We start from the raw sequence: 64,473 nt of genomic DNA, 5'->3' as shown, positions 1-64,473 counted from the left end.
GTGTGGCAACCGCAGGACCAGACGAAGGCACGGAGGCTGGACCAGGCGTGGACGAAGGCACGGAGGCTGGACCAGGCGTGGACGAAGGCACGGAGGCTGGACCAGGCGTGGACGAAGGCACGGAGGCTGGACCAGGCGTGGACGAAGGCACGGAGGCTGGACCAGGCGTGGACGAAGGCACGGAGGCTGGACCAGGCGTGGACGAAGGCACGGAGGCTGGACCAGGCGTGGACGAAGGCACGGAGGCTGGACCAGGCGTGGACGAAGGCACGGAGGCTGGACCAGACGAGGACGAAGGCACGGAGGCTGGACCAGACGAGGACGAAGGCGGAGCTGAAGCTGGACCAGACGAAGGCGGAGCTGAAGCTGAACCTGACGGCAGCGGGACGGCTGCGGAACCTGACGGCAGCGGGACGGCTGCGGAACCTGACAGTGGTGATGCTGCAGGCGGTGATGATGCAGGAGGTGGTGTGGATGCAGGCAACGGTGTAGAAGTCACAGGGGATGATTCAGCAGGTGATGGCTGAACAAACTTCCCCAGACTGTCAACAGACGTGAGGATGTGCTTGCTGGGTCCTCCAGGACCCCCAGCACATGAGGCGTGGTGCTGGGTGGGCTCCTTGGACCCACCAGCTGACTTAGCTTGAAGCTGGGCGGGCGACTCGGGCCCTCCAGCAGACGACACTTGAGGCTGGACGGGCGACTCGGGCCCTCCAGCAGACGACACTTGAGGCTGGACGGGCGACTCGGGCCCTCCAGCAGACGACACTTGAGGCTGGACGGGCGACTCGGGCCCTCCAGCAGACGACACTTGAGGCTGGACGGGTGACTCGGGCCCTCCAGCAGACGACACTTGAGGCTGGCTGGGTTCTCCCGAACCCCCAGCTGACGACACTTGAGGCTGGCTGGGTTCCTCAGGCCCTCCAGCTGACGATGCAGGACGCTGGCTGGGTTCACCTGAACCCCCAGCTAACATGACTTGAGACTGGACGGGCTCCTCTGGCCCTCCAGTGGAAACAGACACTGAAGCAGCAGGTACGGAGACCTCTGCCAGTGTGGACACTGGCTGGGACTGAGCAGCACAGTGGCTAGACTCAGGCAGCAACAGTAGGATGCAGTCCTCAGAGGGCTGAAAGTGTTCCCCAATACACCCAGCAGAGGACGGAGGCGGACGGGTGAACTCACTTGAACTCTCAGGGGGTGCTGAGAGCTGAGACTGTTCTGGTGAGTTCTCCGGTGAGGCTTCTGGCGCTGGCGTCTTGACCTCTAGGGGTCCAGAGTTGGCTGGTGACTGACACCCAGCCTCTGGGGAGGCGCTAGAGGGAGCAACTGTCTCTGATATGGCCAGCTTAAGAGAACCAGCAGATATTGTGGTGAAGTGTGTTCCCTGCTTTGAATGAGACAGTGAGGATGGTGGCTGAGTAAATGAGCGGGCAGACAGCTGAACTGGTGGCGACAGAGCAATAGGCAGCGAAGCGGCTACAGACTGACCTACAGGTAGCGGAGACGATTGCAGTGGAGTCGTAATGAGAGGTGGAATGGCTGACTGAACTGAGGGCAGCGCGGCTGCTGACTGAACTGAGGGCAGCGCGGCTGCTGACTGAACTGAGGGCAGCGCGGCTGCTGACTGAACTGAGGGCAGCGCGGCTGCTGACTGAACTGAGGGCAGCGCGGCTGCTGACTGAACTGAGGGCAGCGCGGCTGCTGACAGAACTGAGGGCAGCGCGGCTGCTGACAGAACTGAGGGCAGCGCGGCTGCTGACAGAACTGAGGGCAGCGCGGCTGCTGACAGAACTGAGGGCAGCGCGGCTGCTGACAGAACTGAGGGCAGCGTTACAGGCCTGGCATTTGACTGGGATGGAAGTGAGGATGGGACAATGGAGCGGACACGGTCATAAACATGGAACGAGGGTTCAGAACAGGCAGTCTTAGAAGCTATGGCCATGGGTGAGAAATCATTGTTATCCTCAGTAGAAACACAAAAAAATTGCCCCAGAAACTACAGTCACAGAAGCAACAGAGTCAACAACAGTGTCCCTTTCACTCACCACAGCCGGCTGCTCTGACGTTCTGAACTCCGGCTGTGGGGTGCCGCGCCGGCGGCGCGAACGTCGCTTCCTCCGTGGAGACGGCTCCGACGGGCCGGGTAACTCCTCATCCGGTGGTACAGGCGGCACGTCCTCCGTTGAAGCGAGTGGGCGAGGAGTAGCGGCGGGGGGGTGGAGGTGTAGTTCGTGGAGAATGAAGTTTTGTACGAGCGGGTGCAGTGAGTCCAACAGCCAGGGATAATCGGAAATAAGCTGTTGTAGCCTGGCTTCCAGAACGTAGAGAAACGCTTCTCCCTCATGCTCGAGCCACAGGTTGATTAGTTTTGACACTGAGTCCGTTATGAGCTTTCGAAGCTCCGTGGGTGGGGTGAATGCCGCTGGATCCATATCTGGCTGGTCCGTACTGTCACGGCGAGTGAAAAGAACCGTGTGGAAAAGGAAAAGGAGGATCCAAACGCAGGCAGTCGTGAAGGTGTACGGGTGATTTATTGAACACAAAATAAATATGGACAAACAGCAAATGGAGCACGAACTAAACTAGACTGGAAACAACTAAACTACAGAGCACAAACCTGGACAAGAATGAGAACGAGCAGAGGAGATTGACGATGGACAGCAGGGAGAACACACGGGTGACACATGATGGATACACAGACGGACCAGCAACTACAATGACAGAGGACACGACTTAAATACACAGAGAAACACAGGGGAATTACACACAGGTGGTGGACACAGCTGGGAATAATCAACAAGACGAGACAGAGGTAAAACTGAACACACCCACATGAGACGCAGACCTTCACAATAAAACAGGAAACGAGAACACTACACCAAGACACAGACCTGACACTGAGACAGACAGAATGACACATGGAACCTGAACTAAACCTGCAAAAACATGACAACTCAAAATACTGGGTCAACCTGACCCAGAACGTGACAAAAGTGATGATCGGCCTGCATTTCAAGGCAAGCTTAAAGTGCTTTTTACACATTATAGATTAGCACAGGGGTGCCAAACTCAAATACACAGTGGGCCAAATTTCAAAACTGGAACAAAGTCGTGGGCTAACATTAATATTTATTGAAAAAAAAAAAAATCTTCCTCCAGGTATAAGAATGAATCTTTTCTTATGGACTCAAACACATTTTGCTGAAAAACTGAATATGGAACAAGCAAAGCTTAATACTAAACAATATATATATATATATATATATATATATTAGCTGTATAATACCAGTAGGCCAGCTCTAATAGTAATTTAGTATGGCTGCAGTCCAAATTTGGCCCGCGGGCCAGAGTTTGACACCTATGGATTAGCACATTTGTAAGTCTGCTTTCTGTGTATCAGAATTACCTTAGTACATTGCAACTGATTGTCTCACTTTTCAATACATTTTAAATCATTCTAGGTGAGTAAAACGTCCAAGGTACATAAAAATAGACCCAATGCATGCCAGTGAAACCAAAAAACTGGATCCCCTTTGTGCATGAATGTATGAATTCAGGCGTCATGTGTCAACCACAGTAGTATATGCAATGAGATTTGCATTCACTCACATCTTTTACACATAGTCATGTTTATAGAAAGGGGAGTTGGACCCCCTTTTTGCTTTGTTGGTCCATATTGCCATTATAACATCACAAAGTTGCAGCAAATGTGTTGTCCCATTACACCATTTCCCAAAGGTCCTCTATTGGACTGGGATCTTGTGACTGTGTATGCCATTTGAGTACAGTGAAATCACTGATATGTATGAGAAATATTTTTGACACAAATCATCATTGTGCTGGAAGCAGCCATCATAAAATGGGTGCACTGGGGTCATAAAGAGATGGACAGGGTCAGCAACATTACTCAAGTAGATATGTCTGTGTAGGTTCTCAGTCATTCAGGTCATGGTACTCCGAGGAGCTTGGAATAGAAAGCAACTGGATTTCTTTGAGTTTCATGAAAAACGTCATAAAACTCAAAGTCCAGCTTTCTTTGCAAGCTGGTCAGAATGTTTTGCTCAGTTGATAAGAGATTCAAAGTCTGCCAAGAAAATATCCCCCACACCATTACAACATCACCTCTATCAGCCTTTACTGTTGATACAAGGCAGGATCGATGATGCGTTCGTGTCGCTCTACCTAAATTATGACTCTACCATCTAAATGTTGTAGCAGAAACTGATACTCATGGGACCAGGCAATGTTTTTTGCAATTTTCTATTGTCAGAGGTGCAAACTGTATCCTTACTTTAACTGTATCATTGGTGTAGTCTCCAGCTGTTGCTTCAAGGTTTGATGTGTTTAGAGATACTCTTCTGCATACCTTGGTTGCAAGAAGTGGTTACTCAAGAAACTGTTGCTTTCCTTTCAGCTCAAAGCAATATGGCCATTCCTTCTGACCTCAACAACAAACCATTTTCACCCAGAGAGCTGCCGCTTGCTCGGAGATGATTGTGCATGAAAATCCCAGTAGATCAGCAGTTTCTGAAATACTCAGACCAGTCTGTCTGGCATCAAAACACCACATTCAAAGTTACTTAGATCACCTTTCCTCCCCACTCTGATGCTCAGTTTGAACTTCAGCAAGTTTTGTCCAAATCTACATGTCTAAATGCGTTAGATATTTGTCATAACAGGCATTTGAACAGGTATACATATAACAAAATCACTGGTGTGTGTGTGTGTGTGTGTGTGTGTGTGTGTGTGTGTGTGTGTGTGTGTGTGTGTGTGTGTGAGAGAGAGAGATTGCAAAACAAGACAGGTGGTGTTGGAGACAGTCAAACATAGGTGAGATTTATGATATACCTAAATTAATGGAAGGAAAGAGACACAGACATGAATCCTGAAAACTAACAGCAAACAAAACAAGCCCAAGTGGAAGCAGAAAGCAAATGGATAAACTGGAAGCAAAGTAACACAATAAAACCAACAAAATATAGAATATAACTTAATTGAGATTAAATGTAAGTGTCAGATTTCTGTGCTCTGTCGCTACACCAAACGTGAGCGGATATCAGCATGCAGAACATAAGGCCTGTCACCATGGAGACTGACATGTTTTACTCCCGTCGCCTGATGCATCCATTGGCAGACACAGTTGAGTCTCACTGACATGGTTGCTGGCCAAAATAAAAGCGGAAACCACTCCAGGGGCTAATGCAGGATCCATTAAAAGGAGAGTGAGACACATAGAGAGACAGATGGGCAGGCTGACTGAAAATGACAAGATGACTGTGATGAGGAAAAAAAAGGGCCAAAGTAAAGAAAGGAAAAGGATTAACACTGGATGTCCATTTCTCTGAGTTGTGATGAATTTCTGACGTGTGTTTGGAAATTGATCGATGCTGATATCTGTCATCTCAAGCTCACACTGAAACTGACAAGTGACCCCGGGACACTGTTTTCTCTGTGTAGCAATTCCTACATGTGTCATCACAGTTATGATTCATGACATCTGTAAGGTCATTTCAGTGACAGTGGTTTAATGACAAGTTTTCTTAGAGTAAACTTCCAATCAGTGGAAAGTGCCATTACAAATAAAGCTTGTGTATTTGCAACAAATACTCAGTAATGCAATTATTAATTATTTATAATTGTTATCTAATATACAGTATTATGAAATAGCTTAGATATCATAGTGAGCACTTTTATCTTCAACACTAAGTGTAAAAAAGGAAATCTAGTCTTTTTTGTGTAAAATGTTTCATGCACAGCCTTTACTTACACAGTACTTTTATTTTGTTACTTTTTTTCTTTTACATAATTATATTTTTAAAAAGCACCTCTTCTTTCTGTAACTGGTCAAGGAAGAGTTAATGTCACATCTGACAACAATCATGTCGATATTATGTGAATTATTTTCATGCATGTGCACCAAATTTGTTTAGTTTTAGGAATTAATTTGTTCATTTTGTCAAGGCACTGAACATTACATACTTTGCCCAGTAGATGGCTCCCTATTTATTTTTTTCAAACGCTGGTATCCAGGAAAATGAAGATTTGAAGTAGACACATTACATCCTGTATACAAAAGAGTCAGAGTAACAAGTGTTTCCAATAAATTCCCTTTGGTTTTCTGCAGTTCAAATATGAATCTGACAAAGTGTAACAAACACAAGAATGATGTTTAAACTTTCAAAGAGGGTAAGTAGAATATTATTATTATTATTATTATTATTATTATTATACCCATATACTGAGACTCAAGTTTGACACTAAATTAAACATTTTTACATGAAAAAAGTCTAAAGTGAGATTCCCTCCTGTTCATTTCTCAAGATCCAGGCTTCTCCTCAAAGTGCAGTCTGCAGTTAATGTTTGTGATTCTAAAATCTTTCTTTAGATTAATTATACATTAAGATTACTGTGTAAGTACAGCATAGCTATATAAAGTATATCTTATTTTCATTCCTGTTGCCTAAAGTGAGATTCCCCCTCTTCATTTCTCAAGATCCAGGCTTCTCCTCAAAGTGCAATGTGTACTTTATGTTGTGAGGCCCACCCCTGCAGAAGCCAGGGCCACACCCTTCAAATAGAAGCAGCTTGGGGAGCAGCCAAGGAAGGATCATGTCATAAAGTCTTCTGATACTTGAAGAATCTTGTCCTTTGGAATTATAATCACAAACAGACTGCTTTTTTCTCAAAACAATGAAGCTTTTCTAGTTTTATCACAGGGCTTGTACTAAACAGGGCAGTACTAAACTCTTGACAAACAAAGTAAACATAAACAAAAGGTGCTTTTCGCATTTTATAAATGCTCTCTGAAAGCTTTTTTTTTTTTTAAATAGAGGAACATTTTGACTGGTAAGAACACACAATAGCAATACCTAGTTGTGATTTCTTTTCTAAGTATCACCACTATTTAGTTTTTCTAAAGCTAATATTGACCTTTAAGTCTTTCAGACTGTCAGCAAATAAGGAACACTCCCATATCCTGTGTTATGAGCACCTTATGATGACTCATGTTGCACCCGATGCGCCAAAAAAAACATGTTTATGTTTAAGTGACAGAGTCCTCTTGCAGATGTGCAAAGGAGAACGCCAGGTGACATTCAAGAACCACAAAGCAAGTAAGTGTGGAGAGCCTGTAGGGAGCAGAATTCTAAAAAGTGACACCAGTGTTTGTTTGTTTTTATTTCAAAACAAGGCCAGATGATAGGCATGTCTGTTTTGAGGCTTGAACTATCAAAATAAGACAAGCATGTTTGAGTTATTGCATTTTAGTCTTCAGACATTCTTTTACAGGAAATTGAAAAACATGAAAAAAATGAAACAGTGTGTTTGTATGCTGCAGAAGCCTGAGTGTCAGAATAGAAAACTAGCTTTTTTTCATAATTTGCAATGTGGTCTGTTCAAAGAAAGCTGTTAAAAATAACTGTTCAAAACTCAAACGTAAGTCTAAATAACTGGCTAAGGTGGTCTGGCAGCAACATAGCTAGTGTCGAGAATAGCACAGACGGGAACTCCAAAAGTCTGTTTGCTCAGAGTCTCTGTTGATAAAAGACTGCCCTTTTGAAATTATTTATGTCAATTAAATCGTAACCACGAGTTATAGCTACGATAAAGTACTTTGCAAGTCACTGGAAGATTAAATATTTTTCCCTAATAAAGTGATTTTCTACCACAGTTTACTTCTCATTCTCTTTTTCTGTAAACTATGAACATACACAGGCCGGCATGCAAACTTTCGCCATAGTCAGTTGACGCAAACACATTTGAAGTACCATAAATGGTAGATTTCCTGGATTTTAAATGTTTAAATCTTCTTAAAATGATTTTTTTTTTTCAAACAATCAAACCATGAGCTGAAAACAGAAGTAAATTTCAGACTGCAGACATTCAGACTGTGGCTGCCCACTTACTGCTGACTCAAGGTCTTGCAAAATAATTGTGATGGTTGGTTTGTGATTGTCTTTTTTTTATTGATTTCAACATTTTGCAATGCCTTTATTAAATCAAAATATTAAATGTAACAGGGGCATGTGTGACCAACTTATTTCACAAGTTGTGGATTTCCAGCAGTATAAACAGCATTGTTCTGTGGTTTTTATATTATCTGCCAGGAACATTTGAGCAGCACTGGTTGAATTTTTGATGTTTGAAGAAATGGGTTTGTGTTCCAAGGTTTAGTGCTCATCAAAGTTGCATTAGTGGTTTCAGACAGGCCTGTGGCCACTCCTTCCACTTTTTATAAGCGCTTACTCACTCTCCTTGCAAAAGCCCAGAGTGTACGAGGCAGCTGTGAAAACGATAAATACCCGGAGCTGCTCCCTGTTGTCTTGAATCTGTGTGGAGTTATGGAAGAGGAGATGGGGGTGGGACACTGAGTAATAGAGCTCACGGCCTGGAAAAAAATCTTTTGAGACAGGCAGAAGGAGACAGGAAATGAGCTGAGTATTTTCGAGGAGTAGCGTGAGCGTCGCCGCCCCCTCGTCCAGACATTCGTTATGTACTTCACTGCACACACTGAGACATAACTAACAACAGCAGACAGATATGTAGCCTGTTACTCAAGGACCTTTAAGTTTGCAAGTCTATAAAACTTCAGTTAATAAACTGGGGGAGACAATTCATTGGGTTTATTTCTATACAGGTTTTTTTTTTCTTAAAGGCTGTTAAAGTTAATAGACTTTATTTTATGTTGTGCTATTTAAAAGCATGGGATTTCTTAGGTCCTGAGGAGATTTCACGTTACTGGGAATAGTGGGTGCGTTAGTGGAAGATGCTTTGCATGAGGTACAAGGCCCCCGCTGTCTTGCTCAGTAGAGAAGGCTGATTCACCACAGCACTCCAAGGTCTATATGTGCAGTAAATGTACCATTTATAAGCTATATTCTGAGGTTTTGTCACTTCCTGAGTGCTTTTCCACTTGCTGTAGTCGACGCAGGTGTGTTGTAGCAAAGCTAAACAGAAGTGTCTCTTCCAGGCTCGATGAGTTACCATTGTTGATTAACTGATAACTTGGGGCTGGATGTTTCCACAGAAGTGCACCACGAAATTTAGCGTTAATGAAGAACCGGCTGATTTATTGTTTAATTTTTCTTGTACAGGGAAAACTTTTTCAGGAATCATAAACCTGTAGCTGCCTGATCAGTGTTGACTAGAATATCTGAACTTAATAAGCACATATCATATGCATGTGTATAAGACAAAGCTCCTTTTTAATACTTGTTATATTTATAGTATGTGCGACTGTAATTATTTTATTTTATTTTTCTAATTACATTCAAGCACTGATCATTATCCACTAGTGTTTTACCTCTTTTGTACTTAATTATATGGCTTCCTGGTGGCAGCCAGTGTGCCCACTTGGGAGTATAGTATATGATGGCACCTTTCTATGTAATAGAATTTTGTGTATTTGTAGAGAGCTGGACAAGTGGATGTTTTTATTTTTATTAACTGATTTGCATTGCCCTCATATTTATATAATTATTAAAATTGCTTGTAACAACACTTGTACAGGATGTGTTTGACTGCAGTGCTTATTTATTTCACAATATAGTAACCCCTCTTTTAACTAGTGGTAGAGAAATGGTTTAGAATCTCAAGAATCTTAGAGATATCAGAGCCAAACTTCACAGTGTTCCTTTAAGTTTATCCTTCAACCATCCCATAATATACTGTGGAAAGAAACCACAACAACATTCTCTACTTCATGTTTCGAGCATCAAAAGTCACAGTTACATCAGTGTTTTCATTGGCAGCGCTTTACTATTGTTACAGAGTCATTGAGATAACCATTGAAAGCATGGCATGAGCTATTTCTAGATGAAAATAGAAGCGGTGCAATTCATCTTCTAAAATACAACTCTATAAACAAAGTCTGTTTTGGAGATTTTTCAGGAAGCAAGACACAACTTTGGAATGTGTGCAATTACTTTCACCTCCACTAACAATAATGGGAAGTCTCTGTAACTTTAAATCTCACAAACAAAGTTGTCAATATTTCCATCACTAAATTTCCCTCTCTCTACAGCAGTATATCTCACTTGCTCCTTTTATATTAAGCCCATACTTTAGAGGCAACAGAGCAGAATTTAGATTTACATCAAATGCTATTTTCATTGCAGGGCTGTGAGTTTAAGACTTAAAAAAAAAACCCCACTTTTATTCAAACATGGAAACTCTGTTCATAAGGGCCCAGATTCTATTCTTAAGTAAATATTACAACCCAAATTCGGCTAATTGGGGTATGCATTATTTGCAACAAATGTGTGAACTAAGCCCTTTTGTTCTTTCGTGTCAGTGGAACCTATACCCTCTTTAGTAGACACAGAAATGTATCATGCAAGTGCATAAAAAGGCATCAAATAAGATATCTGAAATTTAATAATATTTTTAGAAATGAGGAAATGGTGATTGAGGAAAGAAGGAAGCAACCTATTTACTGCAACACTGACACATCTTGGAGGAAAACCAAAGACAGCAGCTGGGAATCTGCCTACAAATGAATGTTAACTGTGTTACTCTGCCTTCAGGGATCCCACCTGCCAGGGATCAAACTGAGGTCACTCTTCACCAATCTAATTACATACTTATATAACAATAACAGTTCTCTCAAAACAAAACAGAATAGTCCAACAGTTTGCCTGTATCAGCCCTATGACTGACATGATGTGGGGAAGTGAAACGTGTGATTATAGAATACCAGTCTATTCACTAACTTCCTTGTGATCATGCATCCGTTGCACATTAACAGCATGACCAAGACACATGAGCTTTGTTTCCACACAGCTTTTAAGCCCTTTGTCTCTTCGAATCAGTGATAACTTGAAGATGGCCTTCGGTCTAGTATTCTGTGTTTAGACAAAATCTTATTACATATCTCTAATTGCCATGATGTGCACCCATATGTTATCTGCAGGTCATATGAAAATCTCAGTCCACAGATAAGTGCTCGCTTAATGGGAGAGCTGTTTAGTCCATTTTGGTGGTTTTTAGTAATATGTCACATAGACACGAGCCTTTTTCGTTTACAGAAAATCTTATTAGTATGAAAGATAAGAGAGACTGTTTAGAGATTAGAAGATTAGTATGGACATCACCCTGAGGAAAAGCATCTGGTATCTGGTGGTAACACATCACGATGACCGTGTTGTTTAATTTGTTTATTTGGATTGTACAACAATTTAGGGCTTTACTGTCATTTGTTTAAAACACAACAAAGAGAAGATCAAAGAACCCTGCATAGTGCTTTTCGGTTGATAAAGAGACCAGTCTAGTGGTTTTGTGTAGGCAAATTTTAGGAATTCGCCGAAACAGTGGACATTTAACATGCAGAAGGCTCTTCAGTAGGTAGGACAGAACTGAATATACAGTCCTTATTAGAAGTTTAAGACAACTTGAAAAATGGCAAAAAGTCATATTTTGCATGATTGGATCTTAACAAGGCTCCAAGTAGAGCTTCAACATGCAAAAAGAAGAAATGGGAGTGAAACTTTTTTTGAGCATGCATTTTATGCAAACAATGCTTAAGGCCCAACAGCGGCTGCACTTCCTGAGGGTCCTCAGGAAGTACAAGCTGAACTCCAACCTGCTGCTGACCTTCTACCACTCATCCATTGAGAGCCTGCTAACTTACTGCATCACGGTATGGTACGGCAGCTGCATTAAGGTGGATAGAGCGAGGCTTCAGAGTGTAGTCAAAAGACAGCACAAAAGACCATCGGCTGCCCTCTCCCCTCCCTGATGGACATTTATTTCTCCCGCTGTCTCAGCAAACATCATCAAGGACAGTTCCCACCCTGGTTTCAACATGTTCAGCGCTACAGCACAAAATCCCACAGACTCAAAAACAGTTTCTTCCCAAAGAATATAACCACCCTGAACTCACACATGCACCGGTAAACCCCCCCCCCCCCATTTTCCCCCCATTTCCCCCCCATTTCCTCTATGAACCACCACTGTGCAATACCAAATTCTATGTGCACTAACCCAATTGAATATACATAACACTATTTGTTGCATATTATTTTTTAACACTGGCATGTATATTTGTACATTTTAAGTATTTTTTCTCTGTTAATAGTGCCAATATGTATATAGTGCTGCAGAACATCATCAGAGATTTAAAGCTTATTTCGAACCAAAATACCGTGAGTTGGGATAGAACAAATCTGCATTTTACAATACTCTCTGACTTGTTGGATTTTACCTGTTTTACCTGACTATTAAGTAACATAACATTTAATCTGACATCTTTGTGTAAAATTGCTTTTATCCACCAAATGGAAACCTACTACGCAAAGATAACCATCTGTTCAGGCGATGTTGATTACCCTAATGATATATTGCCAAAATGCCCAGTGAAAATGCACTTCTAAATAAACTGGCAGCTTTATTCACTGCAATAATTATCTTACGGGAAATATTACAAAGTGCCGTAAATGGATTCTTTTGTCTCTGCACTTCAGTGGTGTAAGGAACTCTCTTCCCAACAATACTAATGGGACGTGTTTCCATATTATATTCCTCAGAGATATTGCTCCATATTGACATGATAGCATCACACAGTTGTTGCAGATTTGTTGGCTGTAGTGCATCTATGATGCAAATCTCCTGTTCCACCACATCACAAAGATGCTTTATTGCAGGGGTGTCCAACTCCAGTCATCGAGAGCTACTGCCCTGCAGCTTTTAGATGCATCCATACTCCAACGCAGCTGAATCAAATGGTTGAATTACCTCTTCAGCATGCCATGAAGTTTGGCAAAGGGCTGGTAACAAGCCATTCATTTGATTTGGATGCATCTAAAAGCTGCAGGACAGTAGCTCTCGAGGACTGGAGTTGGACACTCCTGCTCTGTTGGATTGACATCTGGTGACTATAGAGCTCATTTGAGCACACTGAACTCATTTTCATGTTCAAGAAACTAATTTGAGATGATTTTAATTTTATGACATGACAAGTTATCGTACTGGAAGCAGCAATCTTAAGCTGGGAAAATTGCAGTCATAAAGGCGTGGACATGGTCAACAATGAAATTTCGGTAGGCTGTGATGGATCGCAGCAGATGGCCGCCCCTCCCTGAGCCTGGTTCTGCCGGAGCTTTCTTCCTGTTAAAAGGGAGTTTTTCCTTCCTATTGTCGCCAAAGTGTTTGCTCATAGGGGGTCATTTGATTGTTGGGTTTTTCTCTGTATGTATTATTGTAGGGTCTACCTTAAAATATAAAGCGCCTTGAGGCGACTGTTGTTGTGATTTGGAGCTATATAAATAAAATTGAATTGAATTGCGTTGCGTTGAACCGTGTAACTTTTTTCCAGTCTTCTGTGGTATAGTTTACAAAATGTAACTTCAGTTTGCCTGTTCTTGAGAAGTCGCAGTCGGTGTGGTCTAGCCCATCTGCTTCAAGTTTTGACGTGTTGTGCCTTCAGAGATGCTCTTCTGCATACACTATTTTGTATAAGAAGTGTTGACTTGAGTTAACTTTGCTTTTCTAACAGCTCAAAGCAGTCAATACATTCTTATCCTTTCACATCTGGCATCAAAAAAGCATTTTTGCCTGGAAAACTGCAGTTCACTGGATATTTTTTTCTTTTTCAGAGCATTCTCTGTAAACCCTAGACATGGTTGTGTGGGAAAATCCCAGCAGATCAGCAGTTTCTGAAATATATCAGAACAGCGCATCTGGCACCAACAACCATGCCACATTTAAAGTTACTTGAAAGACCCCTTTTCCTCATTCTGATGCTTACTTTGAACTTCAGCAGATTGACTTGACCATTAAATTGCCGAGATGTCACTGGCTGCGTTAAGAACCAGAATTAGCTATCTAGTGAGTATATACATCAGGTCAGAAAATATTTAACATGTAAACATGAACTATGTCAAGCCACAACTGTTTAGTTTTGTAAGAACTTACTAAGAGGCGTACATGGGACAAAAAGTGCCTGGTTTCATTCAAATCCATATCACAGAAAACTGCGTAACAGACACACCCGTCCGCCATGTCCATTTCACGGTTTGCCTCTCGAAAGCGTGAAATGGAAACACATGCAGAAGTTACAGTACATGCAGAAGCTGCAGTACCAGCATGAGGAGATAACATATTTAAAGCCTTTTGCGCCCTTTTTGTCTGTTTGCTTCATCCTAGACTTTTGTCCCCTGCAGCCCCTTTTTTCTCTCTTTCTTTCGGTCCCTTTTCTTTTTCTGTTCCTCCACCACCTTATCCTGTTTTTCACCAAAAACAGGCCTTCAACCCTGTGTCCGCTCTGGTATAATACCCACTCTAACAATAATGTGAATAATGTAATAAACAAAAGAAACAAGATTAACAAGATGAGCCTACAGAGAGTCTACAGTGCTCCTCTTTTTGTTTTTGTCTAATTTTGATATTAGTATGGCTTGTTGCATGTTATTAGTGCATCTTTGAATAAGGTGCAACCCAGACCCGACAGACAGGGAGCATTCAGACTGAATGTGAAATGAGAGAAGTGAGGTATTTTTGCCATGCCTTCTTTTTTTTTTTGGTGACATCACTTTAATTACAGTTTCCTTTAGGAGCGTGAGGCAGAGACAGGCAGACTAGAGTGGGGGAGTTAACTGTTAACAGTGCAGCAGGACATCTGAACATACTTAGGAAAATGACTCTTAGACCTACAAGGTATGTATGAATCAAATATACTCTCTATATTTTTAAAATCTTTCATGTGAGATATAACCAAAAAAATCCACTAAGAATGGAGAACAATTTTCCAATTGTTTTATTTTTTAGAATCATTTTGTCAGTAACCATGTGCTCAAGCAGGTTAAATATACTCTGATGTGTGTAAAGCAGGTAATACAACTACTGATAGCTGACAGCTGCTGTTAAAATGAACTTCTTGCCTTTGTTGTTACAGCGAGTGAGACTTAAAAAAAAAACATATCTTTTTGGGTGTAATGTAGAGTATAGAAGTATAGAGTTACATATCGATGATGACCAGAAGAAGCATCTTTTTCTCTTTATTTTGTTATTCATTTATTCTTTTTTGTTGTACATTAAAACATCAGTTGTACTAAATGATATGAGAGCTCAGGTTTTGCCTAAGCATGTTCTTCTAAAGACGAGTTTAATCCATGTCAAACATTTGGTTATTTTAACCAACAGAAGCTTCTGCACTCCATTGTGCCGTCTGCCACATTGCTGCCAACTGCTCCTTACGCCAACAGAAACAAACTTTGGAGCAACTTTCAGTGATCTTAATTGCTCTTAAACATTCAAACATATGGATGTAAGCATAGGGTACATACAGTATGATTTGAAAGAACAGATTGCCAATTAGGTAACATGATAGGGGAATTAAGCAGAAGCATAAACGACATTATGCTATGCCTGATGCTCATTAGTGGAACAAGGTGGTTCAGTCTCAGACAAGCTTATATAATTTTTGAGTGAAACCTACAGCTGCAATGGGGACATTACTCATTTCATTCACATGCATTTAGAGATGGAAAAAGTCTGTTTTTATCTTTTTTTATTGGGGTTTTCATTAGCACCTTAAAACTCTACTGCTGATCAGCTTACTGCAGATGTGCAAACACCCTTATTGTTCAACAATGTCTTTATGTTTTAAGCTTATCCTTTGGTTCAATACAAAGGTCATAGCTGCAAAGTACCTTGCTCCACAACCAGAAATGTATTCATCACATTTATTACAGGCTTTCATGTTCAGCTCTGTTCTTGTTGAAACGAGGCTAAGTCAGTGGGTGGATATTTCTTCAGCAATCAACTAGTTGGAAAACTGAACCTGGTCAACAGAGAAAGAATGACAAACAGCACACAATGGATGTACAGTTAGGACATCTGTTCATTAATATGCTTATTTACTTCTTTTCTTAGAATAAGATAAGAAGAATGACATCAGTTTCATATCTGTATGGTAAATATTGTATGTAGCAGGGCAACTGTTGGGTTTGCAGACACAATAGCCAGCTAAGTGCTGGCTAAAGCTCCATATTTATCACATTGGTATTTTACATAAACTCAAGGTAAGAACCTAATGTACTGTTGATGTTTAACTGCCTATTTACTTCATGTCTCATTTTGTCTTTACAGCATCCCAGACTACAGCACCACTATATCATATGGAAACAGTAACAACACCAATGAGACTCATTGTCCAGATCACGAACTATGGGAGTGGCTCACTGCACACCAACCAGTATATATTCTGCTCATCACCGTGCTGGGAATTATGCTTAACATGTTCGTTCTGACTGTCTTCTGCTTCCACAAGAAGGCGTGCACCATAGCTGAAATCTATTTGAGCAACCTGGCTGCTGCTGACCTAGTCCTGGTGTCCTGTTTGCCCTTCTGGGCCGTCAACATTCTCAATGATTTTAAATGGCCTTTTGGTCATTTCATGTGCAAAGTTATCAATGTGGGAATTAAGATGAATGCCTACTGCAGCATATACTTTCTTGTTCTGGTTAGCATCGATCGCTATGTGGCGCTGGTACATGCGATGTCACATGGAAGAATGCGTAGACCAAAATATGCTAAACTAGGGTGTCTGCTGACATGGGGCTTTGGCTTGCTTCTGAGTATACCCGTGTTCATCTTCAGGGAAGTGAGATATTTCCCTGAATATGGTACTGTGTGCTATCTAAACTATCCAAACCACAACGTACACGTTATCTGTGATGGGATATTGATCATTTTTAGCTTTGTTATTCCCATTTCAATTATCTCCTTTTGCACTATTAATATTATTCAGGCTTTGAAATTGCAAGCAATTGAGAGGTTCAATGCTGAAAACACAGAACGAAAGGCCACCATTCTGGTCCTGGCAGTCCTTGTAGCCTTCCTAATTTGCTGGGTGCCATTCCATGTAATCACCATAGTGGATGTGCTTTTACGAGGTGGGATACTGGAAGGCTGTCACTTTGAAAATGCTGTGGACATCAGCATCCAGATCTTCACCTACTTAGCCTTCTTGAACAGCATTCTTAACCCGATCCTATACGTTATTGTAGGAAAGAACTTCCGGAAAAAAGTCAGAGAACTCTTCCACCAGTGGGGCCACCAGAGGAAAACCTTATCTGACTCCACACGTTCAAACCTGTCCTCCACATTGAAAACTTCTGTATAAAATGCTGTATGCAAATTGCTTTTTGCACACAAAAACACAGAAGGATAGTGGGCAGTCATTTAATGATATTGTCTTAAACTAAATGGTTCAAATGAAATCTAAAATCAAATGAAGTTCGTGAAATCGCAATGGATGTAGCTTTGTAATAATCAGACTTAATCATACATTGTTAAGAAACCTTTTAACGAACTCTTTCTTTAGTATGTTAGCTGATGCACAACGTCTCACTGTTACGTTTAGAAAAGGTGGTTGTATTACAGATTACTACCAAATGCAAAACACTGTTGTTTAGCTTGAACTGGAAAAAAATGAAGACATATTTTATATATTGCAACAACTCACCAGTGTGTGATATTGTTGGATTCATATATTATAAACTGTAGTAGTCAGCAGTATCTCGGCTGTACTGGTTCTGTGATGTAAATATGTGTACTGTAAAATAATTTATGTAAATACATCTTTTTTGTTATATAGTTTATTGCTGAAGATGCAAATGATGCCACTATTTGTTTCACTCAGAGCATAACGATGAATAAAATCAACATGCGGTCTTTCGCTTTATAAATGTTTATGATGCATTTGAATGTTAAGTTGAACATCCAAAGGTTCATGTTGAAACAGCGTCTTGCTAAGTGTTTCTGGTGTTTCTGACTCAGAGTTTCCAGACTTAAAAACATGACTCTTTCAACAAGTTTCCAGTTGTGACGCACAAACATGCTTCTTTTTGTTGGCTGTATAGACATAACTTTTTCTTTTTTTTTTATTGTATATCTGTCCCCCAAACCACCTTTTAATTGCCAAGTGTTTACTCAAAATGGGTTGTGGGCAAGGGTACACCCATAGGTGTCCTCAAAATGAAGGCAAATCTTGCCAAGCGGGATATCAGGCTTCACCACAATTGCTAGTGCTGAAAATTGTTGTGGAACAAAAGGCATGCAGAAAAAGTTATCTGCCAGAAAATACACAGTTCAACCTCATTTTATGTGTTTTTGTCTGCTTTTTAAAATGGTTTTAATTTTGTGATTTTTAGTCTTGTCCTTCAAATCTGAAATGTATGTTACTCCCACATTCATGTTCAAAGTTCATGTTATTCTGGTTTATGTTGTGCTACTAAATGGGAATATTAATTAAAATTTTGACTATTCTGTAAACACCACAGTGGGGGATGACAGTCACTGAAGAGGTTTTAGTGCAGATGCCTCATTCATGTTTCCATAAGAGTTCACAGACTGTTTATTAAACATGGACACAGTCAGTATGACTTCACCCTGTTAGTGAAGTTCTGTTATGACACCTGAAAGTGAACACTTTCGACACAGTTTTCTTGGTGATTTGAAACCATGCGTCATAAACACTGGCTAAAGACTTGTGTCTGTCATGGTGCTGGGTCGTTGACCCAGCGTTTTGTGTTTTATGATTATTTTCCTATGTTCTAGTTATTCTGATTTTGGTATTCTGTGTCCTCCCCTTGTGCCCTGTTCGTGTTCTGGATTTCCTGTTTTATTTTGAAGGTCTGTGTGTGTTGTCATTGTGTTCAGCTTGTATCCTCCAGTCGTCTTTGTGTATTAGGATCAGCTGTTCTTCCCTCCTGTGTGTGATTACCTGATTACCTTGTGTGTGTATATATAGTGGGTGTCGTCTGTGCTCGTTGTCGGTTCGTCTGCGTTCCATGGTGTTCTGTTCCTTAGTCTGCGTCTCTGCCCCTCACCCCGTTTCATATGATCTCAGGTTTGTTATTTAGTTTTCCCAGTTTAGGTTTCTTCAGTTATTTATCATCCCTCATTGCCTGTTTTGCCACTCCGCCACTTGTAAATAAACGTCACTCGTATCATCAGTCACTGCCTGCATTTTGGGTCCTTTTTCCTTCAACACCACACGGCTCGCCTCGGCAGCCATGACAGTGTCAGTGAGCAACTCTACTGAGGACTCCCCTTTTTTAATTCACTTTGACAGAAAACTGAGGGGAAAACATTTATTGAGGTCACACAGCAATGGTACTAACTGGAAGTTACAATGCAGCTAAGGGAGTTGCCCCCTGCTTTCCAATAAAAAGAATGCAATCATATTTGGCTCAACTTTCAAATCATAAAGCTCATTTTGGCTTTTAAGTGACAGTGTGTAAAATCTCATCAGTAGATGCCAGTAGATTGCAGATTGTAGTCAAATGAATTCAATTTCCTTAAAACTTCCAAGTAACATACATAATCCTAGAAGTGGTGGTCATTGTAGGACAAACATGTTTTAGTCAGGCAAGAGAAACATTAAATTTAGACTGTGCACCTAAGCAACCATGGCTGCTTGAAGTGTTTCTAACACTGGTTATGTAAAAAGACATTGTTGTACCCACTATATTTTACCATATTTGAATAATATCAGCACGTAGCAATGAATCAGGAATAATACTGTATGACTCAATTAAATATTTTGTGGTATTTTGCATTTTTACCACCGAGTGATCACAGAGACTAGCTGCTGTTCATTTGTGGTAAGTGTAGTAAGATAGCAACATGACTCCTGCTTCGGCCCCAGAGTCTTTCGCTGTTTTGGTCAGTCGACTGTTAACTTAGCTATCAATATGTAGCTTTAAGAACTCTAGAAATGTAAAACTTTGAGAATGATATGAGTCAATGACTCAGAGAAATTAACCTCTCTCTGATGAGCAAATATTGAGGTGGGTTGTTTAGGACATTACTGTTGGCTGCTATTGGCAGCTGTTAGCCTCTGTTAGCCATGGTTAACTGCTTTTAGATGGCATAAGTGAAACTTTCATTAAAGTGGATATAACATTGTTGGACTTTGATACTTAGTTAATAAACTCTCATATGATGTAAAATATAGTCAAGCTATTTAGCAGAAGTAAAGTATGATTTTTAGGACGCTCAAGCCTAACATTAACTGGCATAATGTTAGCTTATAACCAGTGACTGCGCTGGTCAGCACATTCTCACCCATACGGAGACATCAAATCTGCTGACAATAATTAACTGTGAAAATATTGGGAATAAATAAGTATTACTATGTGTGTTTTTTAAGTGTTGTAGCTCTAACTTCAGTTCAGGAGATAAGGCTCAAGGTGACGTGGATGACATTTCATTAAGATGCAAGTGGCTTTGGCTTTTATTCTTAATTGATGAATGCTTAGTACAAGAGAATGTTTCAGTTTGGTGGGAGATGTAATTACACACTAATCATTGTATATTTATACAATATTCTTTTTTATTTTACTAAATAATCCCACAAAAATGACTGACTGTACTTTTAACATGCAACATATTTTTGTGGCCTTCCTTTTGCAACACTAGAAATGCTCATTACTGAATTGGTTGCTAAGACGGTCTACTTTGAAGATGGCATGTGTGTAGTGCGTGTTTTGGCTGATAAAGCATCCATTAGCCGCACTCCATTAAATCAATTATCCCCTCTCCCTAAGAACTGAAATCATGGGACAAAGGTAATAACACGTGCATCAAACCGCCGCTGATATGCTAAAAGGTTAGACTAGAGTATATATTTGTTGTGAACATGCATTTTTTTTTTCATTTCTACTTTTTGAATCACTGTCACCATCCAACAGCTTTACCAGTTGGCTCAGACCCTCCAGCTGAGTTACTTATGGAGAACAACACAACAGCTGAGTTTGTCTGCAACCACACGGATGCATGGGAGTGGGTTTACACCATGCAGCCTGCCTATATGTCGATCATCTGTCTTCTGGGAGTAATCGGCAACTCCTTCGTGCTTTGCGTCCTCTGTCTTCAGAAGCGGAGAAGTTCTGTTGCTGACATTTACCTGAGCAATCTGGCAGCAGCTGATCTCCTCATGGTTTCCTGTCTGCCGTTCTGGGTATCAACTATAATCAACAAGTTCCACTGGAGATTTGGGGAGTTCATGTGCCAGCTTGTCAATATTGTCATTGGGATGAATTATTATTGTAGTGTGTTGTTCCTTACTGTTGTGAGTATGGACAGATACATGGCTCTCACTAAACCATTATCCCAAGGAAGGCAGAGGCAGGCTTTCTGGGCACATGGAATTTGTGTAACCATTTGGATTGTTGGTATCTTCCTCAGTTTTCCTGCTGTTCTTTTCCGCTCTGTGCAGTTCTTCCCCCATCTGGACATTGATGCATGCTGCCTAGACTACCCCCATGAAGGGTGGCGATTGCGGTACAACATAACTGTGAACATAGTCTGCTTTCTCATTCCTGTCCCAATTGCATTGTTCTGTAGTTACCACATTATTAAAGTCATTCTAAAGAGACAGAAGATGAGAAGAAGCAACAGCGGGAGCGCGGAGAGGAAGGCAGCATACCTTGTGCTTATTGTTTTGGCTGTGTTCATTCTCTGCTGGCTGCCTTACCAGATTCTGATCTTCTTTGACACCTTGGATCACTATGAGGTCATCTCTGGATGCATGTGGGCATACGTGCTGGACATTGGCAACCAGCTAGCTACGTACCTTGGCTACAGCAACAGTGCATCAAATCCTTTCTTGTATGTGATTGTTGGGAAGAACTTTAGGGAGCGGGCAAGGGAAGTGTTTAAACCCCTTCAATGCAGGAGGAAAGACCAGTGTGAGGCATCTGGTCATGGTAATGCCAATCTCATCTCAAGTAAACAAACAGAGAGCACAAAAATCTAAATGAATTTACATATAAAGAGTAAACTCTTTTTTTAAAAATATTTGTGTCTGAATTGAATTTCATGTATTAATATATTTTATGTTGTTGGATTAGGGTCTAATAAGAGGGCCTGCCCTGGCCTTTGAAGCTTAGCTTTACTTTTTAATTTTTGTTTTTAAATTAGTGTTTCATTTTCCAATCAATTAAAGCTTCTCTTGTGTGTCTTACACCCACACAAATGATGGTAAACTCAAAAGGTTAAAAGTTACTTGTGTTACGGTAATGCTTTGCATGCTAAAAGCAAAAAATAAATCTCTATGACAACATCTGTAAAACAAATTCAAGCATGTCGAAAACGGATCTTTTCACATTCTTGGCATGTTTGTCCACAGCCACTTGTTTCTAGAGAGTATGAATTTCTCTTAGCAGCAAGCGAAAACAAGTCCTTCTGGCATGTACCCTTACTACAAGCTTAGTTTGGTTCTTATTCTTGGGAGGACCGATGTGCAACCTGTAATTTAGGAACCTTTTTTGAACTGTAACCAGCTTAGTAAAACTTTAATAAAGTTGTTCTTGAACTGCACTGAATCAGTCATCTTTAAGTTTTTATTGGTCAAACCCTTGATTAAAGCAGATGATAACTTTTGAGGTTATAAAGAGTGCTGACACCTTGTAAGAGAATGTGATATGGGGGCAACTGGCTGAACTTTTTCTCTCAGGAACTAAACAAACCAAAAGTTACCCCCAGTGAGAAGCATGAATTACAGGAAAGGCTGTGACATGGTAATGGTTGCATCTATATTATTTCCAAAGTATACACCCTCCCTGTGACAACTCCAAACTACAATATTTTACCTCTATATATGTTTTAACATTCTAAACTGAACAAACAAGTAAAAACAACTTTAACAGAGGATGTTAGAGATGGTGAGAAGTTTAATAATTGTTGTGCAGAGACAGACGAAATCTTTCCCACTATTTCTAAATAGTGGGAAACCAAATATCACTAATTTCTAAAATGTTGAAACTGAGGGAAACAGTTGACTAATGTTTTCCATAATTCTGTATTGTTTAAAGAGAGGCAGGGTGGCTAGATTAAAAAAAAAAAAGCCTAATTCTGGAAGCAAACTGGTGTTTATCCATTTTGTCTATAAAAACACTGGGCTTTGCTTTTTTGAACGGTCCCGTGTGTTAAATTTGGCATTTACAAGTAATCAAAGTCACAAATGTAGGACAGATATATAAAACTGACTAAGCAAGGAATGTTTGGCAAAGAGCTGATCTTCATCTTCATTTTGGTATGCTGCTGTCATTTTTACCATAAAAGGGATTACACAATCTCGGACATACTGATTATTAGATAACCCTTCATCTAAGTCTTTCAAGTTACAAAAGAAAAATACTGATTATAGTTTACATTAACTCCAGTGTGATTTGAAGTTGGCTTAATATTTGTTATTGTTGCCATTACCATAACTTTAAATTTAGAACATATCAGAACTGGATGATGTACAAGCTGAGGATAAAACTGATAAATCTGTTTTTATAGCATTTGGAAATCATTACTGGTCTAAAGATTTCACTGTTTACACAGTTGATGCAATCACAAATGAAACAAGATGAAAAAAACTAAAGGTTTTATTAATGATATCTCAACATCATAGCAAACAGAGAGGTCCAGACAGTATAAACAGGGAGTAATGCTGTAATTTCCTGAATCAGTCATATCTTTACAGGACTGTTCGGAACCTTTGAGCTACTCCGTCATTTCTTTATATTTTGCTTCCAAGGAGCAAGACTTTCTTGGAATTAAAAAAAAAAAAATCTCTTACCTCCCCTGTATCATTTATGAAGAGATATGACACCTCAATATTTATCAATAAATATGTGGATTGGCACCTGTTTAGCTTAGTGGGTGAGCAGACGACCATATGCCGTATGGCCGGCCCTTGGCTGCATGTCTTGCCCCCTCTCTTTCCTGTCTCTCCTATTTCTTGTTGAATAGTTTTCTTTATCCAATAGCAGCCTTGGGAAGCCATATAGACAGATAACCCTCACTAACTTCTGATGTACACCGGGTCATTTTGCTTTGAAATATGACAGGAACCACATAGTGCAGGGAATAGAGTAGACTAGGGTACCCAGTGAGGTACAGCTGATTACACAAGAACTGAACTGAAGCAGTGTGGGATCATGCTGACAAACAACAGAAAAATTAACATCCCAAGAAGAGCGTTGAGTGTCTTTCAACAAGACTAGAGAACTATTCCTGCAGACTAGTTAAAGAAATTACAAGTAAGCTCGTCTGAAAGATTTCAGGCTATGTTAAAGATTATAAGTGGTCATACCAAATACAAGACATTCAAGTTCATTACAATTGTACAACAAAGCTTTTTATTTAAATACTGTTATTTGATTAATGCTTGCACATGTTTCAGTAAATCAGTACACTTCCAATTTTCCTAGAAGATGGAAAATTACAAGGAGTGGCTCGACCCTTTTCCACAAGTACATTTTTCCATAGACCATGACGAAAGATGTTAGGTAAACCTTGTGTATCTACCGAGTTTTTTGTGCTTTTTTGGGTTAGTCTGTTAGTGTTTATTACCTTCAGCCTGTTTTTGTTTTTTGTTTTTTTAGTTATAGTTTAGATTTTCACATTTGTATCTTTCTGCTTAGTTTGTTCTTAATTCTGGCCATTTTGAGCTTTATATGCTAGCTTATTTCTCTTCATGATTTTATTCTCAGTCCGTCTCCTTTTTGTCATTTGCAATCAAAGCTAATTCCCTGAGTTTGTTTTTGCTGCCCTCCTGTGTTCTCTGTGTCAAATCTGCATTCCTGTTTCCTGTTTATAGCATAACCAAAGTTGGTTCGGTTGTTACTGGTGAGAGCTGCTCTACATGATTTTAAAAGTGTCTCATTTTCCTTGATATCAAATGCAAAATGTGTCTCTATGTCTACTGTTGTCTTCCTCCCCAGTGTTGATAATTTGTAGTGTTTTCATGAGAAATAGAGAGCATGGGAGCTAACTAAACCCCACCTACCATAGTTCCAGGTGGCAGATCAAGTGTGTGCATCTAACCTTATTGCCCAAGGAGATTACTTCTGATTGGATCACTCACCAACTTGCCCCCCCTTTCCCCACTACTTAATTAGTTCTGATTGGATCTCGTCTCTCCAGAACATATTTATGACAGTTTTAATCCCCGTGCATTATTTTTATTTAGTTATTGTCTTGTTTTCATCAGAAAAAAATGTTCTTTGGTAAAAACTGTGATGAAAATTATTGGTAAATAACATTAAGACTGGTCCTGCACTGTTTCTCTAGGTGTGGGCCTCCTTTGTTTTGTATTATAGTGTGAGTGCAGGATTAAAGCAGTTTTTTCTTATTTATTCCTGTCTTTTGTGTTCAGCATTTTGGTCCAAATCCAACAGTATCATGACATAAATAATTGTTAAAGTTTAAATAAAATCATGCTTTCTTTGGTATATGTCATTAGTTTCTAACTATCTGTGATAATAATAGTAGTATTTTCACACACTATGAACTGGAATGTCCAAAGTCTGCATTTCCTCTCCAAAACATGCTCCATTACGCCACCGTACTCCACTGCAGTTTCAGCTGCTGCTCATAAATGAGCACCGTCCAAATTTTGACTCTTTGATAAACAACTTGATATATTCAACTCCTGGACTAGTGGTGTGCAAGAATGCAACTATATACAAAACGCCCCAAGCAGCCTCGTTGTGTACTTTACCAGGAGCCCGTGAGCACAGTTAAGCCCTGTCTCAGACGTGTTATCTGTTATTACAACTTTGACCATCGGAGGAACATTTTGGTGAAACATACGGTAAGAACTTTTCTATTCCTTTTCAGTATTTCATGCTTAAAAGAAAAGCAAAATAAAATGTGTCAATCAGTCTTTTCAAAGTAGTCATCCACTGATTAAATTAGAAGAAAAGATGCAATACACAACACAGAAGATCTACCTGTGATTTTTGCCAGGCTCTTGAGTGTTTTTTAACACAGAAAAATAATCATCTTGCTTTTCTGGGGCTGTTTGCTTCCTCCCCTGAGCTGAACTTTCTTAACTGGATAAAAGAAAGTCATAAAATTAGCCACCCATTGATTGTTTATATAAGCTGTTTTATGTTCAGTTCCTTGTTTAGCTTCAAATTTGAATTCCTACATAGCACATTTCTTTCATGATGGATTTTAAATGGTTAGCTTTAATCTATAATGATAACATTGTACTGAAGGTTTATGAATATTTATTTTTTCCTACTCAGTGGAGCCAATGGAACTCACAACTGTGCCGACAGTGTTGACTGAAAATAGCAGCTTGTCTCCAGTCACTGCAGAATGGGAGCTTATCCACACCATCGTCCCCCCGTACATCTTCACCATATCCCTGGCAGGTCTACTCTTTAACAGCTTTGTGCTTTTGGTGTTTTTTGCCCACAAAGATCGACTGACTGTAGCAGAGATCTATCTGAGCAACATGGCGCTGGCTGACTTTATTCTACTGTGTAGCCTTCCTTTCTGGGCAATGAATATCCTCAATGAGTTCAACTGGCCATATGGAGAGGCCTTGTGCAAAATCGTCAACGCCCTAATCATCATCAATTTCTACACCAGCATCTTCACTCTGGTCATGATTAGCATTGATCGCTATATAGCATTTGTGAAGCCCATGAAGGCCAGCTGGCTGAGACGGACGCTCTACGCCAAGGTGATCTGCTTCATCCTGTGGATATTAGGGGTCTTACTGAGCACACCGACAATAGCTCACAGAAAGGTGAAGTTCTTTGAGGACTATGAGACCACATCCTGCGTTCTGGATTACACCCATGACAGCTATTGGAAGCTGGCCCATCAGATTGTGATAAATGTGGTGGGCTTTGTTCTTCCTGTTTTGGTCATTGTTTTCAGCAGTGGAAATATAATCAAGGTTTTATCTGAGAGGAGGGAAAGTGTTGGTTTTCATCACACCAGTGATAAAAAGGCCACTGTGCTAGTGTATGCTGTTACACTGGTATTTTTACTATGCTGGGGTCCCTTCCAGGTAATTACCTTTCTTGACATTCTCTGTGATGTCAATGTGCTGGATGAGAAGCTGTGGTCTGACTCTCTGGATATAGGAAGCCAGCTCTCAGCATATCTAGCCTTTCTCAACAGTGTCTTAAACCCTTTGTTGTATGTCTTCTCAGGGCAGTACTTTAGAAAGAAGGTTAGCGCCATCTACAGAAAGACTAGATATCAACGCAGAGGATCAGACATGACCACATATCAACGCTCTGCTGTGTCCACTTACATCAACAGAACAGAGCAAATTAAACCTGTGGTCATTTTTAATGCCAAAGAATAAAATGTGTCTCATACTGATGGCATCTACTTTTCTTTTGCTGCTTATGTATAAAATGACACAATAAAAAGGATATGTTTCTAAAACTATTATGTCATTAGACTTAACACAATAATAATGCTGTTATGTGGCTAATCGGCACTATCAGATGATGTTTATTGCTGTGCTTGAGGAAATAATATAAGTAATGGACAGACACTGCAGGAGAAATAGACTGAAATGCATTTACAGTCTGCATAATGACATTTTTGTCTTGCATTGTAGACAAACAGCATCTGTTTCTTTGACATGTTATATGGATTTATAGCAACAGACTTCTCAGTTTAACTTTGTTTGTCTTTTACGTCTTTAAATTTAAATATTTTGACATATTAGTCAGTATTTATTTATTAATTGTAAACCAAATATTTATATCTTATGGCTTTTGTCTTTCGGGTTATCAACATATGGTCATGTCCATTTTATCTAAATCAAATAACAATCCAAGCAATGTCAGACCCTTTTTATTTAGACCAATGTACTGCTTTATTCATCCCATTTCCTTTGCCTGCTACGCCTTCCTGGAAGATTCTTGGAAAAAACTGAAGTTTACTGTTAGGAGGAAACCTTTTTTTCCCTCACTCATGTTGTTAAAGAAACTGTGGACAATGCTCAGATAGTTTATGTGTTTCCATATGTTGTCAACACATTATAAGTAACCGACTTTAGCAGACTCCCAAACAGCCTACCTCACAATTTTCATTTCACCGGTACATGATGCTACTTGCTTCTGGATGTTAATTCTGTCAACTCATTAAACTTTTAAGCTAAGAGGAAATACTGTGGGTGGGGCTAAATGTTGCTGTAGCTTTCTTGCCTTCACCTAACATTAGACCTTCCCAAAATAAAAAAAATTATTAGCACCCACCACAGTGCACAACTGCCCCATGACTATTTTTCCAGTGCAGTTAAATGTTCTAATGAAATACTCAAGTGGCTTTATTTTTTAAATGGTGCTATCTAGTAAACAATGTATGGTATTGTATTTGTTATGTAATCTGATGTACAGTGTGACAGTTTATCTGAAAGTGGCCTAGTCCATCTCTCTGTCCAGCTGAAGACAGGACTGTCACAGATGTTGCATTATGCATTTTGGGTGTTCAGTAATTTTCACTCTCAGAGCTGATGTTACATATGGCCTGTATTTGTATAGCGCTTTTACTAGTCCCACCTAGGGACCCCAAAGCGCTTTACACACCCAGTCATCCACCCATTCACACACTGGTGGAGGCAAGCTACAGTTGTAGCCACAGCTGCCCTGGGGCAGACATAAGTATTTAAAATCAGTTAATTATGTTTACTCAGTGAAACTATTTATTGGCGTTATTTGGTTATTTAGGCAACTGTATTCATTTAGATATAATGGTTTATCTCATTATGTAATGCCTATCAGGTTATCGCAATAATTATCAGAATATGTACATACCTGTTCCTATTTTTGTTGCTTTTTACATTCTGTATATGACTGAAAATAAATATAATAGAACTATAAGTCACCAAAAACCAGTACACTACTTTTTCTTAGCTATTTCTGTTTTGATTTGGTTTAGTCTCTCTGCTTTGAAGACAGTTGCACAATGCAGTGACAATTATTTAGCATTGCAAGTTTTCAGCCATTCAGTAGGCATGTAGACATGTCAGAGCAGGAAAAGATCTGGCAAAGCAGAACATTGTTCTTCTCAGGTATTTCAGTAGAGAAATCATGTCTGTGGAAAAACAGAAGACGTGTGCTCATTTTTTTTACCTACTACCACAAAGGCCACGTGTTCCAGCGGACAACATAACGGCCTCCTGACTCCAACTTTACTGTGAAAAACATGTTAGTAAATCAGCATGCACAAAACCAGAACCCAGAAGCATCTAAGTGGACTTCAATCAGTTTTTTGTTTTGTCTCTGTACTTGTGTGTTTTTCTCTTGTGATGTCAATGTGACATCTGTGAATAAATCCTAGTTTTCCTGGTTGTCTGGCTAAAGCATTCTTTAAGCATATGGTCATAGAAACAGTTATCAATCAAAGCTGCAATACAAAGTGTCACAAATTTTTGGGACATTTGTCAGATCTTCACATTTTATATTAGTCAGAATTAATTTGGCAAAGCCTATGCTGGTATCTTCACAATCCAAATTATGCTAGGGTATCGTGTAATTGAGTTTTAGGATATTTTAGAAGTTAGAAGTTTGGCTGCTAAATGCTCAAATATTGACTCTATCTCCACTTTTCTGCTGTTTGGTTTCGGGCTTGTGCAGCATGCACTGAGTCTATAGTGCTAAGAAAATGTTGCTTTGCGAGAAGCCACTGTGGAACAGCCTTAAAACAACTGTGAAATACAATTAAAAGATCCTTAAGATCCATCCTTTAAAAAAATAGAAAAACAAAACAAAACAATACCTGGTGCTTCTCACTCATCATGTGCTTCTTCGTCTTCTGTTACTGTCAGCAGTGACTATCGTATCTATCAAGCTATGTTCTTCTGGTCGTTGTCAGGACCTGTTCTGAGTCTCCGCGCTCTTATTAAACTCATCCACTTATAGAAAGAGAGAGAGAGAGAGCATGCATTTGAGAGAGACAGACAGAGAGAGAGAGAGTTAACAAACATTACCATTGTTCTGGTCCCACATGATGCTTGTAAATGCACGAGACAACATTTAGTAAGTTGTCAGGAGCACCTGATCTAATGCTATGATCTCTACAGACTTACAAGCTGAATTTAAAAAGTACACATACACACACAATTAAGTAAATTTAGTGCAATGATACACATAATGCTACTGAACGAGGAAAAGTAGAGGATTGGCTGAGTGAATGGAGGAGGGGGTGGCAAAACATCGAGTCATCTCATATCATCAAAGACATCTGACATCACTTTAATGTCAGTTTATTTTCTCCTTCAAGTAAGCAAGTGGGGCAGAGTCAGAAAACAACTGCAACTGGAGTTACTGGGAGGGTGTAGCTGGCTAGATTGATGTGTTCTTTTTTCCATCTAGAGAACAGACTCTTTTCCCTAAAAGGTATGCATGAGCCTTATTTGGTTTGGTTTTTACTTGTCTGTGTTTTTCTCTGTGGTTAAAATATTTATCAACAGCACAGATTTAGAAACATGATGTCTGACAGTGTAGACATGTCACGATATAGACTGGAGATCATTAACTGGTATTGTCTCTGCATGTTTAGTGTTATAGTTATTATCTTAAGCCAAATGCACTAAGAAGATTTACGCTGAAACAAACTCCAAACACATGTAAAAAGGAGGGTTTGTATTTTGTCATGTTTTTGTTTTAATCTTTATGCGTTTAGAATTAATTTAGGAAGAATGTGGCTGCAACTGATGGCGAGGATATGCAGAAAATGAGGTTGCTATAAATATCAGTGACTCCGGTCAGTCCTGATAAACAGTAATCAGTTATTAGAAACGTAGATGCGCTTGTATTGTACTGTTGGAACTTTAAGTGACTGATAATGGAAAGGGCTCTGCATGTAAAATAGAAAGGTATTCTCTTTTTTGTCATTACATGTTTATAAGCAAAGAAAAAGACACACAAATAAGTACTTAATAGAGGTAGACTGGTATTATCAGTTGGAATAATAGCCAAAATTATAGCTATAATAGCTATAATAACATAATATAATAGCTGGTTATATTTCTTAATAGAAAAATGACATTATTACAGATGTTTCTCTGGGGAAGAAGGAAAAATTCAAAAATATCTTGTTGCAATGGTTGTGGCACCCATGGTTCGATGATAGATTAAGCAAAAGCACCTCATCAAAATTCAACTAACACACAAGAACGCTTGTTATTCAAAACAATTATTAATCTCTTAATTTTGCATATACATTTTGGGTTAATTGGTGACTTTAAATATGCTGTGATTTTAAATGTGACTGTAAGTGTGAATTAATGGTCTCTCTCAGCCACAGTTTTTGTGTTTTTGAGTCAAATTCTTTGCAAAATAAATGAAAATGTAGCAGCAGTATTTTGCATTATATGTCAGTGTTACTCATAATTATGTGTATCTCTGTACTGTGTGCCATCAAAATAACATAATGTTCTCACATCAAACTGTTTTTAGAATAATATTTTATATTTTATTTGCTGTCCTCTGTTTTTCTGCAGCATCCATTCCAACTCTTACTCTGTCAAGATGTCTGGAAACCAAAGCAACACAAGTGAAAACCATTGTATTGTTGACAAAAACAGCTTGATCTTCACTCTGGTTCCACCCTACATCCTGGTCATCAGCGTGCTTGGAATCATCTTTAATATGTATGTGCTGATGGTTTTCTGCCTCCACAAGAAGGCCTGCACTGTGGCTGAGATATACCTCAGCAACCTGGCTGGAGCTGACCTTGCTCTGGTGTGCTGTTTGCCCTTCTGGGCTGAAAATGCAAGAAAGAGATTTGACTGGCCTTTCAGTGACAGCCTGTGCAAAGTGTCATCAGCTGTTATCTACATGAATGCGTTCTGTAGCATTTACTTCCTTGTTATGGTTAGCATAGATCGTTATGTGGCACTGGTGCACCCGCTTTCCCATGAGAGGATACGCAGGCCGTTTTATGCCAAACTGGGATGTCTGTTTGTGTGGGGTCTTGGCTTGGTCTTTGCTCTCCCCATATTCATCTACAGGAAGTTAGAATTCAACCCTCAGTCAAATCTTACTCAATGTTCACTTGACTTACCTTCACAAAATCAATATCTGGCATATGAGGTGATAACCATAATTTTCAGCTTCATCATCCCTATTATCATTATTTCCTTCTGCACTTTCAGAATTTTTCAGTCACTGAGTAACAGGCTAATGGAGGGTTTAAACTCTAAGAAAACGGATCAGAAGGCCACCACTCTCATCCTGGCAGTTCTCCTGGCATTCCTGATCTGCTGGGTGCCATTCCACGTGACAAAGATACTAGATGTGCTCCGAAACACTGGCATTCTGAAATGTCACATCGCACTGATCATCGTCCAACAGATCTCTGTGTACTTTGCCTTCTTCAACAGTGTCCTTAACCCCATTCTCTACGTCATTGCTGGAAAAAACTTCAGAAGAAGAGCTAAGGAACTCTCCAAGCAGTGGAACAATAAGACTACAGAAACATTCAGCCTCATGTCAACTCGCATAACGATTCTGAGGCTGACAAAGTCTCAAGCTGCTCTCTGATCTTTTGAGTTTTGATGTGTGCTTTGGTTATTTTAAATTAACTGGGTGATTATTCACCCAAGCATGAGAAAAAAAATTATTTAGGCAATCTGAATATATAGGGTTTATTTAACATTGTTTATTACACCGTATCTCCAGAAAGAAGTAGTAAGGTTTGAGTGCCTTGAGGGGTGCTGCTATCTATTTTTTTTCCTAATTCTATGCACATACAATACCAGGAATTTGGTGGATATCCATATTAAAGAAGCATATTTGAAAGTAACGCACAGTCTCTTGAGCATTTAGAGTCTTGGCTCTGCATAATGTCAGTGAGAGTGATATCCTTGATATTATCATCTCAGGTATACAGCTCTGGCTGTGAGCACAGCAGTCCCAACCACCTACTATTTAAGTCATGCTCTGAATAAAGTTGGCTCAGAGAGAAGAAGCTGCAACAGCAAGAATGAACAAAGAGGCTTCACTAAAAGCCAAGATAAATAAGGATTAACTAGGACTGTTAATCAGGCAAAGTTAGAAGGAAATTGAAAACATCTTTATTATTTTGGGCAGTGTTCCACGTTTCTGGAGAATGTGATGTAGAAGTGACTAACGGAAGATATACAGGGAGTGCAGAATTATTAGGCAAATGAGTATTTTGTCCACTTCATCCTCTTCATGCATGTTGTCTTACTCCAAGCTGTATAGGCTCGAAAGCCTACTACCAATTAAGCATATTAGGTGATGTGCATCTCTGTAATGAGAAGGGGTGTGGTCTAATGACATCAACACCCTATATCAGGTGTGCATAATTATTAGGCAACGTCCTTTCCTTTGGCAAAATGGGTCAAAAGAAGGACTTGACAGGCTCAGAAAAGTCAAAAATAGTGAGATATCTTGCAGAGGGATGCAGCAGTCTCAAAATTGCAAAGCTTCTGAAGCGTGATCATCGAACAATCAAGCGTTTCATTCAAAATAGTCAACAGGGTCGCAAGAAGCGTGTGGAAAAACCAAGGCGCAAAATAACTGCCCATGAACTGAGAAAAGTCAAGCGTGCAGCTGCCAAGATGCCACTTGCCACCAGTTTGGCCATATTTCAGAGCTGCAACATCACTGGAGTGCCCAAACGCACAAGGTGTGCAATACTCAGAGACATGGCCAAGGTAAGAAAGGCTGAAAGACGACCACCACTGAACAAGACACACAAGCTGAAACGTCAAGACTGGGCCAAGAAATATCTCAAGACTGATTTTTCTAAGGTTTTATGGACTGATGAAATGAGAGTGAGTCTTGATGGGCCAGATGGATGGGCCCGTGGCTGGATTGGTAAAGGGCAGAGAGCTCCAGTCCGACTCAGACGCCAGCAAGGTGGAGGTGGAGTACTGGTTTGGGCTGGTATCATCAAAGATGAGCTTGTGGGGCCTTTTCGGGTTGAGGATGGAGTCAAGCTCAACTTCCAGTCCTACTGCCAGTTTCTGGAAGACACCTTCTTCAAGCAGTGGTACAGGAAGAAGTCTGCATCCTTCAAGAAAAACATGATTTTCATGCAGGACAATGCTCCATCACACGCGTCCAAGTACTCCACAGCGTGGCTGGCAAGAAAGGGTATAAAAGAAGAAAAACTAATGACATGGCCACCTTGTTCACCTGATCTGAACCCCATTGAGAACCTGTGGTCCATCATCAAATGTGAGATTTACAAGGAGGGAAAACAGTACACCTCTCTGAACAGTGTCTGGGAGGCTGTGGTTGCTGCTGCACGCAATGTTGATGGTGAACAGATCAAAACACTGACAGAATCCATGGATGGCAGGCTTTTGAGTGTCCTTGCAAAGAAAGGTGGCTATATTGGTCGCTGATTTGTTTTTGTTTTGTTTTTGAATGTCAGAAATGTATATTTGTGAATGTGGAGATGTTATATTGGTTTCACTGGTAAAAATAAATAATTGAAATGGGTATATATTTGTTTTTTGTTAAGTTGCCTAATAATTATGCACAGTAATAGTCACCTGCACACACAGATATCCCCCTAAAATAGCTAAAACTAAAAACAAACTAAAAACTACTTCCAAAAACATTCAGCTTTGATATTAAAGAGTTTTTTGGGTTCATTGAGAACATGGTTGTTGTTCAATAATAAAATTATTCCTCAAAAATACAACTTGCCTAATAATTCTGCACTCCCTGTATGTACTGTGAAGAAATGTTTTTTTAAATTGTAGATTTTTTCTAATCAACAGTGCCCTGAACACACACACACACACACACACACACACAAAAATATAATCCACATCTCTTGTTTTACATCAAAAGTTCAAGCAACAAGGGTGGGGTTGCTTTCAAAGCCAAGGATCCGGTATAGCTTTCTCTTAACAGGATCTGAGACGCGAATCTAAATCTGCCATTCTACTGCTTTATTTTTTTTTATTCAGTTATATTTTATTAGATATACTTTCAGATCTAATGCAATAATAACACTGCTACATAATTGAATAGCATTACCACATTTATTCTCTATTACATAAGTAATGGACACAAGCTAATATAATGGAACGACTATACAAAGGAGATGAAAGAAGGTTAACAGCGTTAAAAGCATTAACACAAGATTTTAATGGTTAGATGTTCCACACTGTACATGTGAGTGGTTGTGTATTCATATGTCTCTGTGCTGCAACATTATGCGGTTTTACTGCTACTGATTGGAATACTTTAGTGATGAACTGTAAACCACCAAACCTGATGTGCTGCGCAGTATTACTTACTGTTGTGTATTACATTGTAAAGAATTCCTTTCCTACTCCTGTGACTCCAAAAAGACATTTAACCTACCAATACTGAAGAACTACCTGCACACTGTATTAATCTTTGCATGTATGTAACAGTATATGAAAAACAGCGAATTGTATGCCTCATACTCAAACTTCGCTTTTAGTGGCAGCTTCTGTGTATGTATTGTGAAACATTTATACAGTGAACTTGCGATATATCACCTTGCTAGATCAGTGTAAATACAAAAACTCAATAATCCTCATTTATTGGCATCTTCTGTAGTCCGCTGTGGTAAATAAATGTCTACACACCAGGGAACTTTAAGTTCTAAATCAAAAATAACGTTTTAAATTAAACGCACATCCCATTTTATGTTACACTATGTGAGTTATTAGATATTTTATACTTTGGATTAGTTGGTGATTTCAGCTTGGCAGTTGTGGGGAATGTGGGTCTTAATGTAAATCTGTGTTGGCCCAGTCCAGTGTGGATTCCCCGTATGACAGCTGGGATAGACTCCAGTCCTCATATGTCCCAGAACTAGATGAATGGTTAAAAGAATAGATGGATGGCTATGGTTCTCAGCACCTCTGATAAGCCTTTATTTGGTAAGCTGTGATTAAACTACAAAGGATTAACAAACTCCAGGCGTACCTGTCCACTCAGTGGCAGGCTTTGAACTGTCAACAGGCAGCTGTTACAATGTAAACAGCAGGCAGATCTCTGTCAGTATCGGATTTATCTCATGGACATATGGGCACATCCCAGTAAACTTAACAGAATACACTGAACCACACGGGGACTATTGAAATAACATGATATAAATATTAATTTTCTTAAAAGTTCTGTCCATGTAAATGTTACTTTGTTGGGGATTAAACATGAACATAAAATAATGGTTTAATTTGAGAGACAATTGCATGTGTCAAAGTGGAGTATTTTCTGTTTGTTTAGTGTAAATGTCTTCATATCGCTATGATACAGAATAAAGGAAGCGATTTCAGGTTGAGCTCTAATACTCTATTAATCTATTAATCTCTATTAATCTAATACTGTTTTCCTTCTGTCACTGGAGTCTCCCTTTCCAGCCAGCTTCCCCTGCTGCAACTGTGTCCTACAAAAACCCATTCAATCCCGTTTTCTCTCCCCCTTTATATAGATGGGCTCAAATCATCACCAATCAACCACTCCGTGCAGTAATCTCCAAATAGCTAATAGTAGTATAGTATTTGCATTCTGAGCTTAATCAAGCAGTCCAAACGCTTTTTCAGATGTTATGTTCACAGAAGGCCCGAGTCTATAAAGGTCCATAAAACAATACCTGAACCAACACCATATCAATGAACCATGCAAAGAGACAAAGTGCTACTTGAAGTGGAAAAAACAAAGGCTGCATTGACTGAAAAGCAGAAGAGCTGGCTAAAGAGTGAGTCATTATATATTCGTTTAAATTCAGTTTACTTTCTCTTTTAAGTAAGAAAAACAGAGACAGCTATTTAGTAGGAACTCGTTTGGCCTTTTTTTCCACCTGGAGAACAGATTCTTTTTCCTGCAAGCCAAACTTAATTTTGGTTGTTTTTTAATCCTTCATGTTTCTGCCTTTCTCCTCTATAGTAATATTTGCAAAGGGGATTAACAAGTCAACAGTAACAGGGTTTTCAGCTTTTTGCCATTACTTGTTAATGATACAACGCACAAAACTTTCAAAACACCCTTCAATTAACTTACACGCTGTGCAAGTTAAGAAACTTGTTTGCCCGCAGGGGTCAGCGTCTAACGGCTGCTTCCATTGTTTTCCCTGCAGGAGGAGCGTGGAGAGGAAGGACAGCACAGCACGCACAGGGTGTGCAGAGTCACGACAGCGGGGAGCACGAACACGGACGCCACAGGAAGACACACACGGGAGTCTTGGGGAGCACGGGGATTAGTTGTGCATCAGTATTTACCACACTGTAAATAAACGCACTGTACACACAGAGCTCCGCCCCTGGGTCCTCCTTTCCCTCACATCCCCAGACCGTGACAATAATGTGCATAAAAGCACTCATCTGAGGTTTGTTTTTAAATGCTTGGTATCTATTGAAGCCAGTACATAATGAATCAGAATCTGGCATTAATCTAAGACACTAAGACATTTCGGTGTTCGGACCGGTCTGAGGAAAGACGAGAAACGCTTTTAAAGCTGAAGCGCTGCGATCGGGATTTAATGAGGTGCAGTGCCAGTTTTACGATGGAAGGTGTGGGCACAGCAGGTATTTTGGTGGCTTATCTTATTGGTAGTATTTGTAGGAGTGTTTTCTTTACGGGTTAAAAAAAAAAAAACTTTGGGAGGAGAATATTTAAAAGAAGCAAGCAAACCTGATTTGTTAGATTTCCTGGACACTAAATGTAACGTTGAAAAAAAAAAAAAACACCTCTTACTGTTGATTATGGAGCTGAAGTGTTCATTTATTTGGAATAAGATGAGGAAATATTATCAGCGTGCGTAACTGTGACGGATGGATCCCTCTAAGCTGTGAGCGCGGGGACAAAACTTTTGCTCTGTGCTGTAAGTCTCCACGGAATCCCAACCTTGCCTTTTTAGAGGTGGGCACTTCCTGCTCTTAAGTAGTAATACTAGAATTTTATTAAAAACCGGCTCTGCGTTTTTTTCTCAGCAGTACCACACAGGGATTTTTACGTTGGTTTTTTTTTTCTGGCTATGAGAGACAGGCATATCATATTTATAACTGTAGCTGTGATGTCATTATGTTAGCGCGTCGGGTTACTGTCTGAATAATATGGGTAATTTAGGCTATAATAGGTTTCTGCAGCCTCGCAGTTCGTAGAATAAGCAGTGAAATAATATGGACTACAATACACTACAATAATATGCTCATGTTCAGATGATGGAGTAGTTTGGAATAAACTCACCGCTGGATAAATCTGCGCTGCACCTGAGTCTCAGTCCTCAGAATCTCACACTGTCTCACAAGTTTCTAAGAAGAGTTCATCCTTAGACAAAACCATATTTCTTCTTCTTGCTCTCATTTACCTTAACTGCTAGACTGTTTTCATAGAGAAACAGGTTTAAAACCTGCACTTACACTGTAATATTTCGGGCGTGCTCGTTTTTGAGTCTCTGCTCTTGGTAGGTAATTACTGAAATTAACTGACAACATCTTTGTATATAAATTAAGGCACTGTTATGGGAGATCACCCCAACAACCTTTCACTCCCATGGGTACATTTTTGCAACTGTACCATCATCATGTCACTTGCCCCTGCGGATTTTAGTCTTAAAGTCGACAATGTTCCTTTTTAGTAAACCCCCACAGTAGCTTTTAATGCCAAAAGAGGGTTTTTATACCGGTGTAGATTAAATCTACCCCTAAATATAACGATGACAGCTTTGACCACTCACTTTGTCTTTATTAACTTCCCTGCATGGAATACTTTAAGTGTGGATATTTTTTTTTCCTCATTTGAAAAAAAAAAGGAAAAGACAAATAATTGTGAAAGTTAGCCTACAATAATGTTTTATCTGTACTCTGTTCTCTATTTTTCTGCAGTATCCCTCTCAACCTCATCCCTGTAACAATGTCTGGAAACCAAAACAATACAAATTGTACTAATCTTGAGCCAAACAGTTTGATCTTCACTCTGGGTTCATCCTACATCCTGGCCATCAGTGTGCTTGGAATCATCTTTAATGCGTTTGTGCTGATGGTTTTCTGCTTCCACAAGAAGGCCTGCACAGTAGCTGAGATCTACTTGAGCAACTTGGCTGGAGCTGACTTTGTTCTGGTGTGCTGTTTGCCCTTCTGGGCTGACTATGTAGGAAAGGGCTTTAATTGGGCTTTCAGTGAGAGCCTGTGCAAAGTGATACCTGCCATAATAAAAATGAATGCATTCTGCAGCATTTACTTCCTTGTTCTGGTTAGCATAGATCGCTATGTGGGGCTGGTGCACCCACTGTCCCATCACAGCATGTGTAGGACATTTTATGCCAAGCTGGCATGTGTAGTTGTGTGGATTCTTGGCGTTATCTTTGCACTCCCCGTATTAATCTACAGGAAGTTAATCCCCAGTACATCAAATATTACTGCATGTGGCATTCTCTTCACTGAAGACCAACATCTAGTATATGAGACAATAACCATAATCTTCAGCTTCGTAATCCCTGTTTCCATTATTTCCCTCTGCGCTCTCAAGATTACTCAAGCACTGAGAAACAGGCCAAAGGGGCATGGGACAGAGCAGAAAGCCACCACTCTCATCCTGGTAGTTCTTCTGGCATTCCAAATTTGTTGGGGTCCATTCCAGTTGAGCAGGATACTAGATGTGCTTGAACGTGTTGGTATTGTGAGGTGTCACACCATACTTGACATCTACAAACAAATTACTGTATACTTAGCTTTTTTCAACAGTGTCCTTAACCCCATTCTCTATGTTGCCATTGGGAGAAACTTCCAGAAAAGAGCAAAGGAATTCTTAATGCCGCAGAAATATAAGAAAACAAGAAGATCAAGCACACGCTCCTGATGAGCACAGCCCACAAGTGTTAAATCTGACAATGGCTTAAGATAAGCAGGATTGTGACCTTTTGAGTTTTGAGGTGTGCTGCTGTGATTGGTGATTTTATACAATGACAATTATTTATCCAGGCATAAGAACTTTTTTTCTTTTTTCTTAGCATTTATGTAATGTGAATATATGGTTTAATTGAATCAATGAAACATTGCTTCTTCAAAAAGTGATATACAGGCATAACATATTTGTTACTTAAATGTGATATATATTTCTGTTTTATAGTGATTTTTGTTCCAATACAATATGAATAACTTTTACACTGGCGGATGCTCATATTAAATAAGAACAAAAATATAATATAACAACATCACGGCTGCGTAGGAGAAGGATCTGGGTACTGAAATGGCCAGTCTGCAGTCCAGATCTTTCACCTATAGAGAACATTTGGCGCATCATAAAGAGGAAGGTGCGACAAAGAAGGCCCAAGACGATTGAACAGTTAGAGGCCTGTATTAGAAAGAATGGGAGAGCATTCCTATTTTTAAACTTGAGAAACTGGTCTCCTCTGTCCCCAGACGTCTGTTGAGTGTTGTAAGAAGAAGGGGAGATGCCACACAGTGGTGAAAATGGCCTTGTCCCAACTTTTTTGGGATTTGTTGACACCATGACATTTTGAATCACCATATTTTTCCATTAAAATTATAAATTTTCTCAGTTTCAACTTTTGTTCCATGATTTATGTTCTATTCTGAATAAAATATTGACATTTGCCATCTCCACATCGTTGCATTCAGTTTTTATTCAGTTTTTATTCACAATTTGTTTAGTGTCCCAACTTTTTTGGAATCCGGTTTGTAGTAGTGTTGTAGTTACTATTTATCATTTTTATCAATGTATCTATTTTTCTTCATCATTCACAATTCTTGACCCCAGAGGGATCTAAATTAAATGCACTCATACAGCAAATCCCCTCAAGTATGACACATCTCACATTTCCGATTGTTTTTCATCAAATAAGGCAAAGGAAGATGATGTAAACATTACAGAAAATATAAACACTTACCACATTATTTTTTTCATTCTTTATCATAAATCAGCTAAATTATATTGCATTTCTCTCTCTCTCTCTCTCTCTCACTCTCTCTACAAGGATACAAGTGGCTGTGAAAATGATGATATGCAGTGTTTGTGCTGTGAACATCAGTGACTCAAGAGACTTTTTTGGTAAATGTGATACTCAAGAAAAACCTTTATTTGACAAACATTTTCACAAAATCACTAAATAACAATATAAACCTATATGCACCAAAACAAATTACTATCCTAATAAGAACACAAATACAGTCTCTTAGATTTTTGAGTTGACAACACAAGGCAAAGATGAAAATCAACCCGAAGAGACTAAAGCAATTGCCACGGTGATTCTATTTTAGAAACATGAACAAGTAGAAATGGAGTCTTCAAATCTGACCGCAGATGCTTAAAGTTCTGTCAGCAGTGTAATCAGAATCCTTCCCTAAGGAAATTAGGTGTTTACAGTAAGACAATAGACAATAAGAACAGTAACAGACTAAACTAAATTAAATAATGCAATATATTACAAAGTTTACAAAATATATGAATTAGCTCTAATATATACAAAGAGCTCAATCATAAATATAAAAAATATGACAGAGATGAAATATATAACTGACATTTTACTCCAAACTTTGTTATTTTCACCGTAGGATGTGAAAAAGGGTGTAACTATTGCATTGTGTACTGTGCATTAGATGGATGAGTTGTACAGGCAGGAGTGATTTCCTGTGTTGTTCAGTGATGCATTTGGGTAATCTCAATCTCTCAGTGTACATGCTCCTGTGACTGGCCAGCAGGTCATTGAGTGGGTGGGAGGTATTGTCGCTATTGTCCTTATCTTGTACAACATCCACCTCTCCGACACAACCTTAATGGATGATTGAAACCGGTAACAGTTTTCCACAGGTTTCCACAACAATGCGACTGTTTCTGTCTCGGTGCAGCGTCTACTTTACCGTCGAGCTCTTGCGCTTTTGTGCAATAAAAATAAAACTGATGCACGTATCTCCACTCCTCAAACTGAATCCACCATTTTCCTCTTCACACACACAAACTGAAATCATCTGTAGCACAAGTGCGCAGGTAGAAAAAAAAAATCATGTTTGGCACGCAGATAACTGAAGAACCTCTATAACATGAGTAAAGGCATAATTATAACAGGAATGTAATTACTGAATTTTATAGCGTAACGCATTATTAGTATGACATTCCTGAACAATGTAATATGATTAGAGTAATGCGTTATACCCAGCACAAGCAGTTGGGCAGTGAGCAAAAAAGGAGCCCATAGAGACACAAGGACAAAACAGACTTATGGGAAAAAGTAGGCAAAAGTTAATGACATACAGTTTGGCAATAAAACCCATGGCGAGTGAAAAGACTGAAAAAGAGTGAATTCTCAAGGACATTATGTATGCTGGGGAAGTTGCAAAAGGTTTTAGGTCTTGTGATTTCAATAGCAAGAATACAAATATGTAGTTGGAAAGACACCATAATTGTTCCCTTTTACTGTGCTGGGCAGTAAGTTAGTACTGTAGTACTGTAAGTTTCTAGAGAACCTCATGTAGAAGTAATCTATGACTCATATTGACTCATAATTGATTTCTGACAAATGGTTTCAGATTTAATCAAACAATAACAGTGCTACAAAACTGATTATTATTGACAGAATATCAATCAATCAAACAACCTTTATTTATATTACACAGTTGAAAAATTTTGCAGTCAAAGTGCTTTACAGATAACAACATATACCAAAAAAAATCCCAGCGTAGTCTCTGTGTGTTAGTCTGTCCCTCCCTTCCTCTCTCTCTCCTCTTGCCTTCAGGTGAAGCCTGTTCCACAGATGTGAACCGTACTAATAGAAGTCAGTGCTATATCTCCTGTTGGCATTTTCTGCTGGCTAGCATATAAAGATTAAATCACCCAAAACTGAACCTTGAAGGGCGCCAGAATTAATCTGGTAGCTTTTGGATGATTGATCCTCCATACTGACATTAGCAAGATATGACTGGGATCATTTTTAAACTGATTCAGAAAGGCCAGTAAAGTTGTGAAGTCTATTCTAAAGAATGGAGTTGTCTACCATATTAAAGGCTGTGGTTAAATGAATAAAATTAATAAAACTGAGGGCTTGTAATGAACAATTTAAACCCTCAATTCAAACTCTATCCCCTACCATCTTGTTATATCAATATATGCTATATCTCTAAGTGTTTGCATGTGCTTTTGCTGTGAAAATTATCATTGAGTGGACTTTATATTTTGTGGAGATGTTTTACCTCTCATCTCAGAGGCTTCTTCAGTGTCATTAGTGGTCTCATGCTAATATTGAGCATCTCATATGCATCCACAAAACAATTTGCCTACTACTCTGTTGTTCTTCTAATAACAGTTATTAATTTAATAATCATTCATGTTATTGTTAATCTTATTTCCAATCTCTTATTTAGACTTAAATGTTTCATGTTATAAGTGAATGATTTTTCATGATAGGAATGGGTATGACACAGAGTAACAATCCATATAATCATCACTAAGGTCTGAAACTTTATAAATAAACACTTCCCCTGCAGATGATGACTTAGTTGCTTTATAGCTACTCTTTCAAGAATTTGCGATATAGACAGCTGGGTCAAGTGAGGACTTTTAAGTAATGGCTCATTTACTGCCACATTCAATATGTTTATATTAAAGATTGAAGGATGAATTTCAGGACTTTTTTTATTTATTAAACTTTTATAAATAACAATCACTTTGTGTGAGATAAATGGTGCCAAGTAAATCATCATATGAAGGAAAGGACAAAGAGATAATATATATAAATATTTACATCAAATATTTTCTGTTTTGTTTACATCGGTCAACTCAGTTATGTTTATTTCTAGACCACCTCAGTGTCACACACGCTGTAAAATAATATCTGAATCAATAAAAACAGAATCAATGAGAGAGGATAGATAGATGAACCCATTTGGGTTCATTTGAGTTCAAGTAAACTGAGAAAACTAAGAGCAAAACACAAAAGACAAATAGCTACCAAAATAAATCAGGAAACAGTAAGTTATAACCACACAAGTATAACACTAAGGGAAGAAATAAACACAGACTACTAAGAGAGAATACCATACAGGAACCATCATTTAGCCTGGAGAAATAGTTTGCTGCTTTATAAGAAAGCCCTCCGCAAAGCCAGAACATCTTACTATTCATCACTGATTGAAGAAAATAAGAACAACCCCAGGTTTCTCTTCAGCACTGTAGCCAGGCTGACAAACAGTCAGAGCTCTGTTGAGCCAACCATCCCTTTAACGTTAACTAGTAATGACTTCATGAACTTCTTCACAAATAAAATTTTTATCATTAGAGAAAAAATTACCAGTAATCATCCCACAGATGTGATATTATCTACAGCTACTCTTAGTACCATTGATGTTAAGTTAGACTCTTTTTCTCCAATTGATCTTTCTGAGTTAACTTCAATAATTACTTCCTCCAAACCATCAACGTGTCTTTTAGACCCCATTCCTACAAAACTGCTCAAAGAAGTCCTGCCATTGATTAATTCTTCGATCTTAAATATGATCAACCTATCTCTAATAATCGGCTATGTACCACAGGCTTTCAAGCTGGCTGTAGTTAAACCTTTACTCAAAAAGCCATCTCTAGACCCAGCAGTCTTAGCTAATTATAGGCCAATCTCCAACCTTCCTTTCATATCAAAAATCCTTGAAAGAGTAGTTGTCAAACAGCTAACAGATCATCTGCAGAGGAATGGTTTATTTGAAGAGTTTCAGTCAGGTTTCAGAGCTCATCACAGCACAGAAACAGCTTTAGTGAAGGTTACAAATGATCTTCTTATGGCCTCTGACAGTGGACTCATCTCTGTGCTTGTCCTGCTAGACCTCAGTGCAGCGTTCGATACTGTTGACCATAATATCCTATTAGAGCGATTAGAACATGCTGTAGGTATTACAGGTACTGCACTGCAGTGGTTTGTATCATATCTATCTAATAGACTCCAATTTGTGCATGTAAATGGAGAGTCCTCTTCACACACTGAGGTTAATTATGGAGTTCCACAGGGTTCAGTGCTAGGACCAATTCTGTTTACATTATACATGCTTCCCTTAGGCAGCATCATTAGAAGACATAGCATACATTTTCACTGCTATGCAGATGACACCCAGCTCTATCTGTCCATGAAGCCAGATAACACACACCAATTAGTTAAACTGCAGGAATGTCTTAAAGACATAAAGACCTGGATGGCCGCTAACTTTCTGCTTCTTAATTCAGATAAAACTGAGGTTATTGTACTCGGCCCTGAAAATCTTAGAAATATGGTATCTAACCAGATTCATACTCTGGATGGCATTACCTTGGCCTCCAGTAACGCTGTGAGGAACCTTGGAGTCATTTTTGACCAGGACATGTCCTTCAACGCACATATTAAACAAATATGTAAGACTGCTTTCTTCCATTTGCGCAACATCTCTAAAATTAGAAATATCCTGTCTCAGAGTGACGCTGAAAAACTAGTTCATGCATTTATTACTTCCAGGCTGGACTACTGTAATTCATTATTATCAGGATGTCCAAAAAACTCACTGAAAAGCCTTCAGCTAATCCAAAATGCTGCAGCAAGAGTACTGACAGGGACTAGAAGGAGAGAGCATATTTCTCCTGTTTTGGCTTCCCTTCATTGGCTTCCTGTTAAATCCAGAATTGAATTCAAAATCCTGCTCCTCACATACAAGGTCTTAAATAATCAGGCCCCATCTTATCTTAATGACCTTGTAGTACCATATCACCCTATTAGAGCACTTCGCTCTCGCTCTGCAGGCCTACTTGTTGTTCCTAGAGTATTTAAAAGTAGAATGGGAGGCAGAGCCTTCAGTTTTCAGGCCCCTCTTCTGTGGAACCAGCTTCCAGTTTGGATTCGGGAGACAGAAACTATCTCTACTTTTAAGATTAGGCTTAAAACTTTCCTTTTTGCTAAAGCATATAGTTAGGGCTGGACCAGGTGACCCTGAATCCTCCCTTAGTTATGCTGCAATAGACGTAGGCTGCCGGGGGATTCCCATGATGCATTGAGTTTTTCCTTTCCAGTCACCTTTCTCACTCACTATGTATTAATAGACCTCTCTGCATTGAATCATATCTGTTATTAACCTCTGTCTCTCTTCCGCAGCATGTCTTTTATCCTGTCTTCCTTCTCTCACCCCAACCGGTCGCAGCAGATGGCCGCCCCTCCCTGAGCCTGGTTCTGCCGGAGGTTTCTTCCTGTTAAAAGGGAGTTTTTCCTTCCCACTGTCGCCAAAGTGCTTGCTCATAGGGGGTCATATGATTGTTGGGTTTTTCTCTGTATCTATGAAGCGCCTTGAGGCGACTTTTGTTGTGATTTGGCGCTATATAAATAAAATTGAATTGAATTGAATTGAATTGAACCATACAGGAACCATACCAGACCATACAAAGAACAGAATACTGATAAAACAAAAATAAGCATGAAACCAGATTTATACAATAAAAAGATAAGACCAGTGGTCCAAAACCCAAGACTATGACAAAAATCAACCACATTCCAGATCCCACAGGATGCTTGTAAATACACTAAGCAATATTTCTGTGAATTATCATGAGATTCTGACATTTTGGCTTGATGTTTAAAAACAGACAAATTCTCTGTAAGTGTCCCAAAGGTGGTGTACTATATTGATAAACTGAATGCTAAGATCTTTGGAAGTAGATATAGCAAACAGACAGAAGACTATTCGAAGATGGGAAAGTGACATGGGGCTGACAGCCACAGAGTTGGAACACAGAGAAATCAGAAGGCGTGGGGACACAACGATCCCAAAGGGGAACATAAATCAAGGAACAAAACTAGAAAGAACTATAACAAAATTCTGAAGTAATGGGAAATAATATTAATATAATATACAAAACTAGAACATAACCCCCTTCATAACCCTCAAACAAATCATGAACCAACAAACTCAAAACACTGTGTTACTGATCCAGGAACCATGACAACTGTTATCTTTTTTCTGTGGTATTAGCATTAAAACCCATGATGAATAAAAAGATATAGGTGAAGAAATGCGCAGTGAACTGTAGCAACGCCCTTAACTGTATAAGCCTAGAGCAGCATAAATAAGGGATGGTTAAGGTTCACATGATTTAGGCCCAACTCTAAGCTTCATGAAAAGAAAGGATTTAAGTTTAATCTAAAGTTTAGAAATGGTGTCTTCAGAAATGGTCACGAGCATTAATGTTTTGAGGAGCAAAATGCGAGAGTCAAACAGGAACTAAACTCAAATCAGCATTTAATACTAAAGAATTCAGTGAAATAAAAAAAAGTCCACTAAAGTTTACAGAACAAAGCCAGTAAAACTAAATTCCAGATCTCTCAGTACACCAAGCAAGGAAAGAGGACCGCGAGTGATGCAACAAAGAACAAAGAGGAGACTCAGACAAAATATACACAAGATAATGAGGGGAGGGGTAGTGTATGGGGAACACAGCTGAAAGTGATTTGGGAGGTAAAATTTTATACAAAGCACCAGAGACCCATGACCATCAAAATAAAGCAGGAAGCAACTACACAGTGTTGTGGAAGTTTTCCATTTAAATAAAGCCTGCAGACGAGCGGTGAGCGGTAGCTAACATTCTTTAATCCAAACACAGAAAGAACAGAAAACCAAGCTTGTGGAGAGCCTACATGACCGCGGGGCAGACGGTCAGCAGAGTCTCACGAGCCTAGCATGGCTCTCAGTTAAATACCTTCTCCAGGAACAAAAGGCAGTACACAGCTGTTTCACACCTTAAGGTTCACACTCCCTTGCTACCTCCCAGAGTCCTCGAAGAGACAAAAGACTCTTCCTGTGGAGTGGTCTGCTTCCCCCAACTTCCTTACTACACCCCCACCATTTGTCTTAATGTATGAGTGTCAGACATGTTAAAATCCAGTGGCACCAAGGCATTATACAATAACATAATGTGATTAATACATAAGTAAAAGAAATTCCTATACAACAGGTTAAGGAGACTTAATATACAATGAAACACTAGGGGAGGAGGATTAAAATGAAAGGCACAAGGAAGTTGTGAGATTATAATATTATTTTATGCCATGTTAGACCCCTAATTAAAGATTGTGAATTATTATGTAGTTTTAGTTTGCATTATTCTCCTGAATTAGAAGAAGGTGATAACTATTGCATTTGTTAAACTGATTTGCATTACATTAGACTGCTGATTGATTGTGAATGAATGATATTGTTTTATGATGCATTATACTGCTGAGTTATAAGAAATACTGTTTGCAGAAAGTCATCGCCTTATTTGTCTGATTAGAAGAAAACAGAACATACTGGAGAGGTTTTCTGTCCCATCTCAGCAGGAGCAGATAAACAAGGAGCCAAGGTCGTAGCTTAGGCGCCGTGTGAGAGAAAGAATGTGAATGTTTAGGCTTTTATGATTAGGTGGGGGCCACTAGAGGCTATACGAGTTTGATCAATGCTCCACCATTTTGAGATCTGATGCTGTCTGCGTACGGTGTCCATCTCCCACGCGTGTGATCATTAAAATCATCGTTTGACTCAACCCGGCCGGACCAGTGTTGTTATTTTGGTTTTTCCTCTTGTATCCATCCCCAATATTTGAATCCGTAACAAAGTAAAAACAAATACTCAAAATGTAAATGGAACCTATAGTATAAAAGTAATCAGAACAAAAGACTAAAAGTGAAACAAAGATACAAAAGTCACAAAGTCAAAGACTCAGGACGATCTCTCACAGTTGGATTTTTGCAGGATCTAAAGAGCAGACTCAATATACTGTATATTTGTCATTTTAACTCGTCTAGTGATCACTTGACCCAGTGGCACTGAGCAGCAACATGCAGGCTGCAGTGCGTGAGAAAGTATGGTGTAGAGGTACTTCATAACCTTTTTTGTATATGGAAAAACTGCAAACAGTGATGCATGTTGGAAGGAAATTTTCCTCTGTGGCAACACCATCAACTTACATAGAGATATGAAAGAACACAAAGCCCTTCCTGAGAGGCAAAGAACAACTACATAGCTCATATTCACTACAAAAACAGCTCTACTCCATCCATCCATCCATCCATCCTCCCAGTCTCTTCTGCTTATTCTTTTCAGGGTCGTTGGGAATCCGAAAAACTAGCAAATGAATCTAACTGCTGTATGCCTGAGATTTTCACACAAACAAAACAAAAGCTTTCTATAGGACAAACTTTAGTGTCATTAAATTTTTTTCCTATATTTTAGGCCTTTATTGATTGTGACAGTGAAGAATTGACAGGAAAGCTGAGGGAGAGAGGGGAAGACATGCAGCACAGGGCTCTTTTCTCAAACTGAAAAGTTGTTTATGTGGCCTTACGCTTGAAATAAGAAAAATGATGTTATTCTTATTGTGGAATTTCAAACAAACCATTGCCATACCCTGTAACCGGTTAATAAAGCTCAAGATGAGCTGAAATATCTTATTAAGAAAAAGTCAGACATATTTTCCTAAAATGTGCAAAACTTGCCTGTTAAGAATATTTTTTTCTTAGACAGAAAAATAAGAAAAAATATGCATAAACAAGGGTTTTTATTTACTTCCTTGAAAATCGTTTTATGCAGTGCAGATGTGTAAATAATGTCTCAGTCATGTCTGATGCTGCATTAGATCAAGTATTATTGTTCATCATAGTTACTTCAGCAGACTGATTAACTACATAAATATATGGAGTGGACCCAAAAGGTTTATTTAACTCAAGAGTCTTAACCATGAAAGCATGGCAGGAGCAAGCGTCTCAGGAGTGGAGTCACTGTAATCAAAGGGAGAGGAGGGTTATTTCTGTAATACCGGCAGTAATTTAATCTTGACACAATGCTTACTTGAAAAGCAGGAAAACAAAGAGCTCTGGGGGAAGCAACCTAGCAAGTGCCTTGGTGAGGCGTGAGATGAGTGAAACAAGATGTTTGACCTTTTCACTCGTGACCAGTGATCCAGGAGGGGAGGCAGGCAAAATGTCCGAGCTTTAGTTATTTCCAGAGCAATAAACGGAATCATCAAGCTGAAAAAGCAGAGGGGTGAGTTTGCAGCAGTTATGGGATGGCGAAGTAGACCACATTTAGTCAAACCAGAAGAGCGACAAGTATGCTGGTCCTGAGCAAAGGAAAACTGGAGATGCAAAGCTAACACAAGGAGTAACACGATATATGCTGAAAATACTGGCTGGTCTTAAATGCAAATCCAGTGATTACTTCTTCAATTGCTCACAGGTGGGAAGAGGCAGGCACAGTATTCAGAATCTGGACATAGGAGCCGTAGTAGAAAAACACGCGACACACCAGACGCTCAACCCGAATCATGACAGGCTGCCCATTTTAGCTACATAGCACACTTAAACAACACAAGCTGACACAGAGATGAACATTTATATTTCAGGTCTCCATTTTTTATATGCTCATACACTGTCATCCTTTTGCAGATCACAAACAGCCATAGCAATGTTTTAAACTTTTGGGGTTTTTTTTATATCTTCAAGACTCAGCTGTTCTTTTAAGAGTGACTAAAACAGTCCGTGCATCTGACTGTCCCCATATGACCCAGCGCTTTGTGTTTTCTTGTATTTTGATATTCATTGTTTATAGTTAGTCCTTTTGCCATTAGATCCTAGGTTCCTTAGTTGTAGTTATTGTTCATTGTTTAGTAGGTCTCCTTTGGGTCATCTTCCCATGTGTTAAAGTTCCCTTTGTTGATTACTGTGTCTTATCTGTCATGTTTCTGGTCTGCCTGGTTAATGCTGTCATGGCTGTGTCTTGTCATGTTTTCCTGTTTATTTTGAAAGTCCAGTTTCTATGTGTTTGTGTTTTAGTTTACATTTCCTGTGCATCATTATGTTCATCCTGGTCAGCTCTTTATCTCACTTCCCATGATCACCTCATGTGTGTATTTAAGTCATTTGTCTCTTACTGTTCATTGTCAGGACATCTGCCAATTTCCTTCATGTCATCTAGTCACAGTTCCAGTCACAGTCTGAGTCATAGTCATAGCCTTTTGTTATCATAGTCAGTCATAGTTTTTCATCGTTTTTCTTGGTGTTTCATAGTTTCATGTTTTCAGCCGAAATAAAGGCTCGCCTTCTGTTTGCAACCAGCTCCTTCCTTCAGTGTCTGCTTTCGGGTCCGCTCTAACAAACACACTTGTGCACCCCACCGTGACATTATGTAGTTACTATGGACTTAAAATTTAGGATATAGTGGTTGTATTGATGTATAGAAATTTGAAATGCTCAAAAAATGTACACTACAGCATGTAAAAATGTAAAGATAAGTTCTGGCAGACTTTGTTCTATGGTGAGCTTGAAAGGGTTAATCCTCAATTTATTTTTCTGCAGGTGATTATTTTTATTATTTTTTTTAATTGACAAATGGCTCTTTCCTTTGAATAAATGAGTCAAACTAATGAACCAATCACCCATTGTTTGTTAATACGGTGGTAGTAACTGCTCTGTTGCAAAACTGGTGTAACCAGTACTTTTTTAAGTCATTTGTGCTTCCTATATGTGACAAGCTGTGTAACCAGGCCTGTATTTCTTTTTAAACATGTGTCCAAACCATGTGTTAGAGTGTCTGTGAAGGTTCTCAGTCATCCAGGTCATCGTAGTCAAAGGAGCTTGCAAAGAAAAGCGTCTGTACTTCTTTAAGTTGCTTGAAGACGTTTCACTTCTCATCCGAGAAGCTTCTTCAGTTCTAAGGTCAAATGGCGGAGAGTCCCAGATTTAAACCCAGTGGGAGTTTTCCCCCAAAGAGGGACAAAAGGACCCCCTGATGATCCTCTAATCACAAGGTGTGAAAACGGGTGTGGGTCCCAATCAGCCAGGGTTTCAGGTGAGCTCATTGTGAAACCTGGCCCCACCTTATCATGCGATTTCCTGAGGTCAGATGGCCCAGGATGTGAGTGGGTGTTAAGGTGTCTGGGGAGGGAACTCAAAACTGGATTATAGATGGCAGACAGTTGATGTCGTAAACCACCGCCTCTGTTCAAAGATGGTCGCTCACAGTGGACATAGATGGCTTCTTTCACTCCTCTTTCAAACAATCTGTCCAAAATGTGAACATTGGCATCCTCGAAAGAGTGACCTTTATCCTTAAGATGCAGATGGACTGCTGAGTCTTGTCCTGTGGAGGTGGCATTTCTATGTTGTGCCATGCGCTTGTGAAGTGGCTGTTTGGTCTCTCCAATGTAGAGGTCTGGGCATTCCTCGCTGCACTGTACAGCATGCACCACGTTGTTAAGTCTGTGTTTTGGAGTTTTGTCTTTCGGGTGAACCAGTTTTTGTCTGAGTGTGTTGCTGGGTCTGTTGTCATGCTTGGAGAAAACTCTCCTGAGTTTTTCTGATACACCGGCTACATAGGGGATGACAATGTTGTTGCGTCTGTCCTTCTTATCCTCCCTCGCTGGTGTCTGATCTTCTTTTCTGTGCCTCTTTGCTGACTTTATAAACGCCCAATTAGGATAGCCGCACGTTTTGAGTGCTTCCTTTACATGTGTGTGTTCCTTCTTTTTTCCTTCAGGCTTAGAGGGAACATGTTCTGCCCGGTGGTGTAGGGTCCTAATTACTCCAAGTTTGTGTTCCAGAGGGTGATGGGAGTCAAAGAGGAGGTACTGGTCCATGTGTGTGGGCTTCCGGTAAACTTCGATGTTGAGGTTGCCATTCTCTTCAATGAGCACAGCGCAGTCCAGGAAAGGCAAACAGTTATCCTTTGTGTCTTCCCTGGTGAACTTGATGTTCTTATCCACGGCGTTAATGTGCGCAGTGAAAGATTCCACTTCTTGTGTCTTGATTTTGACCCAGGTGTCATCTACATATCTGTACCAGTGGCTGGGTACTCTTCCTTTGAAAGAGCCAAGAGCCTTCCTTTCCACTTCCTCCATGTAAAGGTTGGCTACAATAGGTGACACGGGGGAGCCCATGGCACAGCCATGTTTTTGTCTGTAGAAGCCTTCGTTGTATTTGAAATATGTTGTGGTAAGGCAGAGGTCTAACAGTGTGCAGATCTGATCGGGTGTGAAGTTGGTCTAGTCTTCTAAGGAGCTGTCTTCTTGTAGTCGTTTTCTGACAGTCTCCACTGCCTCCGTGGTGGGTATGCAAGTGAAGAGAGAGACTACATCAAAGGACACCATGGTTTCATCTGGATCCAGGGTAAGTTTCTGGACCTTGTCGGTGAAGTCGGTGGAGTTCTTGATGTGGTGTGGGGTGTTCCCCACGAGAGGAGCAAGGATGGTAGCAAGATGTTTTGCAATGTTGTAAGTGGCTGAGTTTATGCTACTGACTATGGGTCTGAGTGGGACAGCTTCCTTGTGGATTTTAGGAAGTCCGTAAATGCAGGGTATGACATCCCCTGGATAAAGGCGGTGATATGTGAGGCGGTCAATGATTTAGTCCTTTTCAAAGTCTTGAAGGCAAGCTATAACTTTCTTTTTGTAGCTGCTTCTGGGGTCTCGCTACAAGCAGCTACAAAAAGAAAGTTATAGCTCCTTTTGACCATGTGTTAGAGTCTGACAGCTTCTTATAAAAAAAAACCCCCACCTGTGTTAGGTCAGTGACAGAAAACTTTATTTAGATCTCCAAGTGGGTGAAGTATATCTATAAAGTGAACATGGGAAACTACCTCGAGAAATAAATATAGCGAAGAGACGCACATGAGGAAAAAACAGAGAAGGGGCTCACTGAAGAGTGAAGGAGGTGCTGATAGAGGGATTCAGCTAGCATATTCCTTGTCTGGCATCACTTTAATATCAGATTACTTTCTCCTTTAAGTTAAGAAAGCCAAAGACAGAGACAGACAACGTTACAGGTCATATGCTTAATTTGTCTTACTTTGTACTTTATTGTGTTTTCACCTCTGTTCTCAGTAGTCAAAATAGTTGATAGGTTGATTAAAAATTTAAAAAGTGTAAATCATTGTTCTTCATTGACAGTGTTTTCTACATCATAGTATTAAATGATAAATTGTAGAAACATTCTGAAAAGCAAAACGTCTTCAGTTAACTTACCAGCAGAGACGATTTTGACAAATCCAAGAACAGTCTCCAGCTGAGACGATCACAGATTACACCCAATGTAATCTGTCACCATCCAGGCTGAAGACTGTTATCTGGATTTGTCTTAACATGTTTGGTGTTTTTGACACGCTACATCCAAATACAAAAAGAACCTTTACGCTAACAGGCACACATATATGATAAAGAGATCTTTAAGCATTTAATTTAAATTCTCTTAAGCAGCAGCAAATCTGTGTTGTAAATATCAGTAATTGAATATATTTAAATGCTAAACAGTAACAAGTAACACACAAAAAAGTTGCCATCCCTTTGTCCCTTTTTTATATTTGTCAGCCTAAGTAATAGAGAATGGAAAGCTCGTAGAGCTCTAGAGAAAAACAAACAGAAATAAGTTTGTTTTTCTAATAAATACAGTAAGAACAGTAAATTCAAACTGAGCACTGCTACGTTTTTACTACAACTACAGGAAAAAGAAGGAAAACAAGAAGAAAACAGCAGGCTAAGGTTTTGTCTTTGGAGAACACTCACTCTATTGTTTAGCAGAGAAGGGAAATGTCTTTAGAGCCAAGGATACATACCAAAACATGCTCTCCTGCTTTTAAAACTGGTGGAACTGCTTCGTTTTTCCAGTACTTTGGGAATCTGCTTTTTCTGATTGTTACTCTTATGAGATGTGTCACAGGTCTTATCAATTAAGTCTTGATATTTATTTATTATGATAAAAAATGATAAAACTATAGTCGCTTAATGATGCATGTGATTCCTACTTCTTTAAACTACTAAATGCAACAGGTTTGTGGTGATTCTGCTGCTTGTATCATTAGTTGTTGCTGAAGAATCAACATTTTGTCTTCATTCTTTTACTAATTGTACTAATTGTGTGAAGTATAACTCATTTGCCATGCAGCAATTATCTCCAGAATAATTGAATTAAGAATACATGAAGTGTATACTATTTATTTTCTGTTAATTTATTCTCTTTCTACTACTTATTAGATAAATTAGTGACGCTGTTTTTAACAAGTTTGAGATTTTTGCTTTCTGTAATTCCAGGTGTTTTTTATTTCCAAAACTGTAACAAATCACAACATGGTTGCATTGTTGCTGTGTTGTGTGAGAAAAATGGTGCCAATTCAAAAAAGAAAAGAAAAGAAAAATAGGTGTTCAAGCCTAATAGGACATATACACAGAAAACTGAAGCGTTTACTAATAGTGTTATATGAAGGCTGATGTGCAGGCAGGAGTGGTGGTAAGGAGGGCCCAATGCGCAGACACTTGGAGGCAAACGTTAACTCAAAAATCTCAGCTTTATTGCTGGATGTTAGAAAACAGAAATCTAACTGAACTGAGAACATAAAATAAACAACAAACCAGTTGAAAGGGAAAACACACAGCATGATAGATGGTAGATCGCAACACGGACAGAGGAAAACACAGGGCTTAAAAGACTAGAAATGACGAATAATATCAAAATAAAAGTTCAATAATAATGTAAACTCAAAACTCTTGGTCGATGACCCAGGTCTCCTAACAAATGGAAGTATTCAGTATCCCCCCCTCTGTCCCCTTCTTCAAGTCTGTCCCTTATCTAGCAAGTGAAAATAAAAAATAAATAAAATAAACAATAAAAGGTAAATCAAATAGACCATTACGGCAAGGCTGGGATGGTCAATTTGGTAAAGTAAATCCGTTGGGCATCTTTTTTCGCCTTTAGACAATAATTCTGATGGCAAAAGAACCAAACGGGACAGGCAAAAAAAACCCAAAAAAACAAATGGAAGTATTTTCTGTCTCTTTTGCACAAAGACGTATTAAATTCTCTGTACTCAGACAGAGAATTAGGAGACTTAAGCTCAGTTGTGTTGAATTTTGACACAACATGAGCAATAAAGGCTTTTAATATTATCTGAATCCTGAGAAAAACCATGCATTTCAGTTAGGTGTATTTCTTGATCACATCAGTGTCAGATATTTTATAAAACAACTATTGATTATTTTAGTAATTGAGTAATATATTGATTATTTCATCGATTAATCAAGTAATTGGATAAGAAATACTTTTGTCTTTTTAATGAATGGCCAGAATACAATCAATTAGGAAAAGATAAGCTAGACACCCATCCATCAACTCAAAGGAAAGCCAGATTTATACAGTAAAAGTCAATAACAAAACTGGGACTCTCAACACTACTTTACCATGGGAGCAGGCAGTACTCTGTATGACACTCTTTATCAGTTCACACTCAAACACTGTTATTTCCCAGAAATAGTGATGATGATCTGACAAGAAAGCCAAAGTTTACACAAACACTGTCCTGTGCAAAACACTGGGACGTATGGCTGTTGACGGTGGCTTACCACTACTAGCAAGCCATAAAAGACCTTTAAGTTCAATAACGCTGAAGTTCAGAAGTTCAGTATGCTCCCAGGCAAAGCAATCCATTATGCAAGTTGTCTAAATTACTGCTTTATCTTCATGAACATAAATTACCTTTTTTATAGTTTTGTTGGTGCTTAAAATAATATTAAAAATAATATTTTCAGGATTCCTGGAAATTTCTTATTAATCGAACACTGGCCTTAATAGACATTCAGCTCTCTTGCCAGCAAATAAATATCCAGCAGTTAGCAAAACTTAGCAGATTACCAGGCTATTTTTTCAAAGATTCATTAAGAAATCCAAAATTCACAGTTGCATAACTATAACATGACTAGTTGTGCTCCTGTTTAGAATTGTGGAGGCTACACTGCAGCAGGGCCACAACTGAACCCAAGTAGCCTACTCCACAAACCAATTTAAATGAACCTATCGTCCTATGGTAGCTAGGGCAGACTCCAGGCCCCACGACCCTGTTAAGGATAAGTGGAAGACACTAGATGGACAGCTGACAAACTTGAAGGTCTTTTATGGCTTGCTAGTAGTGGTAAGCCACCATCAATAGCCATACGTCCCAGAACCTTTTTACCTCATGGTAAATATGACCAGATCAGTCTTTCATCTTTGGAAACATACCTTAATTACGGTATGTTAAGGACAGACCAAAGGAGAAGGCCACCACTCTCTTCCTGGCAGTTCTCCTGGCATTGCTGATCTGCTAGATAATATTCCGTTTAAGTGAGTTACTAAGTGTGCTCGAAATAGTTGACTTTCTAAGGCGTCATCTCATACTGGTCATCTACCAACACATTTCTCTATATTTAGCCTTCTTCAGCAGTGTCCTTGTCCTTAAGCCAGATCTCTTCATTATGTTTGGGAAAGGTTTCAAGAAAAGAGCAAAGGAATTCTTTAAACAGAGATCCAATCCAACAGTAAAAGCATTCAGCCTCGCACAGACAGATTCCAGGCTTGGCCCTGGAATCTAACATTTCCTCAATCTGAGCTGTAGAACTGTGATGTTTTCAGCTGTGATGTGTGTTTTGATAATTTTACATAATTTTTAATGGCTTATCCAAAAATAGTAACTAGTAAGCTCCTCACCAACCAGCCTTAATCAGTCCAACTCAGCCCCCACCTCTTCCCCCCACTGTCACTCAGCAATGGATGCCCACAGGGTGTAACAGGCAGTGGGAGCCAACTGTGTGGAGAGTGAATACTGGACCCAAATGCAGACCCAAAAATGGAGCGTGAAATGTGACTTGAACTCAAAGCGAGCCATTTATTATAGCTGATAACAAGAGTACACAAACAGAGAAAAAGCGAGAGGGGCAAAAACTAAACCAGCACCTAAACTAGCAGAAACTAAACTATGATGACTGTGACATAAGACATGGACATGATTCAGAGCAGGTGCATGCAAGAACTATGAGAAAGCAACACAAACATGGTGCATGAGCAAGACCTGAGCTGAATCATGAAATACCTGAGTGACACTTGACATGGTGGAGGGAACACAGATGACCTGACAACCACCGAATGAAACACACACAGATTAAACAGGAGGTGATCAGAGGAAGTGGAAACACATGGGGAAACAGCTGACACAAATGAACACCCAGCCCACTACTTTACCCCTTCTACACCTATGACTGCACACCAACCCACCCAACCAACGTCATTGCCAAGTATGCCGATGAAACCACGGTGGTTGGGCTCATGGATGGATGAGATGCACCGTACAGGGGAGAGGTAGAGAACTTACCCCGCTGGTGCTCAGAAAATAAGCGGAGGCTGAACGTCCATAAAACAAAAGAACTCATAATGGATTTCGGGAGGCACGGACAGATGCACTCCCCTCTGATTGTAAATGGAGAATGGGTGGAATCTTCAGGTTTCTGGGCACCCACATCTCCACCGATCTCACCTCGACTCACAACACCAATGTCCAGTAGAAGGCCCAGCAGTGGCTGCACTTCTTTTATGTCCTAAAGAAGAATAACCTGGACTGGAAGCTGCTGCTGGCCTTCTTCCGCTTCTCAGCGGAGAGCATGCTCTCCTACTGCCTGGGTGTTTGGTACACAGGAGCCACGACTGAGAACAGGAACGCTGCGCAGAGGGTAATTAACGCTGCCCAAAAAATAATTGGCTGCCCCCTGCTACCCCTTAAGGCCATTGCCAGATCCTCCTGTCTCAAGAAAAACATTGCCACACAGGTGACCTCTTGCACATTGCTCACCACCTGTTTTACATGCTGCCCTCTGGTCGGTGCCTCAGGTCAATCAGGTCCCACACCACCACAATCACAAACAGCTTCTTCACCCGGGCCATTCGGACTGTCAGTAAACACTATCCTTCCCCACCCCACACTGCCCAGTCATCTCAATAATCTAAACCATGGTATGATCTGATCACCTGATCACTCAGGTCACTCACACACAAACTCTTCAAACCAAGTCTTTTCTTTGCACTACGTCTGAGCACTTTGCATCTCTTTTGTACTCTGTTGTGTACCTTTCTCTTGTTTTTTATATATCCTTCTTGACTGTGTAAATTTCTCCTTTTTGCTATCTACTAGCTCTAGTTTATCCCAGCACAGTTGGTGTGAAGCACCCACAATGTTGTTGGACATGTACAATCACAACAAAAGGCTATTCTATTCTATTCTATTAAATACAAGTGTCTATCTATTCTGAACGTAATATGCTTCACTTACTTTCTGTATGTAACAGTGTTTCTCATATCCAGATAATCCAGATGTTTACTTAATAGAAGTGCTGCCAGTCTGATTCAGCTTGAAGTAATGAGGTTTTAGTTCTCTTTGAGCATTTTCCAGATGGGACATATCCCATGGCTAAGAGAAGGTATTTCAGTGGTTTTAACTCTGACGCTATGTGCTTTGTGGTATTTTTTATAGGAAACCCATTATTATACATGGGAGTGTTACATAAAAACTGGAAGTTCAGACTGCTCTTAATTCTAGAAGTTTTTCCTACTCTTGGTTGTGCATAATGTAATGTCAGTGAGAGTGGATAACTTGATACAATCATGTCAAGCACACAGCTCTGGCTGCCCCAATCAGGTGCTGTTCAAATGCTGGCTTGTGAAGAGCAGCCAACCAAAAGAAGGTGGACTTCAACAGACCGTGAAGGCCCTTCAGTAGCTTAGTTAATTTTAAAATCCTCAAGATGGACTGTGCTTTCTAATAGAGAAACACATAAACAGTTTTCAGTACAAGACTGAATGTTTCTGTCACTGATGCATATCACAGAAATATAAAATTAATTATAAAATTAATTAAATTAATTGACTTAGCTGGTGACTAGCGTGTGTAAATATATGTGTGACCTGCATAAGATCGCCAACCATTGTCTGGGCATCTGTCATTGTCAATAAAACGGGGCCATAGTTACATACCTTCCTTTGAACACCGGCACAACTGTTTCCTTTTTTCCAGTTATTTTGGAATCTGCTTCTTCGGATTTATGACTGGAAAAAATGTGTTTCCAGGCTTGTCAGCAAAGTCACGAATGTTTTAATGATAAAAGCATGAAAACCACATATATTTTTCCCTTAAGTTTAATAGTTTCTTTAATATTTTACGTTGTTAAACTGATTCCGTTGCACATTGCGTTATTAGTTACTGCAGAGCACTCAAAATTTCGGAATTTATTAAATTTACTGTAATTGAATTAAGAATAATTGAAGTGTGTACTATTTATTTTCAGTTAATCAGTTTCCTTTCTGGTAGATGATGGGCAAAAGAAAAAATGAATAGGAAACCCTCAGTTTATCTTTATAATGGCTTAGTTGGGTGGGGTTGTGGACCAAGAGAAGGGAAACTGTGCCATAATCTTTCTTATTTACATTTGTGTCTTATTTACATATTCTCACTATAAAAGGCAAATTCTCAGCACATCGCTCTTCTCTTGTCCTAAGCCCTCATCAATTCTCATACCCATCTTTCCTTGACCTCAATGAAACATCATCGAGGTTAAGGAAAGGAAAGGAAAGAGTTTAGGAAAGGGAGGTAGGAGGGAGTTTTGGAAAGCAGCCTCTGTTTTTCCTCCATGTCGTGTAGTTTTACTTCCTGTCTCTGCCCTTGCTTATTCCCTGAGTATCCTCAGCTGTATTTTATTTCCCACCTGTTTCATTTCCTCTCGTCACTACTTGTGTAAACATTGTCTCTGTGTTGTATCCTTCCTTCCTGTATTCTAATCTTGGATACCCTGTGCAGGGATAGCTCAGTAGGTAGAGTGGCGGCCCCATGATCAGAAGGTCGGGGGTTCGACTCCACTGAACGGCTACCCTGAGGTACCCCTGAGCAAGGTACCGTCCCTACACACTGCTCCCCGGGCGCTGCATTGGTGGCTGCCCACTGCTTCACTGGGTGAATGGGTTAAATGCAGAGGAACTATTTCCCTATGGGGACTAACACGCACACTTTACTTTATTTTCCAAGTAAGTTTTGGCTTTGTGGATTTCCTGGTTTTCTTTTTTTCCCTAGAATGTGTGTCCTTAAGACTAAACAGCATTAAAAGCTCCCTTTTCATTTACATCTGTCTATGATTCCGGCATTTGGGTCCTCAAGACGAATTTGACTTTCAGAAAGCTAGCCTTGACCCCAAGGATCTCACATATTCTCTTCACTCAGACACAGAATCAAGAAATTTAATGAACTCAGGAGATTGTGTTGGATTTTAGTACTCTTCAGTACATTTCACTTCACCAGACCAATATCCAGATATCTGAGATTAGGACCATAATCTTCAGCTTCATCATTTCTGTTTCCATGATCTCCTTCTGTACTGTCAGAGTTATTCACATACTCCAGAGACTTGAGCTAGGTTAGCATAGACTGATATGTGATACTAGTACACAAGCTTTCCCATGAAAATATGAGAACGTGTTTTTATGCAAAACTGGGATGTCGGTTTGTGCTTGGTGTTTGTCGCCCCTGTATTCATCTAAGGAAACTCAAATCTGAAGCTTCAGTCAAATGTTATTGGATGCAGTAGGAGTGAGTTAAACAGTGAAGTGGCAAGAAAACTGAAGACACAAGGAAATCAAGATAAGTACAGAGCACAGACATAAAAATACAGCCTGTTTACCACTATGAGATAGTCAAGATACTGACTATATTTTTAAAATGATGTACTGGCAGACCTCCAGGCATTTTTGTATTGTTTCAACACAAATATTAGAAAAACTGTTAAAGACGAACGGCTGAAATTTTTTTCCAGGTCTTTCCTGCAGTCACAATGAATCAGGATCTGTAGTTTGGAATAGACATGTCAATAAAAGTCTCCTTAATTAGCTCATGTTTTTACATTTTCATCTTCACCGTTGTCTTTTGGCTGCTCCCTTTAAGGGTCGCCATAATGGAAACCCAAATCAAAGTCTGTGTCTTCCTGAATCCAGAGGTTTGATCTTCCGTCACCACTACGGCTTAGATTTATTTGAGTAACTTGGCTTTAACTCGTTTTGCTGCGGTGTGCTGTTTGTCCTGCTGGGCTGATTATATAACAGATGCTTTTCAGTGAAATCCTATGCAAAGTGTCATCAGTTGTTATCAACATGAATGTGCTCTGCAGCATCTTCTTCCTTGTTCTGGTTGGCGTAGGTTCTGTCATATACTGTTACAGTGGCAAATACATTAAACAAGTTCATATTTAAAAGGATGAGGTCTGCATATGTGGGAGTGATCCTGAAAGCTGGAAAGTCATACTTCAGACTAATCTAAACACTCAGGTTCACATGTTCGATTTGAGCATTTGAGGCAAATGAGTGACTTTTCACTTGCCACACAAATGTGTTAAAAACTAAATGCACATATAAAAAGGAGTGGTTTTTTTTAATCTTCATGAATACAAAGATTTACATGGTCGTGGGAAAATGTTTCACATAGTTTGTGCTGTGGGCAGAGGTGGCAAAAGTACAGGCTGTCTTTACTTAAGTAGAACTACTAAAAAAATACTCCAGTAAAAGTGCTGAAGCAACTTCTTTACTCAAGTAAAGTACTCAAAGTAAGAAAGCAAAAAGTAGCTCCTGATTCTAACATTTTTTTGTAGAAAGGTAACAGAACCTTGTTCTAAATATATGTATACTAAGATAATGATAAAGTAATATATATGTACAACACTTGAATAACACAAAGTTAGTGTTGTTTTGTTTGTTTTGCAGGTTGTTTCACAAAATGAAACTACATTATTTATCAAATCACATTATATACTACCACCTTACACACACCATGCATACATGCCACTACTGCACATTCACCTAATGTATATATTATATATACATTAGGTATATCGACTTTTGCACAATTCGAGGAGCATGTCAGGTTACATTTCACTGTGTGTTATACTTGTAAAACTATACATATGACGAATAAAGAACTTTGAAACTTCAGCCAATATGTGGTTAAAATTCTGCCATGTGTTTTAAATTTGCAGTTTATCGAGCATCACTGAGCAGTCCTTACCTTTAAATCTAACCTCATGTCGTGTCTGTCTTCCTTCATCTTTCTCAGAGTAAAGTTATCTCTCACTCTTTCTCTCCCAGTGAAAGACAGCAGCTGGGCCTTTAGCTAGAAACACACTGTGCGACACAGCATACAAACAGTTTGTATGTTCGCTGTGTGTTGAGCTGATAGAATTTAAAATTACCTGCCACCTTATTTGCACATAAGTGAAGTTTTTTTTAAAGTCAATATTTAGAGATTAAAGTCGAAAATGGATTTTTAGAAAAAGGTCTAAATATGGAGATTACTGTTGCTGTTTCAAGACAAACTGCCATGGCTGCTATACCCTCTAAAAATGCAATGTTTAGTTTGTTAGTGAGACAAATCGGTCAACCGTCTTGTGATACATCTTTATTGCACGAGGCTGTGACCATTGATCACCTTGCATCTGTCCATTACAAACCATTTCCATTTGTGCAAATCTACTCTTGCTGTAAATTATGAATCCTAGAAAATAAAAACTGGCCATGAACGCTTTCTAAACTGATGATAGCCTAAAATAAAGTGAAATACATTGAAAAAAATAATGTTTGTCACTGAAAGATGAATGCTGTGAAGTGCAATATATACCATCATCTAACAAAACTACTGAAAATATAAGCAAAACATCCGACTATCTGATGATCTGATAACAAGCATGCCACGGTTTAGAGAACCAAAAACAGGTCTCGCCTATTATAAATATAAGTTATACATACATAAATATATAAGTGAGGTGCACCTACACATCACTTTTTAAAGGAGTACCCTCAAACACTGTTATATAGAAATATATTTATCAATATAAATAAATGTTGTCTGTCATCTTAAGTACCAAAGGAACAACTAATCTTCTGGGATCTGCAGCAGAAATTCATTTTTTGCATTTCCAACCATTTTCATGTGCAATGGTGCTCCTGTTTACGAGTGTATATATGTGTGGTGTGCTGTGTGAGCTTCTGGGCTGATAACAGATGGTCTTTCAGTGATATGCTATGCAAAGTGTCATCAGCTGTTATCAACACGAATGCATTCTGCAGAAGATACTTCCTTGTTCAGGTTAGCATAGATCATATGTTGCACTGGTGCTTTCCTATGAGAGGAAGAGTAGGGCATTTACACCAAAACTGGGATGTCTGTTTGTGTGGGGTCTTTACTCTTCACGCATTCATTTACTGGAAGGTCAAAATTCACCCTCAGTCAAATGTTGCTGAATGCACATTTAATCTCACAAAAGATCCATATCTAATGATGGAGAGGAAGATTATTTTTAGTTTTATCGTCCCTGTTATCCTTCTGCACAGCATTAGTCAAGCTCTGAGAAGCAGTCTAGCAGTGGGTTTAAACACTCAGAGAATTAAGCAGCTGTCATGTTTTGCAATTTTTCTTGGCTTATCTTGCGTCTTCTTCTTATAAGTGAGCATTTTAGTTTGCTTTCCATTGCTGTTCTTGAGCTTTAGTTTAATTATTATTTTAGGCTGAGCTTTGTTAGTGTTCCTGTGATTATTATTGCATTTCTGGGTTCTGTCAGAAATATCACTCCTTCTGGTGTTATTTTAGTTCCTGTATAGTTTTACTGTCAAGTCCCCGTCTTAATGTTAGGCTTTGCCCCGTTTTTTTGCTTCATCTTTTTAATTTGGGTCTTTGTCCTCTTGTGGTCTATATTTTTTTTTACCTTTCCCATTTGTGTCTAGATTCTGCTATGCCTTGTTATCTCCAGCTGTGCAGACTCTCCATGATTACTTTGTGTGTGTGTTTAAAGCCTCTGGTGCCTATCTGTCTAGTTCCTAGTGTGTTTTCTCCTCCTGGTGCTATTTGGACTTTCTAAGCCTTTGTTTGGATTTTTTCTTTTAGAATTGAAT

At 39.4% G+C, this 64,473-nt stretch overlaps 2 protein-coding genes and 3 pseudogenes across 3 annotated transcripts; all 5 read left to right on the top strand.

Annotated features, from left to right (window-relative positions):
* The first annotated feature begins 6,703 nt into the window (after positions 1 to 6,703).
* On the top strand, positions 6,704 to 18,958 carry LOC146365950 (B2 bradykinin receptor-like). Of its 2 annotated transcripts, none has more exons than XM_084915416.1 (2): positions 6,704 to 7,115; positions 16,087 to 18,958. In XM_084915416.1, the coding sequence occupies exon 2, from the start codon at positions 16,226 to 16,228 to the stop codon at positions 17,120 to 17,122; it is 897 nt and encodes a 298-aa protein (XP_084771542.1). In that variant the 5' UTR covers positions 6,704 to 7,115; positions 16,087 to 16,225; the 3' UTR covers positions 17,123 to 18,958. The 2 variants fall into 2 exon arrangements, with proteins under 2 accessions (XP_084771542.1, XP_084771541.1); XM_084915415.1 differs by lacking the exon at positions 6,704 to 7,115 and adding an exon at positions 13,387 to 14,652.
* Positions 18,959 to 20,734: 1,776 nt separating this feature from the next.
* LOC146365949 (B2 bradykinin receptor pseudogene) lies at positions 20,735 to 21,845 on the top strand (annotated as a pseudogene).
* A 4,178-nt stretch (positions 21,846 to 26,023) lies between these two features.
* bdkrb1 (bradykinin receptor B1) lies at positions 26,024 to 27,933 on the top strand. The gene has a single exon (XM_084915146.1). It carries the CDS (start codon positions 26,042 to 26,044, stop codon positions 27,110 to 27,112), a length of 1,071 nt encoding a protein of 356 aa, XP_084771272.1. The 5' UTR covers positions 26,024 to 26,041; the 3' UTR covers positions 27,113 to 27,933.
* Positions 27,934 to 31,275: 3,342 nt separating this feature from the next.
* On the top strand, positions 31,276 to 32,349 carry LOC146365947 (B2 bradykinin receptor pseudogene; annotated as a pseudogene).
* A 6,250-nt stretch (positions 32,350 to 38,599) lies between these two features.
* LOC146365946 (B2 bradykinin receptor pseudogene) lies at positions 38,600 to 40,341 on the top strand (annotated as a pseudogene).
* Positions 40,342 to 64,473: the final 24,132 nt, after the last annotated feature.

The sequence above is a fragment of the Perissodus microlepis genome, chromosome 19 (assembly GCF_051167445.1).
Source record: "Perissodus microlepis isolate ML-2025 ecotype Zambia chromosome 19, ASM5116744v1, whole genome shotgun sequence".
Taxonomy (NCBI): Eukaryota; Metazoa; Chordata; class Actinopteri; order Cichliformes; family Cichlidae; genus Perissodus; species Perissodus microlepis.
The sequence above is the reverse complement of the archived record's forward strand: the minus strand, read 5'-3'. Positions and strand labels throughout refer to the sequence as shown.

Excerpts from the sequence above, each read along its gene's own strand:
- LOC146365950 (XM_084915415.1), top strand. The coding sequence starts at position 14,633 with ATGACTCTTAGACCTACAAG. Across the intron at positions 14,653-16,086 it reads ATGACTCTTAGACCTACAAG|CATCCCAGACTACAGCACCA; the intron begins GTATGTATGAAT and ends TTGTCTTTACAG.
- bdkrb1 (XM_084915146.1), top strand. The coding sequence starts at position 26,042 with ATGGAACTCACAACTGTGCCGACAGTGTTGACTGAAAATAGCAGCTTG.